Genomic DNA, 72,089 nt, shown 5'->3' with positions numbered 1-72,089 from the left:
CTATCTGTGTCGGTGCGACGTAAAGCAACTAGCAAAAACAATTAAAAAGACAGAAACGTTATTATAAACTAATATTCGTTTGCAATTGACGTCAAGTTAAGTGAAACCTAAATAACACGAACCATATTTATAGGACTTCATTCGCGTTTACCTCAAAATAAAATACAAACAGGAATGACGTACAATACGTGCAATGTGCCAAAAACAAAAACAAACTTGAACGTAGCTTTTACTTAGAATGCGTAGTTTCTTGGTCATTGTTAATGTGGTGGAATGGAACTACTGTGAATGAAAAGAAGAGCATCAGCATTGTCTGGTTGTAGAAGAGACCGTCGTGCGTTGAGAATGAAGCCCACTGAACTAAAATTTCCCTCTGAAGCTGAAGCTGAACTTGATGCTTGCATACATATTACTTTTTAGCGATCTGGCGAAATTTTGGATAGTTTTGTCCATTTGTTCTCCAATAGGACGCTATATCTATCTTCTTCTATTCCACAATTTTGAATTAAATATCTTTCCAGCTCATCTGTTGGAATAGGAGCATCATGAACGTCAGTCCACGAAGAAAACTTCATTACTTTGACAGGTTGTAGCATAGTCGCGGAGTCTGATGACACGGAAACATTCGAATGCTCGTCCTTCAAGCACACCTCGTTCATCGTAAGATTTTATCTAATCATAAGAATACAAAATCAGTTCGACTCATTTAATCTATAATAAATAAAGAGAGAGTGCGAATTTTGTTTTTTTGTATATCTGGAGGGTAAACTCAGAAACTACTGGACCGATTCTAAAAGTCCTTTTACTATTGTAAATATACATTATCCCTGAGGAACATTTTATTTTCAAAATAATTCGAGGTGGGCGGCGACGGGGGAGATATAAAAATAATAGGCTAATATAGGCGAAATATCGATTTTGTCGTGCAAGGACGAGACTAAGCTCATTTTAAGCCCCTTGACCCAAAGAACAAATCTTGGTAAGCCCTACGGGCCCGAAAACCATACTTTAAGGCCCTGATACCGACAGTTATGGAGATATTGACACCACACTACCCCTGCTCTCGGAATCGGATAAGGAAATGATTGCTGTAACAATGGCAACGCCAGCTTCAGGATTCTACAGCAGCGAGATTATGGGTGTACGTTTGGGCATAGCTGCCAACCAAAATTTGTTTACATAATCCCTGAGAATATCTACAATACATCTCAAAAACTTAACATGTTACAGACTTGAAGTGATATTTATAATATATTTTAAAAATAAAGATACATGTATTATTTTGTTTTCGGAAAAGACACTTAAGGGGTGGGGGTTGGGTAAAAAGGACTGAAATGTGGGTTGGCACGAATTTTTAAGATGAGGATATCTACTATATATCTCAAACACTTAACATGTTACAGATGTGAAAACTAATACTTTTAATATTTTAAAAGTAAAAAAAATATTATTTTGTTTTTTGAAAAACCACTTAATGTTGGGGGGGGGGTGTAAAAGGGACTGAAAATGGGGTTGGATTTACTAGGGTACTGATATATCAAACACTGAAGTTGTTACAGACGTAAAAATTGGTATTGAGAGTCTCCTTTGAAAAGAAACAAATACGCACTGTTTTGGCCTTGGAAAATCCAGTTAAGGGGGGATGAAAGGACTGAAATATTAGTTGAAATATTTGCATGAGGATACTTATATCTAAAAGACCTAAAGATATTGCAGACGTGTTAATGGGTATTTGAAATCATCTTTAAAAATTAAAAGACACTCATTTTTGGGGGGTAAAATTAACTTGGATGGGGGGATAGAAATAGGTTTTAAATTATTTTCATGAGAATACAAATATCTCAAGAACCTAAGATGTTACAGTCGTGATAATTGGTATTTGGCAGCTCCTTTATCAATAAACCCGTAATTTTTGTTATCTGAAAACCACTTAAGGGACTGAGAAGAATTGAAAAAGCAGGTGAATTTTTAAAGTGAATATCGGTATATCCACAGTTTATGTCAAAAATTTTACGTTACAGATATGGAACTTGGCAATTGGAATGCCCTTTAAAAATAAAGAAACTTGTCTCTCATTTCTGTTTTCGGAAAATTCACGTAGGTGGGTGTGGAGGAAGGGCTGAAAATGGGGTTGAATCCTTTTTATGCGGATACTTATATCTCAGAACCTGAAGATGTTACAGATGTGGAAATATGTATTTGTAATATCCTTTGAAAATAAAGAAATATTTTTTTTTTTTTACTTGAGAGAAGACGTTCCCACGTGTACAGTTCCATGTCGCATGGCCATCTCAGCCCCAAAAGGCAATACAACGAACTTGGTTTACAAAGAGTTTCTGGAGTAAATGAAACTCAATTTTTCAGTGAGGTTTCTTACTTCAGGGATTTTCATACAAATAAGGGTGTTCGATCTAGTGATATTCCAGGAGCTTGTATATTAATAGTTGTAGTAATAAAATTAACGGCACCTAGAATTGATGAAACTCCTGCTAAGTGGAGAGAGAAAATTGCTAAATCAACAGAAGCACCAGCGTGAGCGATTCCTGAAGAGAGAGGTACAGTACCGAGGAACGATTGCTTTTACCAAATTACGAAATCCACGCGAGAAGCCGCGGTTAACTGCTAGTGTGTACATAAATTTCACCTCAGATCGTACAGCATACAAAATTAACGTCTTTCCCATCACCGTCAACTGCAGGCTTGATTACAAACCAAATACGACTTTTAAGTTTGGGATTCGGATCAGAAGTCTTGTATTGTGCAGTTTTTAGTTCGTTTGTTGCGTCCTTTTTTTTACTTCACGATGTTTTGTTACGGTTTCTTTTCTTTTGGAACTACAGCCCACATTCGTTTCCGATAACAGGATAGACGGAGAATTCAAACTGAAAACCACAGCAAATTTGAACGGCTCCATTCGACCGAAATGCAACGCACTCCGCTGACACGCAGTACACTGTACACATTGAAGCAGTCAGCCCATAGAACTACCACAGCATTGTCCATGGCTCACCGCGTACGAATGACAGAGCGCTGCCCAGACCGGCCCGTGCAATGGCGTCACGGGCTTCGTATGTTCAAGGCTTTCAAAGCCCATTGCAGTCTACTGCCGAAGCAGCTCATGGGCTGGGCCTCTCTGCAGGACTCTCTACCTTTTCTCTGTGTTCAGGTATATTTGTGTCGATGTTGATTTTCCTGAACACATTCCTCAAGTTTCTGTTAGTTTCCGTTTTAGTTTTGTTACAGAGGTATGCGGAAAGTTGACCATTGGTTTTTCTTAGCTCTTGGATATCACTTTGTAATCAACGTTGCCATGGTGGAATGTATTCTGAATCTGCGTTCTTACAAGAGCTTCTGGAGAGGGGTATTAGATTTTGGTTGTTCAGCCTAACCACAGTTACTGCTGCGCAAAAAACGAGGGCATTTGTTTCCTCTATGCTACTGGGTTTTCTATATACTGCTGTAGGATATCATTTACAGTGCTTACAAGGATTTTGCTCATTAGCGTTTCTCGAATTCTGAGCAGTTTTGGTCTATAGTCCACTTTGAGACCCCAAAACTCTGCCATTGCCTCTTTAAACATGTCTTCAGCACGACGTGCTTCATCAGCACCTGACATATCACCAGTTTCTCTTATTTCCACAGATTTTTCTTCCTGTGGTTCTTTTTTTCCAGGATCGTCCTTTCGAATTTGAAACATTGAGATGGAGTTGCCTTCACTGCTCGGCCACATAGCTGGAATTTTAGCAGCTTCTTCCTTAAGATTTTGAATTATTGTGGCGGGAAGTCTGTTGTTGATTACTATTGTACGTCTTTGGTCTGCAACTCTTTGTTCTGTGACAAAGGAGTACTGGGGGAATTTGTCCACAAACAACCTGTGCATATATTTCCTGTACGTTGCAGGGTCTTTCTCTAAGTTCGTAGTTATAAAGTAGGAGCGCATTATGAATTTATTCATTTCATCTGTCCATTTCAAACGCTGCCACGGTTTACCTGCCGTGGTGGTTAGATGAACTTCTGAAACATTTTCGGCAGGAGAAGTAGGTAGCTGTTGAGTTCCCCTAGCTGAATTGTCAGTACTAGAATTTTCGGGTCACCCGGCATGTGCCCGTCTGATCAGCACCATGTCACTGGTGGGTTGCCTGCTGTCACGCTCAGCACCAGCTCCAAGAGTGCCCCAATGACCCTCGGGTAGCGTCCTTTTCCGAGGCTCATTTCTATCATTCATTTTGTTGTAACCAAGGTTGAAGTTTACAGAACACAACTTTATTTGCTTCACTTTATGATATTTACACAAATAACTGAAATTTATTTTGAAGCAAAAAGGAATATTGAATCTTGAGAAAAGTCTGTCTTTATACAATATGTACAGGTTTGCAGTCTTTATATACACTTCTATCTTGAAAAGATAGTCTTTGTGAATTGACACGTTGATAGTCGAGAACTATCTGGCACACTAACATAAATGTTCATGAGAGTCCTTGTTTGTGGAAGTGCCTGAATTCCTAAAAAGCAAGTTCAACTGATTGAAGAAATTCCACCTAGCGAAACTAAGGGAGCTTGCATAGATTAGGGAATGAAAATGGCTTGTAAAAGAATTACGGGACTTAGGCAGCGGAAACAGGTAAGGGAGCGGTGACCAGAGGTGAAACCTCGTACTGCCAGAAATTCAGTCCACCTGGTCGAAGCACATTTTCAAGAGGAGTAGCCTCCGTGCTCGACGTAGGGTGTATTCTGGAGCTGGACACCGGGGCAAGTGGACAAGTGAGCAGACAGGGAGCTCCTATTTATAGTGCACTCGATGGTCAGGCACGCGCACTGAGGGCTGCGCGTCGAAGCTAGCAGAATGATACACAGGCGCGCGTGCAGCTGGCTGACGGAGCGAGAAGGGAGCGCCGGACATACAACACCCTCCCCTCCTAAATGCGCCGGTACGGCGTGAAACGGCGGCGGCGCTGGCGGCGACTGCGATGCTGGGGCGGAGCTGCTGATATCTCTGTTGTATTGTCCGGAGCTGGAACTGGGCGGAGTGGCGCTGTCTCGTCCTGAAAGGAACCCATTGTTATTAAATGATCTAAAGCGCGTTCAGCAATAGATTTATCAGGTTTAGCAATAGCATCAATAGCTGGACAGGGGCGGTAGCGCAGACGTATCTGATCTTGATGGCGGCAGATACGTTTCTCCGTAGTCTGTATCTCGTAGAGACGATGACCCAAAGATCTGCAGATGACTCCAGGTATCCAGAGTGGGTTGGATTTGAATGTCCTGGTGTAGACCTTGTCGTTGAGGGAGAACTTCGTTGGTGATGTCTTATGCTGGGCCGGAAGAGGCTGTAACAGAGAAAGTAAAGTTCTGTGAGGTCGTCCATGGAGCTTCTGTGCAGGAGTGATATTATCAGCGCCGGGGAGAGTTCTGTAGTTGTTTAAGAGTTGGAGCAAGGCTTGGTCTTTAGTTAAGCCTGAAGAGACAGCTTTCTTCATACTTCTTTTAAATGTTTGAACGAAGCGTTCAGCTTCACCATTAGATTGAGGGTGAAAAGGTGGTGCTAGGATATGACGAATGCCATTATGTGTACAAAAGTTCTGAAAAGCAGTAGCTGTAAATTGAGGTCCGTTGTCCGAAATGAGTACTTGCGGTAAACCTTCTGTAGTAAAGATTTTCTGGAGAGCACGAATGGTAGCTTCGGTTGTAGTAGTCGAATGCATATCCACTACATATGGAAAGTTTGACAGTGAATCGATGACTATTAACCACATGGAATTGAGGAAAGGACCTGCGAAATCGATGTGAACTCGTTCCCATGGAGTAGTAGCAGGAGGCCATGAAGCAAGATCAGAAGACGGGGCGTTCTGATTCGTTTGACATTGCTCACAATGACGTATTAGCTTTTCTATGGCGGCATCAATACCGGGCCAGTAGCAGTGTTGACGGGCGAGTTGCTTTGTTCTGGAGATACCCCAATGGCTTTGGTGTAATAACTCGAGAACTTGTTTCTGTAGGCGAAGTGGGATAACCACTCGGAAGATGGTGCCTGCTTCTAGTAGTACAACTCCGGCACGAGTCGTGAGACGATGCTGCATACGATGATAAGGTGCCAGGTGGGCAGGAAGTGTGCTCTGAAGAGGCCAACCGTTGCGGATGTAAGTACGTACAGTAGCAAGTGTACTGTCCTTATCCGTAGCTTTAGCTATGCAGGTAGCATCAATAGGAAAACTGGATACAGTATCTTCAAGTTCTATGTCCAACTGAAGACATTCAGATTCCTGAGAATCGAAGGCAGTATCAGGACCAACGGGTAAGCGGGAGAGGGCATCAGCATTACAATGCTGGGATGTGGCTCGATATACAATCTGATAGGAATAATCAGAAAGGAACATGGACCATCTTTGAAGCTTTCTGAGGGAATTCTCTGGGATCTTATTACCAGGATGGAATAAGTGTACGAGAGGCTTATGATCGGTAATGATCAGGAAATGGTTGCCATAGAGATATTCATTGAAACGGCGAATACCAAAGATGATGGCTAAAGCTTCTTTCTCTATCTGTGAGTATCGACGTTGATGGTCATTAAGTGTTTTCGAAGCGAAGGCGATGGGCGTTCTTGTCCATGACGATCCTTCTGGGAGAGAACGGCACCGACACCATAGTCTGAAGCGTCAGTAGCTAGCGTGATGATCTTGTCGGGCTGAAAATGAGTGAGTTGTATAGCTTGAATTAAGGCGTTGTTGATTGTTTTCCATGCCTGTTGGCATTGCGGAGTCCACTGAAACTTAACACCTTTTTTACGTAGAGCGTTTAATGGAGCTGCCACTGTAGCGAAGCGTGGAATGAACTTATTATAATAGTTCGCTTTGCCTATGAAGGACTGAAGCTGCTTGAGGTTCTGAGGTGCTGGCATGTTTACTATCGCGGAGACATTCTGCATACTAGGACGAATTCCATTCTTATCAAGTATATGTCCGAGGTAGTGAACTTGAGGCTGAAAGAAGGTACATTTAGCGAGATTTGCTCGTAGGCCATTGTCTTTCAATTTCTGGAGAAGAAGGCGGAGATTGGTTAGATGTTCCTGATGATCTTTTCCAGTAACAATAATATCATCCAGGTAGTTAGCACAACCGGGAATTGAGGCGGTGAGTTGAGCCAAATAGCGTTGAAAAATAGCCGCTGAGGATGAAACACCGAATGGGAGCCGCTGGAGCTGGAGCAGTCCTAGAGGAGTGTTGAGTGTGAGAAATTTCTTAGATTCTTCGTCTAAAAGTAGCTGGAGATATGCTTCTTTAAGATCAACTCGAGAGAAGAATTGTCCACCAGAGAGACGACGGAATAAGTCTTCTGGACGTGGAATAGGAAAGATATCGGTTTCGAGTTGTGCGTTGACTGTAGATCGAAAATCGCCACAAAGTCGAACATTACCATCAGGTTTCTTGATTATCACGAGTGGAGTAGCCCATTGACTAGAAGTAACTGGTACTACAATTCCAGTTTGTATCCATCTTTCTAATTCTTTCGTGACCTGGTCTTGAAGTGCTAGGGGTACTGGACGTGCTTTGAGGAAGCGAGGCTTAGCTCCGGATTTCAGCTGTATGTGAGCTGTATAGTCTTTTGCTGTTCCGAGCTGAGAGTCGAAGACTTCAGGAAACTGCGCTAGGAGAGCGGTAACATCAGAAGTAGGATGCAATGTAGATACGACGTTAATGTTGTCATGTATCTGGAAACCAAATAAGTTAAATAGATCCATACCCATAATGTTTGATGCAGTGTAGTTGTTAACTACGAGAAGAGGAATGGCCTTCTGAATTCCTTTATAACTAGCCTGAAGCTTAATTTGACCTTTGATGTCAATTTTCTTCTTGTTAAATGTCACAAGCTGGATGTCAGCTGGAGAGCATGAAGGTGAACCTAAGTCGTGGTAGGTAGTCAGGTTAATAATAGAGACAGGTGATCCAGTGTCTAATTGAAAATCGACAGATCTATCAGAGAATGAGAGAGGAATGATGATTTTGTGAGAATCCTTTGTGGGAAGAATAAGATTGATCTGATCAACTTCCATATCTTGGCGGGGCTGTATATGCTTCCGGCGCGCTGCAGTAGGTTTAGCAGGGCGGAGCGAACTTTGACAGACAGTCTGAATGTGTCCAAGTTTATTACATCGTTGACAAGTAGCTTTGAAAAAACGACAGTCACGACGTTCATGATGCTTGAAACAACCTCGGCAGGAAGGCAGGAGCGTCGAGGTGCTTTTAGAATTGGGCTTCCGTGTAGCATTACGAGAGGGAACCTGGCGAGAATGCTTGGTGGAGAGCGCCTTATTCGTACGGTTCACTGTAGCAGAGGACTTGCGGGCCTGAGGCGAGACTTGTGCAACTTCGTGTGGAGAAGCTATGGCTGCGGCAGTCTTGGTAGTCAGCTCATAAACCGTAGCAATACGCTGGACGTCTTCTAAAGAAGGGTTACTCTGCTTGACAGCGTCAAAACGTATTTTGTCTTCAGGAGTATGTAAAATTATCATGTCCCGAATGAGAGAATCAGTGTAGGATGAACCACAACCGTCCTTGGAGCAGATGAACTGGCAGGGTTTAGCTAGACCACGCAATTCAGTTATCCATTCAATATGTGTCTGATGGGGTTGCTTTCTGCTCTGAAAAAATTTATAGCGAGCAGCCACTATGTGAGGAGCTTTGGCATAGTGTTCCGTGAGACGGGCTAAGAGCTGCGTGAAGGGTACCTCAGATAAGTGTTCTTCTGGACTTAATTTACGTAGTAATTCACACGTAGCATTGCCAACCGAACTAAGAAATAGTGCGCGGCGGCGTTGATCATCTGTGACAGAATGGCAGATGAAATGCTGTTGCAAGCGGGCTAAATAAACTGACCATTCTTCCTTAGCCGGATCAAAAGCAGAGAACGGAGGAATAGCTGATGGCTGTGTAGAGACAGAAATAGCTTGAATAGCCTGAATTAATGCTGCCTGTTGTTGTTGCATAAACTGTTGTTGTTGCTGTTGTAAGGCTTGGAAGATCGTAGCGAGTTGTTCCGCAGTAGCCATTGCGAGATGCGTGCAAGAAAGAGTAAGGTATGCTGTGTGTCAGAACTGGTTGGAGTGTCGTTGTTGTTTAGCACGTCGCCGTAGAGTTGACAACTGGGCCCGTTGAATTGTAGTGTTGGTTTCGTGTGTACCTCGTCACTATAGAGTTGGCAACTGGGGCCGAAGAATTGTAGTTTGTTGCTTTTTTACCTCGTCGCCATAGAGTTGGCGACTGGGGCCGATGAATTGTAGTGTCGCTTTTTTACCTCGTCGCCATAGAGTTGTGTTGTAACCAAGGTTGAAGTTTACAGAACACAACTTTATTTGCTTCACTTTATGATATTTACACAAATAACTGAAATTTATTTTGAAGCAAAAAGGAATATTGAATCTTGAGAAAAGTCTGTCTTTATACAATATGTACAGGTTTGCAGTCTTTATATACACTTCTATCTTGAAAAGATAGTCTTTGTGAATTGACACGTTGATAGTCGAGAACTATCTGGCACACTAACATAAATGTTCATGAGAGTCCTTGTTTGTGGAAGTGCCTGAATTCCTAAAAAGCAAGTTCAACTGATTGAAGAAATTCCACCTAGCGAAACTAAGGGAGCTTGCATAGATTAGGGAATGAAAATGGCTTGTAAAAGAATTACGGGACTTAGGCAGCGGAAACAGGTAAGGGAGCGGTGACCAGAGGTGAAACCTCGTACTGCCAGAAATTCAGTCCACCTGGTCGAAGCACATTTTCAAGAGGAGTAGCCTCCGTGCTCGACGTAGGGTGTATTCTGGAGCTGGACACCGGGGCAAGTGGACAAGTGAGCAGACAGGGAGCTCCTATTTATAGTGCACTCGATGGTCAGGCACGCGCACTGAGGGCTGCGCGTCGAAGCTAGCAGAATGATACACAGGCGCGCGTGCAGCTGGCTGACGGAGCGAGAAGGGAGCGCCGGACATACAACACCCTCCCCTCCTAAATGCGCCGGTACGGCGTGAAACGGCGGCGGCGCTGGCGGCGACTGCGATGCTGGGGCGGAGCTGCTGATATCTCTGTTGTATTGTCCGGAGCTGGAACTGGGCGGAGTGGCGCTGTCTCGTCCTGAAAGGAACCCATTGTTATTAAATGATCTAAAGCGCGTTCAGCAATAGATTTATCAGGTTTAGCAATAGCATCAATAGCTGGACAGGGGCGGTAGCGCAGACGTATCTGATCTTGATGGCGGCAGATACGTTTCTCCGTAGTCTGTATCTCGTAGAGACGATGACCCAAAGATCTGCAGATGACTCCAGGTATCCAGAGTGGGTTGGATTTGAATGTCCTGGTGTAGACCTTGTCGTTGAGGGAGAACTTCGTTGGTGATGTCTTATGCTGGGCCGGAAGAGGCTGTAACAGAGAAAGTAAAGTTCTGTGAGGTCGTCCATGGAGCTTCTGTGCAGGAGTGATATTATCAGCGCCGGGGAGAGTTCTGTAGTTGTTTAAGAGTTGGAGCAAGGCTTGGTCTTTAGTTAAGCCTGAAGAGACAGCTTTCTTCATACTTCTTTTAAATGTTTGAACGAAGCGTTCAGCTTCACCATTAGATTGAGGGTGAAAAGGTGGTGCTAGGATATGACGAATGCCATTATGTGTACAAAAGTTCTGAAAAGCAGTAGCTGTAAATTGAGGTCCGTTGTCCGAAATGAGTACTTGCGGTAAACCTTCTGTAGTAAAGATTTTCTGGAGAGCACGAATGGTAGCTTCGGTTGTAGTAGTCGAATGCATATCCACTACATATGGAAAGTTTGACAGTGAATCGATGACTATTAACCACATGGAATTGAGGAAAGGACCTGCGAAATCGATGTGAACTCGTTCCCATGGAGTAGTAGCAGGAGGCCATGAAGCAAGATCAGAAGACGGGGCGTTCTGATTCGTTTGACATTGCTCACAATGACGTATTAGCTTTTCTATGGCGGCATCAATACCGGGCCAGTAGCAGTGTTGACGGGCGAGTTGCTTTGTTCTGGAGATACCCCAATGGCTTTGGTGTAATAACTCGAGAACTTGTTTCTGTAGGCGAAGTGGGATAACCACTCGGAAGATGGTGCCTGCTTCTAGTAGTACAACTCCGGCACGAGTCGTGAGACGATGCTGCATACGATGATAAGGTGCCAGGTGGGCAGGAAGTGTGCTCTGAAGAGGCCAACCGTTGCGGATGTAAGTACGTACAGTAGCAAGTGTACTGTCCTTATCCGTAGCTTTAGCTATGCAGGTAGCATCAATAGGAAAACTGGATACAGTATCTTCAAGTTCTATGTCCAACTGAAGACATTCAGATTCCTGAGAATCGAAGGCAGTATCAGGACCAACGGGTAAGCGGGAGAGGGCATCAGCATTACAATGCTGGGATGTGGCTCGATATACAATCTGATAGGAATAATCAGAAAGGAACATGGACCATCTTTGAAGCTTTCTGAGGGAATTCTCTGGGATCTTATTACCAGGATGGAATAAGTGTACGAGAGGCTTATGATCGGTAATGATCAGGAAATGGTTGCCATAGAGATATTCATTGAAACGGCGAATACCAAAGATGATGGCTAAAGCTTCTTTCTCTATCTGTGAGTATCGACGTTGATGGTCATTAAGTGTTTTCGAAGCGAAGGCGATGGGCGTTCTTGTCCATGACGATCCTTCTGGGAGAGAACGGCACCGACACCATAGTCTGAAGCGTCAGTAGCTAGCGTGATGATCTTGTCGGGCTGAAAATGAGTGAGTTGTATAGCTTGAATTAAGGCGTTGTTGATTGTTTTCCATGCCTGTTGGCATTGCGGAGTCCACTGAAACTTAACACCTTTTTTACGTAGAGCGTTTAATGGAGCTGCCACTGTAGCGAAGCGTGGAATGAACTTATTATAATAGTTCGCTTTGCCTATGAAGGACTGAAGCTGCTTGAGGTTCTGAGGTGCTGGCATGTTTACTATCGCGGAGACATTCTGCATACTAGGACGAATTCCATTCTTATCAAGTATATGTCCGAGGTAGTGAACTTGAGGCTGAAAGAAGGTACATTTAGCGAGATTTGCTCGTAGGCCATTGTCTTTCAATTTCTGGAGAAGAAGGCGGAGATTGGTTAGATGTTCCTGATGATCTTTTCCAGTAACAATAATATCATCCAGGTAGTTAGCACAACCGGGAATTGAGGCGGTGAGTTGAGCCAAATAGCGTTGAAAAATAGCCGCTGAGGATGAAACACCGAATGGGAGCCGCTGGAGCTGGAGCAGTCCTAGAGGAGTGTTGAGTGTGAGAAATTTCTTAGATTCTTCGTCTAAAAGTAGCTGGAGATATGCTTCTTTAAGATCAACTCGAGAGAAGAATTGTCCACCAGAGAGACGACGGAATAAGTCTTCTGGACGTGGAATAGGAAAGATATCGGTTTCGAGTTGTGCGTTGACTGTAGATCGAAAATCGCCACAAAGTCGAACATTACCATCAGGTTTCTTGATTATCACGAGTGGAGTAGCCCATTGACTAGAAGTAACTGGTACTACAATTCCAGTTTGTATCCATCTTTCTAATTCTTTCGTGACCTGGTCTTGAAGTGCTAGGGGTACTGGACGTGCTTTGAGGAAGCGAGGCTTAGCTCCGGATTTCAGCTGTATGTGAGCTGTATAGTCTTTTGCTGTTCCGAGCTGAGAGTCGAAGACTTCAGGAAACTGCGCTAGGAGAGCGGTAACATCAGAAGTAGGATGCAATGTAGATACGACGTTAATGTTGTCATGTATCTGGAAACCAAATAAGTTAAATAGATCCATACCCATAATGTTTGATGCAGTGTAGTTGTTAACTACGAGAAGAGGAATGGCCTTCTGAATTCCTTTATAACTAGCCTGAAGCTTAATTTGACCTTTGATGTCAATTTTCTTCTTGTTAAATGTCACAAGCTGGATGTCAGCTGGAGAGCATGAAGGTGAACCTAAGTCGTGGTAGGTAGTCAGGTTAATAATAGAGACAGGTGATCCAGTGTCTAATTGAAAATCGACAGATCTATCAGAGAATGAGAGAGGAATGATGATTTTGTGAGAATCCTTTGTGGGAAGAATAAGATTGATCTGATCAACTTCCATATCTTGGCGGGGCTGTATATGCTTCCGGCGCGCTGCAGTAGGTTTAGCAGGGCGGAGCGAACTTTGACAGACAGTCTGAATGTGTCCAAGTTTATTACATCGTTGACAAGTAGCTTTGAAAAAACGACAGTCACGACGTTCATGATGCTTGAAACAACCTCGGCAGGAAGGCAGGAGCGTCGAGGTGCTTTTAGAATTGGGCTTCCGTGTAGCATTACGAGAGGGAACCTGGCGAGAATGCTTGGTGGAGAGCGCCTTATTCGTACGGTTCACTGTAGCAGAGGACTTGCGGGCCTGAGGCGAGACTTGTGCAACTTCGTGTGGAGAAGCTATGGCTGCGGCAGTCTTGGTAGTCAGCTCATAAACCGTAGCAATACGCTGGACGTCTTCTAAAGAAGGGTTACTCTGCTTGACAGCGTCAAAACGTATTTTGTCTTCAGGAGTATGTAAAATTATCATGTCCCGAATGAGAGAATCAGTGTAGGATGAACCACAACCGTCCTTGGAGCAGATGAACTGGCAGGGTTTAGCTAGACCACGCAATTCAGTTATCCATTCAATATGTGTCTGATGGGGTTGCTTTCTGCTCTGAAAAAATTTATAGCGAGCAGCCACTATGTGAGGAGCTTTGGCATAGTGTTCCGTGAGACGGGCTAAGAGCTGCGTGAAGGGTACCTCAGATAAGTGTTCTTCTGGACTTAATTTACGTAGTAATTCACACGTAGCATTGCCAACCGAACTAAGAAATAGTGCGCGGCGGCGTTGATCATCTGTGACAGAATGGCAGATGAAATGCTGTTGCAAGCGGGCTAAATAAACTGACCATTCTTCCTTAGCCGGATCAAAAGCAGAGAACGGAGGAATAGCTGATGGCTGTGTAGAGACAGAAATAGCTTGAATAGCCTGAATTAATGCTGCCTGTTGTTGTTGCATAAACTGTTGTTGTTGCTGTTGTAAGGCTTGGAAGATCGTAGCGAGTTGTTCCGCAGTAGCCATTGCGAGATGCGTGCAAGAAAGAGTAAGGTATGCTGTGTGTCAGAACTGGTTGGAGTGTCGTTGTTGTTTAGCACGTCGCCGTAGAGTTGACAACTGGGCCCGTTGAATTGTAGTGTTGGTTTCGTGTGTACCTCGTCACTATAGAGTTGGCAACTGGGGCCGAAGAATTGTAGTTTGTTGCTTTTTTACCTCGTCGCCATAGAGTTGGCGACTGGGGCCGATGAATTGTAGTGTCGCTTTTTTACCTCGTCGCCATAGAGTTGTGTTGTAACCAAGGTTGAAGTTTACAGAACACAACTTTATTTGCTTCACTTTATGATATTTACACAAATAACTGAAATTTATTTTGAAGCAAAAAGGAATATTGAATCTTGAGAAAAGTCTGTCTTTATACAATATGTACAGGTTTGCAGTCTTTATATACACTTCTATCTTGAAAAGATAGTCTTTGTGAATTGACACGTTGATAGTCGAGAACTATCTGGCACACTAACATAAATGTTCATGAGAGTCCTTGTTTGTGGAAGTGCCTGAATTCCTAAAAAGCAAGTTCAACTGATTGAAGAAATTCCACCTAGCGAAACTAAGGGAGCTTGCATAGATTAGGGAATGAAAATGGCTTGTAAAAGAATTACGGGACTTAGGCAGCGGAAACAGGTAAGGGAGCGGTGACCAGAGGTGAAACCTCGTACTGCCAGAAATTCAGTCCACCTGGTCGAAGCACATTTTCAAGAGGAGTAGCCTCCGTGCTCGACGTAGGGTGTATTCTGGAGCTGGACACCGGGGCAAGTGGACAAGTGAGCAGACAGGGAGCTCCTATTTATAGTGCACTCGATGGTCAGGCACGCGCACTGAGGGCTGCGCGTCGAAGCTAGCAGAATGATACACAGGCGCGCGTGCAGCTGGCTGACGGAGCGAGAAGGGAGCGCCGGATATACAACACATTTCCTCCATCAATGATGTGTTGCATTTTATACCTACTGCCAGGATTTTAATGAGGCCGCCCCTAACATGGGGTACACACGCTGCTAGATGGTTTGTGTTCAGTAGGTTCATCCGTCCTCTCCGCCATTGGGATACATCCTTTTCTGCCGTCGAGGCCGTTGACCACATTCTAATTCCCTCAGTTGATCCGCGGGTGCTTATTTGGCTAGGCCTTATTCACACCTCCCCTGCATATCTGCAGGAACTTTCCCTATCAGCCATTGGGACGCGCCGTGTCGGCATTGAGTGCCCCCATCCCAGTCTCTCACGTAGAGTTATGCCTAACCCCTACTCAATTCAGGGCTAGACCCCTACGCAAGCTGACAGGGTTATTATTATTGTTACGGAGTTATCCGTGGTAGTTAGAGGTGAAAGAAGGTGCGGGCGGGAATAGGTCTGAACTTACGAAATTAAAGTTAATTTCAAACTTTAACAAAGGTTATATTTTCTTTTCAAAATCAACAAATGACAACAAATAACAAGGATGTAACAGGTACCAAGTAGCAGGTTATCAATTTAAGAATTTACAGAGCCCCAAGGTTAATTTCTGAGCTCTCAGCTCACCACCACAATAGTTACAGGGCAGAAAACCCCTAAGTACAAGGAGCACTTGCTCCTAATTACAATGTTAAGATGAAAAGAGCAGACCCGCTCTCAATTTTACCCGCCTGTCAAAGGCTACAACAACCTTCATTCTTAACTGCCCTTAAGGCACACATACAGTGAAACGGGGGTATCTTGTACCCAACCTACAGGGCCTTCACATGAAGAAAACAAACACTTGGTTAATTAAATGGCCCAACAAATCAACTTGACTGGAGGCGTAGCTTGCACTCCTACACGAAATTTCTTAAAACCTAGGTGGCACTCGGCCAGTTATACAGGGGTTAATCCCATACTATGGAGGTGACACGAAAAGAAAATTTAACTACATTACGAAGAAAAGAAAAACGGTTATGAAAACGTAGTCACCTCAAAACAATATGAGTGGGAGCTCGAGAGGTTTAGGCACTCTCTATCCCAATTTGTAGTTAAAGAGACGAAATTTTACCAAATGTCTATTACATTTTAAAGATAGGTTACATGAGAAAAGTTTCGAACCTGCCCCGAGGGTTAAACTGCTGAGCTAGGAAGAAATAAAGTTATTAAACAGCCATTACCTTGTGGATGAACTGCTGCCCGAAGAAAGAGGCGCTTCCCGGCCCCTGCTATATATGTTCACACACTGCGAAAGATGTTACTGAAGTGGCCCCGAGACAAGAAAATCAGCAGTTTATACTCTCTCGTGGAACATTCGAGACCTTTCATGAATGATAACAACCCGCCCATAACCTTTTATTGGTCGGCTAAAGATTACAAGTCAAAACTGAAGAAGACATCTAGAATTGGTGGAAAATTAATTACAGAAGTTACTCATTGGTCAAATTCAAAACTGGCGGAAAGAGAAGGGTTATACTGCCAACCCAAAAATGAATGAAAGAAATTTAACAAAGAACAAACTTATGAATACCGAATTTCTTCAAAAAAAGAACCAGTTCCTTCACTTCGCACTAGGGTGCACAATTATTATTCTTAAGTAGTGCCACCTAGAAGAGAATGTCCACACTTCTTGCTACAGAGCAAACAAATACAAATCGAAATAGACATAGTTCAAAACACTTCAAAATTTACAGTAGAGACATCTTCCGTGAAACCTTTGATTTAATACAGATTTTAAAGTTCAGAGTTTCTCCTGTAGAGAGGTTTCAACTGGCGCAATATTTGAATTAGTGGCGTGGAGGTGTACCGCCCGGTACAGGCCTCCCCCTCCAAAAGTCCTTCCACGGGGATGGCACAGGAGAAAACAAAAAAAATTTGTTTAAAACATTTCCAAGTTTTTGTTGAGGAGTTGAAGAATTTAGAAGAGAAAATCAGAAGTTAGTTTGATATGAGTCGGATTAAATAAAATCCAGTTTTTAACCTTTTGTAGTAGATTTGATGAAAAGGTCTCTATGGTTGTAGTAGTTGAATTCCAAGGGAAAACTTTAATTCTTGGAAGAAGAGAAAATTTTTTCCTAAGTCCACCAGACGTTGATGTTTAATCTACAAACGTAGTAATTGTAGATATGGCATGTCCACGTAGCTGCATAAGTACATTAGTTGCCGATTACTTTGACGGTCAGACCAGCCGCCGCTGCTTCTGTCCAGAGGAGGCCGCTCGGGTCCCTCAAGTACCCTGAGATACACCTCTCCCGCTACTATGAAAGGGGTAGCGGTTGTGAAGCACGCCGCACACGCGACGATTGTTTACAGTCCGCGGGCAGTTTGCAGGTGGTGCGCCGCACAGCAGCCTTGGCCGGGAGGAGGGCTCCGGCTCGCCGTACACTGGTTGACCTCACTGGAGTAGAGCGGGCCCGTACTCCACCACAGTGGCGGTACGGCGCCGCACGGCTGCGGGGGCACTGAAACATTAAGATCTCGGCGGCAGAATTTTGTTGGACCATAATGATTTTAGGATGCAGTCTTTGAGGTGAAGCTGAGGGGCCAGCGGCGTGGAAGTTTTTAATTCATTTTAATTAGCCACTGGTGTGTTTGAGCAGGAGACGGGAGCTTGGTAATGGCCTAGGTGGACAGGACAGCAGTTCAACTGACGGGGGAGGTTGTACAATGAATATTTAAATACAAAGAACATGATTCAAAGGGCAGAAGGCCTCAACATGAAACCCAAAATATAACCTTCAGATTTCTTTCAAAAGGTAAAAAGAAAACAAAAAAAACAGCTAAGTTAGCGCGGAAATTACACAGGTTTCACCTGCGACAGGTGAACCCTAAAGATCCTCTCGGTGGCTGGATTGCTTAATAATAAAGTAACGGGTGTGTGGAAATCGAGAATAATACACGGCCCATGAAATCTGGGGGCAAACTTGCCCGCGGGAACAAAATTCTTGGTCGCCTACCTTCAAATTGGTGGGTCTCCGTCCATGATCATATCTTTCCCTAACCTTTTCATGAGACAATTTAAGATTGGCCTTAGCCTTCTTCCAAAGATCTTTAATGTTCTCGGGATCTATTGTCTCTGGTAGAATATCACTAAGAGACCAAAGGTTAGAGAGCGGCGAGTTGGGAACAAACTTGAACATCAACGAAGCTGGAGTAAACTTATGAGATTCATGAACCGCCGAATTCAAAGCAAAAGCTAACCAATGCAGGGACGTGTCCCTCCTAGAATGATCATCATGATGATAGGCAATAACAGCTGACCTCAAGTTACGATTGACCCGTTCAGCAAGAGAAGGTTGAGGATAGTAAGCAGAAGTAGTTACGTGAGAGATGGAAAGATCAAAACAGAATTTACGAAATAGATTAGATGTGAAAGCCTTAGCATTATCAGACACTATATATTGGCAAGGACCAAAAGAAGCAAAAATGGAATTCAAACAAGAAATGGTGGACTGAGCGGTAGCCAGCTTATTCGGAAATAACCATGAAAATCTAGTAAAACCGTCTACACACACAAGGATGAATTTATTGGCATTCTCCTTTGACTGGGGGAAGGGTCCAACGTAGTCAATATACAGGCGTTCCATTGGGCGCGACGCTTGATGAGAAGACAAAAGCCCTTGCTTAGTGGACATGGTGGGTTTACTAAGCCAACAAGATTTACAAGCTTTAACTAGTTCACGAATCTCACCGTCCATACCCTTCCAGATGAACATTTCACGGATATTTTCACGGGTTTTGAAGATGCCTAAATTCCCCCACACTGGGGTCTCATGGTAGTATTTGAAGATCATAGGTACAAGAACAGCTGGAACTACAACTTTATTCTTTTGATCATGCCTCGACGGGCAACATAAAACACCATTCCTCAATACACAAGGAACAACATGTTCCCCAGAAGAAAGGGTTTCCATGATAGGGACCAACGTTGGATCTTAACGTTGATATTTCTCAAGATCCCCAAACAACATGGGAGCATCTGTGAGAATAGCATAAACCTCAGGTAGTATGGACTCGGGAGGTGAGGAACTATCAACCAGTTCATGGGTCTTTACATCATTGGAAAACATGCGGCTTAGTCCGTCAGCAACCACGTTTTCAGTACCATGAATATGCCTCACGTCAAACTGGAAGGCAGAAATTCTAATCGCCCAGCGGGCTATACGACCCGTACGACGCGGCCTAGCTTAGACCCAGCTTAAGGCTTGGTTATCTGTCTCCAAGTCGAATTTGACATGTTCCAGATAGAGACGGAACTTTTCTAAAGCAAATAAGACTGCCAAACCTTCGAGCTCATAGATGGAATACTTGGCTTCTTGAGCCGATAGAGTCCTAGAGGCATAGGCGATGGGACGCCTCCCTAGTTCAGTCTCTTGAAGAAGGACTGCCGCTACTGCGGACGACGACGCGTCGGTTTGGACGATGAATTTCTTCGAGAAATCAGGCATAGCAAGAACAGGGGCATTACAGAGAGCTAATTTAAGATCTTCAAAAGCGGCTTATTGAGAAGGTCCCCACTCAAATTTGACGCCTTTCCTACGAAGAAGGTTCAAGGGCGCCGCTCTGTTAGCGAAGTTAGGAATAAATTTCCTGAAGAAATTCACCATGCCAATGAACCTAGCAATACCTTTGATGTCCTTAGGAGGTTTGAAATCACGGATGGTCTGTGTTCTAGAATGATCTACTGCGACACCATCGGGCGGTACAATATGCCCTAGAAATGACATGGAAGGCTTTGCGAAGGCTACCTTGGACAACTTCACAGTTAACCCAGCCTTACGAAGGCGATTGAGAACTTCTTTCCGATGATCTAGGTGTTCTTCGAAGGTCTCCGAAAATACGACATCATCGAGATAATGATACAAATACTCAAATTTGATGTCGGAGAAGAACCTATCTAGCAGTCTAGTGAGCACAGCTGCTCCCGTGGGGAGTGCGAAAGGCATGCGGTTGTATTCATACAAATTCCAATCCGTGGCAAACGCTGTCAGGTGCTTGGGTTCCTCTGCTAACGGTATCTGGTTATAAGCTTGGTTGAGGTCCAAGATGGTGAAGAACTTAGCTTTACGAAACCAGGAAAAGCAAGAATGAAGGTCAGGAAGGGGCACAGATTGTAACACCACCTTCCGATTGAGAGCCTTATAATCAATCACAGGCCTGAAGCCAACTTGGGGTTTCGGAACAAGGAAAATAGGCGAAGAATACGCCGACTTAGAGGGCCGAATAACACCATCTTTTAACATTTGATCGATGATCTCTTTCAGAGCCTTCATTTTGGGTGGAGATAGTCTATACGGTGGAAATCTCACAGGGATCGAATCAGTAACCTAAATCTTATATTCGATAAGGTCAGTAACGCCAAGAGTATCGGAGAAAACATCTGGAAACGACTGACACAGCTTACGAATACTCTCTGCCTGCTCCTCAGGTAGATGTCTAAGATCTAACAACATCTCATCCTGGGTAGGAGAAACAGATGAACATGACACAGAACTACATTTAAGTAAAGGGATTTTACAATTAGAAGCAAATTTGAAGGTGCACGACTTACTCTGAAGATCGAGCACTAGACCGGAGTGAGGCATGAAGTCTGCTCCCAATATAATGGGGCAAGACAAGTGCTTTGCCACAAACAGATTAACCTTCCAAGTAAATTTAGAAATACGAATTTTGGCATTTAAAGAACCTAAAATTTCTAAAGGAGAAGAATTAGCTGAAACATATTGAACCAAAGTCGAACAAAAATCAGGAAATTTGCAAACAGTTTTCAATTTAGAGTACCATTCAGCCGAAATAATAGAACAAACACTGCCAGAATCTAATAGAGCAGTTACAGGCTCATTATTCAATTCAATCTTAAGAAATGGAACAGGTGCGGGGGTATCCGCCGCAATCCTACGACATTCTTTAGGGCCTTCAAAAGATGAATGCGAAGACTGACTTTTCCTTGGGACTTCGGCGGTTTTACTTGGAGCTGAGCCTCGGAAAGAGGAGTTAGTCGACTCAGCCGAAGCCATTAGTCACTTGTTATTTTTGGCATTGTTGGAAGTTGCACCGGAAGTTGAGCAGGAGGGGGTGCTGCTAGCATTAGGGCAGTTCTTGGCCATATGCGAAAACGCGCCGCATTTAAAACAGCCTTGGGATGAACCTGCTCCATTATTTGTCCTACTAGATTTGATCAATGGACATTTATTGCGAAGATGGTCAGGCGACCCGCAAGCGTAACATTTACGGGGTGTGATGGGTCGGCGAGGTGGAGGCCGAAAACTACTAGAGTATGGAGGGGGTTCTTTCGCGACACGCAAGGTATCGGCGTATCTAACTCCTTCGGCTGAGACAGCCATAGCCTCTAACTCGGCGAAATTTTGCGGACGTGACGCAAAACACAAGTATGATCTGTAAGGTGGTGAAATTCCTTCCACAATAGCCTGTACAATTTGATCTTCAGGGAAGTGTAGAGCAAATACCCTAGTGTAGAATTTGATGTCTTGTATGAAGTCTGCCAGGTTTTCATCAAGTCGCTGCACTCTATAATAGTACTCTTGAATTAGAGATGACCTAGCTCGAGCTGGAATAAAATTAGCTAACGGATGGGCGTGGAAGTCTTCTATGGATGACTGTTCAGCAATTGCCCTAACTACCTTGTCTGAGAGAACACCAGTTGCATAGGGATAAATGATCTGCAAAATTTGACCCGGAGAAAGAGAAAAAAAAAAGGGCATGATCCTGAAATTCAACTAAAAACCTTAAGAATGAAATCACTTCACTGGTAGAGTTAACAGAAAACTTAGAAGTACCTCTGAGCAACATTGCTAATGGATGTGGCAAACTGCTGAACCCTGGTGACATAGTAGGTAAAGGTTTAAGTGGCGAAGAAGCTAATTCAGAACGTGCATTATTCAAAGAGGTACGTCGTTCCGATTCGTTGTCTAATGGAGCAGAGGTTTGTTGGGCTCCAACAGATTTAGTACTTTCTTCCCCGGTGGGAGAACGCTCCTCGCTGACGACGTTCACCAGAGTGGGATTATCGGTTTTGGGAAGCACTGCCCCCATTAACAGAAGGCAAACCTTACTGGATAAATCGGAAAGGTTTTCAAGGACGGCACCAGCCTCCTTCCCTTGAGTATCATTCAATTTAAGAGACAACAGATCACTCTCCCTATTGAAAAAATGGTACAATCCAGCTTGTACACGTTTAAGTTGATTAGGTGATGGATCACCCAATTCAAAAAAACTAACTACTGATGCTAGCACAGTAGCATTATCAGTGATCGTGGAGAGAGCGTCATCGATCTCCTTTTCTCCCAAGGTCGGGATGGTAATAGGCAAATCAAGGGAGTCTTTTAGCTTATTAGTATCTACCGCAACCATGCCTCCAGATTGAACATTTCTAATGGTTAATTCGTAAATTAACTCCTCCTTGCGCAAATAGCCGGGATGGAGGACATCGCGAGGACCGGGCATGATGACAGAAGAATACCAATTTGGAAAAATCGAAAAATGCCAGCGACAGAGAAAATTGTTAGAGTTCAAATCAAAACAAACTTTAGTCGTCAAAAGGGGCTAAATTGAGACCCATTCAACCATGCTCTGCTACCACTTGTTACGGAGTTATCAGTGGTAGTTAGAGGTGAAAGAAGGTGCGGGCGGGAATAGGTCTCAACTTACGAAATTAAAGTTAATTTAAAACTTTAACAAAGGTTATATTTTCTTTTCAAAACCAACAAATGATGACAAATAACAAGGATGTAACAGGTACCAAGTAGCAGGTTAACAATTTAAGAATTTACAGAGCCCCAAGGTTAATTTCTGAGCTCTCAGCTCACCACCACAATAGTTACAGGGCAGAAAACCCCTAAGTACAAGGAGCACTTGCTCCTAATTACAATGTTAAGATGAAAAGAGCAGACCCGCTCTCAATTTTACCCGCCTGTCAAAGGCTACAACAACCTTCATTCCTAACTGCCCTTAAGCCACACATACAGTGAAACGGGGGTATCTTGTACCCAACCTATAGGGCCTTCACATGAAGAAAACAAACACTGGGTTAATTAAATGGCCCAACAAACCAACTTGACTGGAGGCGTAGCTTGCACTCCTACATGAAACTTCTTAAAACCTAGTTGGCACTCGGCCAGTTATACAGGGGCTAATCCCATACTATGGAGGTGACACGAAAAGAAAATTTTATTACATTTCGAAGAGAAGAAAAACGGTTATGAAAACGTAGTCACCTCAAAACAATATGAGTGGGAGCTCGAGAGGGTTAGGCACTCTCTATCCCAATTTGTAGTTAAAGAGACGAAATTTTACCAAATGTCTATTACATTTTAAAGATAGGTTACATGAGAAAAGTTTCGAACCTGCCCCGAGGGTTAAACTGCTGAGCTAGCAAGAAGTAAAGTTATTAAACAGCCATTACCTTGTGGATGAACTGCTGCCCGAAGAAAGAGGCGCTTCCCGGCCCCTGCTATATATGTTCACACACTGCGAAAGATGTTACTGAAGTGGCCCCGAGACAAGAAAATCAGCAGTTTATACTCTCTCGTGGAACATTCGAGACCTTTCATGAATGATAACAACCCGCCCATAAACTTTTATTGGTCGGCTAAAGATTACAAGTCAAAACTGAAGAAGACATCTAGGATTGGTGGAAAATTATTTACAGAAATTACTCATTGGTCAAATTCAAAACTGGCGGAAAGAGAAGGGTTATACTGCCAACCCAAAAAATGAATGAAAGAAATTTAACAAAGAACCAACTTATGAATACCGAATTTCTTCGAAAAGAAAACAGTTCCTTCACTTCGCACTAGGGTGCACAATTATCGTTCTTAAGTAGTGCCATCTAGAAGAGAATGTCCACACTTCTTGCTACAGAGCAAACAAATACAAATCGAAATAGACATAGTTCAAAACACTTCAAAATTTACAGTAGAGACATCTTCCGTGAAACCTTTGATTTAATACAGATTTTAAAGTTCAGAGTTTCTCCTGTAGGGAGGTTTCAACTGGCGCAATATTTGAATTAGTGGCGTGGAGGTGTACCGCCCGGAACAATTATTATTATTATTATTATTATTATTATTATTATTATTATTATTATTATTATTATCCAGCTCCTTGGCTGTTTGAACAGCGTACTGTCCTTCGGTTAAGAGGGCACTGTTTTTTAACCGTTAACAGTCATGTAGGCTAGAAATAACTGATACGCTCTTCAGTTGACGTAAAACGGATAAATATCTGAAAAATAGGAAATATAAACGAATTTTTCGCTGACATATTTTCGTTTCAATGGTACTGTCATTGGTTTCAGGTCCCACTAACAACTTTTATGGTATTCGGAGACGCCTCGGTGCCGTAATTTAGTCCCGCAAAAGTTCTTTAACGTGCCAGTAAATCTACCGTCACGAGGTTTTAGTACCTTCAAATATCACCGGACTGAGCCAGTATCGAACCTGCCGTATTGGGGTTGGGCCTGCGCCTCAACCGTCTGAGTCACTCATTCCGGCCTTAAATGTTTCCTGTAAATCCAAATTAATTGCTAACATCGAACTCAGAAGATGTATAGATGGAAAGTTGGAGATATTAGGGAAAAATTAAAACAGTCTACTCATAAATGGAAATCGAAGTGATGGAGTTCATAAAGTCCGATAGAAAATAAAATTAAAACTAAACATGAGATACTTCAAAGTAACCTAGGTATGTAAAACGTTGCACAAAGAATCAGGTTCTCCGAAGACCTCAAAACAAAAGTGAAAATTCCCAAGTTAAAGAGAAAAAGTACGCAGGAATATATTTGGGCTATTTTATGGCCATAATATTTGTTTCAAATACAAGATATTCGTTTTACTTCGCTCCTCTTGTTCAGTACCCCCGGGAATTTTCAGACTTCCTTTTCTAGACAACATTTTGTATATTTTTTCCTGTTGCCATATGTTTTAATTTTCCAGTGTACACCAGCGTGCAGAAAATCTGACAACACCCCCCACCTCCCCGTCGCAATAGTGATTTGTCTTCCATAAGTTTTCCACACTTACCGAAACAACAGCTGCTGTTACTGCTTTATGACTGGCTTGAATCAAATCCAGAGGCACAAACACGAACCGACGAACGATGTTACGTTCAGTGACTATTTAATTTCCACAACCGCATTGTACTCGAAATAAAATTTCAACGTGTTGGGTCGTGATCGGTATATACGGTAAATCAAAGCGATGTTAAGTACAGAGCAATAATGGCCAATCGGACCTTCCGAATTCGTCGGATGTTATATTTGTTGTAAACTGATCAGAGTGTCAGAAATAACCTTTCTTAAAGAAATTCGCTATTATTGGCGTAAATAAGACAAGGTGAGCTTGCTGTGAGACTTACCCTCGTACAGTGGCGGGTGAGTGTTACCCACCCACCCACCTCAGTCATATTTCGCGGAGAGGTGAGTTTGTTTGTCGATCACGTTGCTCGATACTTGCAAGAGTGAAAACAGAGGTTTACATTGTAGAGCGCAGGTCTGTTTTATTACCGACTTAAACCGACTTACCTATAGGAGTCAGGTTTTCTGCGCACAAGTCTACCTGGAAACGCCTCTTAAATTAATTACCTGCTTGTGCTTTAATGTTCCAGTAACGAACTGAAGGTTTCTGGTGACTTAACGAAGAGAAATTTAAGGATTGGAAAAATACAGTCCATGGTCTTGATTGAGGAACAGCCACTGAAATTTTCTGGTGTGAAAATGAGAAGCCACAGGAAAAGATTTACAGGCTACCGGCGGTGGATTCGAGTCCACCATCTCCCGAATGCAAGCCCACAGTTACGCTATCAGAACCGCGTAACCCTATCACTCGGTCCTCCTTAACTCATGTCTATTTTCAGTTTTATACCTTCGACTTTGACTTCCATTTGTTAGTATAGTTGTGTTGAAATGGAGGGTTAGTGTGAAAACTAATGATCCCATTTTGTTCCCTACAGCTGATGTGTTTCTGTATCATATTTTATATCTTACGATATAAGCCGCTCCTTGACCGATTGCATCACCAGACTATCTTCGTATTCTTTTAGGTCTTGGGTTATCCAATGATAAAAGCAAGCTTGTCACTCGGGGATATACAGGAAGATTCGCTGCTCTAATAAATGTAGCATGAAACTGGAAGCTATAGTCACAGAGTAGAGTTCGAATCTTCACTTCTTGGTAAGTATGTCGAAGAACAATGGAGTCGTTCAGGTACTTGGAAGTTTCGTAGGTATTTCGTGTCAGAACCCTGAAACTTCTTAGTCAACACTTCCATATACTAAATGTGTCAGACTTCAAGAGTTCTTTGATGTCTGTACAGTTGGGCATGGATCAGGAGTAAGACCCCGCGGTGTAGTGGTAGCGAACGTGTTCTCACTGGCAGGCGCCGGGTTCGATTCTCAAACGGGTTACAGATATTTACCTGAACCTGAAGGCCGAACAGTGGTCCACTCAGCCTACATGAGAACAATGTAGGAGTTACCTAACGGTAAAATAGTGGCCCCAGTCAAGGAAGGTAAGATAACGGCTGAGTGGATTTGTTGCGCTGACCACGCGTCAACTCAAAGTCTGCAGGCCATCCGGCCGACCAACGGTCACATGATAATACAACGCCCATCAGGGCTGTAACACCATGCATTAGGAGGGAAGCAGTCCGGGCCTGTGTTGAGGTGAATAATGATAATCGGTAAGTCAGCAGTAATTTTGATTTGATGTCATAGAGACAGCATGTGTGTCAATGTAGGCGTCCCATTTTCATCTACCAGATGATAGAGAACTAAGTTCTATTTCGACAACCTATTGTTGAGCTTTAAGTTAATTTTGCCTTATAATCACCGAGTGTGACACTATCTGTATTTTACATGCCTACATCATAATATATGGTGCATTGATTGCATTAATTTCACCCTTCATAATACCTACTTCTTCAGTCAGATTTGAAACTGAAATCTTGGTAATCAGTGACCGAATGATTCGTACAAGGAGCTTGAGCTGAAGAACGAAACGAACACTTCTTATGTAATGGCTGAGAGTGGAACTCACGCACTTGTCCACTCAATTATGTCATCCGAGTGAGCAGGTAAGGTGAAGGTGGTAGAACGCTGATCTTCTGAATTCAAGTCGGCAGGTTTGATCCTAGCTCAGTTTGATAGTTTTCGAACTACGTCAGAACATGTAGATGGATTTACCAGCTCGTAAAGAAACTCCTGTGGGACAAAATTCAGGCACCTCGGACTCTCTGAAAATCGTTAATGTAGTTAGTGGGAGGTAAATATATATATTTTTACAAGTTGCTTTATGTCGCACCAACAAAGATAGGTCTTTTGGTGACGATGGGACAGTACAGGGCTAGGAGTGGGTAGGAAGCGTCCGTGGCATTAATTAAGGTACAGCTCCAGCATTTGCCTGGTGTGAAAATGGGAAAACACGGCAAACCATTTTCAGGGCTGCCGACAGCGCGGCTCGAACCCACTATCTCCCGAATACTGGATATTGGTCGCACTTAAGCGACTACAGCTATCGAACTCGTTAAGTATATTATTATTATTATTATTATTATTATTATTATTATTATTACTATTATTATTATTATACTCCTTCATTGTTGGCACTTATGCCTTTCAGCGCTCAGTCTACAAGCCTTTGTGAATTAGGTAATCGCTTACACAATCCTCTGTTTGTAACTAGCTCTTGGAAAGAGTCTAACCATCGTCACCTTCATCTTCCTCTACTTCTCTTACCCTCCATGACTAAGACCATTATTCTCCTAGGTAACCTATGCTCCTCCATTCACCTCACATGACCTCGCACAATCCCCCACCCCGCACCCCCCACACGCACTCTCTCTCTCTCTCTCACACACACACACACAAACATAAGGAGAGAGAGAGAGAATCCGGTTTTCATTCATCGAGTTTATTCCTAACTAATCTTTATCTCCTCATTCCAAGGACCCTCCTGCCATTGTTGAAGCTTGTTTGTACCAGCGATCATTCTCGCTACTTTCATATTCTTGTTCTTCTTCTTTATCTTATTCTTATTCTTATTATTAGGGGATGCCTGTCCGTGGCGGTAAAGGCGTACTCGGTTCACCCGGATGTACATGGGTTCGATTCCCCGTCAGGAAGTCGGAAAATTGAGAAACGAGATTTCTACTTCCGGAGGTGTGCATGGACCTGAGGTTCACTCACCCTACACCAAAAATGAGTACCAGGTAAATTCCTGGGGACAAAGGCGGCCGAGCGTTTATCTAACCCCTCTACCTCACCAAGTGCCGAGGTTACAGGTAGTGGAAGCCTTTACATTGCATCCCTCCCAGGGTCTTCATGGCCTGTGAGGAGATGACTTTGCTTTGCTTTTATTATTATTATTATTAGTATTATTACTACACTAGTGTCCAAAAGTTAAGCATAATCACTAAACGAGGTCATACCGCCTGATAGGAATATCAGACGGATTGCTAAACAAACGGAAGCTGAATAACACACCATATTTCACACAACTTGCCCAAAAAGACAGTGTCAGAAAGGTTCCGATAGCTAAAGTATACCTTTGACAACAACTAACAAAACTTGGCAATGTCTTTCACAACAAGATATGCTGTTAATAGGGTGTATGGTTACCCCTAACGGCGACGTGGCATGCTCCCTATCAGATGGTCCAAGAGCTCTTGTGGCAGTCGATTCCATTCCTCCGAAAGAGCAATGCGAAGGTCTTAGAGGGTCCTTGGTGGAGGCTGACAGGGTGCAATTCGCCTCCCCTATGCAGCCCAGACATGTTCTATAGGATTCAGATCCGCAGACCTCGCTGGCCAGTCCATGCGATGAATGTCTTCCCCAGCCAGAAATTCATCCAGCAGAGCAGCGCGGTACAGTAGGGCATTATCGTCAATTAAGAGGAAGTCTGGACCAACCCCACCTCTGAAGAGTCAAGTACGTGGTCTCAGTACCTCATCCCTGTATCTCTGAGCGTTAACAATGTTCCTCGGACCACCCATGAAGATGTACAGGTCCGTACGGCCATTCAACATGATGCCGCCCCACAACATGACGCCACCACCACCATACTGGTCCCGTTCCACGATGTTCCTGTGGTTGTATCGGCTATCCGGTTCTCTCCAGATTTATGTGCGACGGGAGTCGTTCTGCAGAATGAAGCGGGATTCAATTGTGAAAAGCACATGCCTCCATTCATTCATGGTGCAGTTTCAATGTTGAACGGCTCCACAGTAAACGGGCCCGTCTCTGTGCTGGAGTGAGTGGGATGCACACTGCTGGACGTGGGGCAAACAGCCCTGCTGTTCTGAGACTCCGGTACACAGTTTGTCGGGAAACGGCAACCCCTGAGATGGCTGCAAACTCCACCGACATTTGTCTTGCAGGTGCACTCCGTTTTCGTCGGGTGGTTAAGGCCAGATATCGGTCCGGCTGTAGGGTGGTTACCTTTGGTCGACCTGGTACCGGCCTACGACTAACATCTCCTGTGGCTCGAAATTGTCTCCAAATCCTGGCAATGACACTTTGTGGCACATTCAAGGATACGACGACTTCGGTCTGTGTCTGGCCTGCTCCCAGGCTGTCGAGTATTCTACCCTGCCAAACGGGGTCCAAATGGCTTCGTTGTGTCATTTTGTTGTCACGTTCACCACGAGGCTACACACCGCACACTATGAGAGGGCAAACACGACTGAGGGAATATGGGGCGCAGGCACTGGCTGTGTTTACCTTGCGGTTACACCGCTAGTCAAGGCAGGGAACACTCCTTTCCTATACGGAGCGAACAGGTATTGTTGGTAGGTGCGTATGTCGTGCGATTTGCGGTCTATTTCCTGTTACCCTGCTTACTCGTAACTTATGCTTAACTTTTGTACACTAGTGTATTATTATTATTATTATTATTATTATTATTATTATTATTATTATTATTATCATCAGTTGTGTTACCTAAGGCAAATCAAAAATTTCCGTAAATTCCTGAGCTTCGAACTAGATTAAATTCTCAAACCAGTAGCAAGATTGCGTACGTATATGGTATTTTAAATGGGATTGTGGGCACTGGAATCACTAAAATTACTAAGATTGTTTTGCACTTTTCTTGAATTGTTAATTTCCTTGCTAATTGCTTTATGTCGCACCGACACAGATAGGTCTTATGGCGACGATGGGATAGAAAGGCCTAGGAGTTGGAAGGAAGCGGCCGTGGCCTTAATTAAGGTACAGCCCCAGCATTTGCCTGGTGTGAAAATTAGAAACCACGGAAAACCATTTTCATGACTGCCGACAGTGGAATTCGAACCCACTATCTTCCGGATGCAAGCTCACAGCCGCGCGCTTCTAACCGCACGGCCAACTCGCCCGGTGTTAATTTCCTCTTAGTATCGATAAGAAAATAATAGAAAATGAAAACAAAGAGCTCCTGTGAAAGATTAATTTTTATGGAAACACATTCTGAAGCACATTTTCTACGTCACGTATATATGTATTTATACTAGCAATTGCCCTATCGTTGAATGGTTACTTTTTTAAATATCTGCAGCAAACGCACCATCATATTCACCTCAACAGAATACCTGCCGGCCATTTGCACGATATTACTTAAACTTTGAATTTTAATCAGTGCTTTGTATCTACAGTATACGATGCTATGAACGAGTGTCCTTAGCTGCATGGTCAGCTTACTGGCCTTCGGCTCAGACGGCCTTGGGTTCCATTCCTGGCTGGTTGGAGGTTTTTAACTGCGTATGGTCAATTCCTCTGGCTCTCGGTATAGGTATTAGAGTTCGTCTTAGTACACTTCTATTTATTTACACACAACAGATTACTCCACCTACCACCACAGAGTACGCAATTGTGAATACTTCCATCTACAAATGATTGGCGCATGGAAGGACATCCGGTCAAGAAACGGGGTCAAATCCTCATCAAGTACCGACCCCAATGCATTGGGAGAAAGGCCAGGAAAAAGGAAGCGAAGATGATATTAATGAAGTACACAGAGCCATCAGACTGAAAGGGACCGCTGTTGGGCGAAACAGTCTCATGGACAAAGAAAACTTGCTTGTATACTGACGAGTCTAAGCGATAAGCTCGGAATACAAGATCGGCCGAATAAAAGGAAGTGGAGAAGCGTCTGTGGTCGTCTCGGCGAATTGAATGGCACCTGGGACGGTTTTCATTGTTGTGAGTAGTGGACACGTTGAGAGTACGCAGGTAAAGTGACCAGGGACCAGACGGCCTCGACAGACTGCCATGTGAGAGGACCATTTCACCCAGCGACAAGCCAAAGGAGCGCCGAAATTAACCATCCTTACAGACACCTGTATCTGCCAAGATAATTTACAGACTTTTTGAGCGAGAAAATTTTAAGTCATATTGCCCCGTTTAGCGTCTTGTCATCGACACTTGCTACCATCGCCTTTGAATGCTGCGTTGTCGTGAGCAATGGGATTTTACGGACTGGAATCGAACTGTCTTTAGCAACGAAACCAGATTATATGTGGAAGGTGACAACACTATGATAGCGTGGAGGTGTCCTTACTACATAGAGGTATGCCGAGTCAACTGCTAGTGTGATGGTCGGGGTACCTTAACATGTAACAGTCGGTCTTCTCTTGTCGTAGTAAGAGGGACATTCACAGGTGGTACGGGAGAATATCCTGCTTTCCCACGTGTTGTTACTCATGGTAGCACACGTTTCAGCAAGATAATGCCTACCCATTACGACAATGGTTTGCTCGGAAGGTCTATACTAGGTCGCCAATATTCCTTAGCATGACCACTCGCCACAATTCCCCTGATTGTGCGAGTGTGCCGTTAGAGGACCACTTAGGACGCCAGATTAACCGTTCTTCAGTTGAACCTAGTCGAGGGGGTGATATGTATTATCCATGAGGCAAGGTTTTGTGGGGTACCATTAGGTACCTATGCACCTCTTTTCTCGACAGTACCTTGTATTCAATCCAGTCTGGGGCGGCCACACAGGATACTTTTTTTTGCTAGGGGCTTTACGTCGCACCGACACAGATAGGTCTTATGGCGACGATGGGATAGGAAAGGCCTAGGAGTTGGAAGGAAGCGGCCGTGGCCTTAATTAAGGTACAGCCCCAGCATTTGCCTGGTGTGAAAATGGGAAACCACGGAAAACCATTTTCAGGGCTGCCCATAGTGGGATTCGAACCTACTATCTCCCGGATGCAAGCTCACAGCCGCGCGCCTCTACACGCACGGCACTCTCGCCCGGTACACAGGATACTAGAGCCACCTTTAATGTGTACCGCTTACCCCACTACCATTATATTGCACTTTCTCTCTCATAGCGAAATCGATTGCATATGTCATTCGTACATCATCACATATACAAATGTTGTCACTGGGAGTGTGAAAATGTTCCTCCCACAACTGAAACTGTCCACCAATAGAGGGCATAGAAAATAATCTCTTAAGCAGTTATGACCCGAATTCTAGCTTTAATATTAAACGGCATTGAAAAAAGAACTGTAAAATGCTATTCCCATAGATGTTTGTTTCAAATATCGTAGATGTACAAACACACCCCAATAAGTCTACTTTTTGAGATTTTTGGCATTTTCACGCTAACCTTTGTGTTTCATCTGTTCTATTCACTCGCGATATCCAGCACATCGTACGACTAATGCTTCCCACTCCTAGCCCTTCACTATCCCACCGTTACCATAAGACCTATTGTGTCTCTATGACGTAAACAAATGGTTACTGAATTTCCTAATTTTCATTTACTTGTACAGTCTAAAGAGAGAAATTCCATTAAGACAAAATGCATTAAGTTATGTATTGTCTTTAATCAGACTTTATAGTGTTCTAAGTAGTGATCTAATTAAATTTAGTAAGTATTCCTGTTATTGTTCATTATGACTTGTTTGCTTTAGTGATTACCTTATGGGCATCAGCATTCCATCAAATTTTATCATAAGATCTGTGTATAGTAAAAATTAAGCAAGTAAAATACACACATTCTACAGTACATTAAGTCAAGTTACGTCATTTATGTTTAACTGCTTTTAGCATTAAGTAGAGATTATCGGAATAATTACATAAAATCATCGATAAAACTCTTAGAAATCTTGATTAACTACGAAAAATACAATTTCAGTTACACAGCGATATTCTAGATATTATAGTAAACCCACTGGATAATTTTAAGGAGAAATACTCCTATTGTAAGAGCGGATATTGGCAACGCAAGACTGTGAACATTTTCATACACCTATTTCTTGAAAGTAAGATTTCGAACGTAATATGTTCTGCTCGTGATCTCACGATATTATAGTGCTGAAATAGCTTTCACAACACCACAAACTATCACATGCTTCTCCCACTTCTCCTAAAACTACTTTTCTAGCTCACCGAGCTCGATAGCTGCAGTCACTTAAGTGCGGCCAGTATCCAGTATTCGGGAGATAGTAAGTTCGAACCCCACTGTCGGCAGCCCTGAAAATGGTTTTCCGTGGTTTCCCCATTTTCACACCAGGCAAATTCTAGGGCTGTACGTTAATTAAGGCCACGGCCGCTTCCTTCCCACTCCTGGCCCTTTCCTGTCCCATCGTCGCCATAAGACCTATCTGTGTCGGTGCGACGTAAAGCAACTAGCAAAAAAAAAAAAAAAAAACAATAAAAATTTTCTAGCTCATCAAGCCCCTTTGAGAATATTCCTATGGGAAAACCAAATGTTCATAGATTATACGTCTTAGGTTCCTCTTGTACACGGCCATCCATCAACGGTTGCTAATTTCAGATTACCGCCTGCCATAAGACATAGCCTGCACGGTTGGTAGGTAACCTTTCCCTCACACGTTTTGTTAAATGACAAGTGTTTGTATATTTTTGACATATTTATGTAAATACGCCTTTGATACTTATTCTATACTCAACAATGAGCACATTTACAAATATACTAAATTCAATGATTATTGCTTTGCAATTTTTTAATTTCAACTGACATAATTTTTAATATTATTTACATTATAATTTAACAAGCTGTAAATTACATTCTTTCAGGTGCACGTTATCGCTGATAAACATAGCGACATGGAAGCCATAGTAAATACCTTTATCTTTGTGCTGTTGGTAGGAGTGAGAGAGTTCCAATACTCCCTATGCCTAAATGAGGAAGAAATAATCAGGTTTACCATTACCAGTAAACGAAATCAAACTGGTCATCGCCTTGTCGAGGTAATAATGATTTTTAAAATATTTTTATGGATGTAAATCAGTTACTGTATTACTAGATATTAAATGAAACATTGGCATGTTAAAGGTAGTAACTGCCATAAAGCAAAAGTTGTCAGTGAAGCAAACATTTCCACGATCACGATCTAACCAATATTTTTAGTAGAAGTGCTTGCAGATGGAGGTAATATGCTCTTGTCTTGTATTAGAAATTGAATGTGAAAAGTATTACACAAATTTGTTCGTAAAATCCCATTTTTTGAAAGTACAAAATAGAAACATTGTCCCTTGGCCAATTAATGTTATGGTATTGATGTATTATGCACAAATTATCCTGCTGTTGTATACTCAGAGCAATGAGTAAGTATCAATCAGGGGTGTGAAATTCCTCAAGAATTTGCTGATACAAGTAGGATAAAATAGTAATAAAATAAAATACACTGACCGAGCAAATGTCATGGAATAGCGGAGCACTGATGCGCAGGTGTGTTGTCTGCGCACCACACGCCCCCTGTGCCAGCGTCAGGTGTATAGGAGACTTTGTGAGCAGTGGCTGTGCATGTGACAGCTGTAACATGGAACGTCGTCGTGAGCTGACATCGTTCGAACGGGGTATGTTGGTCGGTGCCCGACGGATGGGAAGTGCGATTTCGGAAAGGGTGCGGGAATTCGGCTTCACATGATCAACCGTGTCCAGGGTGTATCGTGAATGGTTGAATGCGGGTGTCACCGTCCACAATAGGCGAATGATCGGCCGTCCAGCCACCCTCGATGACCGTGACCGGCGACATCTGAGACGGATTGTCAATAGTGACAGACGATCAACCGTGCAACAAATCACGGCACAATTCAACACAGGCCGTGCTAGACACGTCTCCCAGTGGACAATTCGTAGGAACATGGGTTCTATGGGGTATGGGAGCCAGCGCCGCACACGGATGCCAATGTTAACCCAACGTCATCGCGCACAACGACGCGCATTTGTCACCGGTCACGGACACTGGAACAATGGCATAACGTGATATGGTCGGATGAATCACGATTTCAACTGCACCATGCCGATGGGAGGCACCGCGTATGGCGCAGACCACATGAAGCGATGCATCCCGCCTGCTTCGAAGGTGTGGTCCAGGGCGCTGGTGTCTCTGTTATGGTCTGGGGTGCATTTTCCTGGTATGGGATGGGCCCCCTAGTTATTCTGGAAGAGACTTTGAATGGTACGCGGTATGTTGAGCTTCTCGGAGACCATCTCCACCCTTTTTGGGCCTTCCAGCGCCCAGATGGTTCTGCGGTGTTTCAATATGATAACGCGCCGCCACATCGCTCCCACGTCGCCCGGGAATGGTTCCAGGAACATGCAGCGGAGGTCCAACGAATGCCATGGCCACCCAGGAGCCCCGATATGAACCCTGTCGAGCATATCTGGGATGTCCTGGAACGCAGCCTCCGTGTCATGGATCCTGCACCCACGAACAGACCAGCATTGCCGGCCGCTCTGCAAACGATTTGGTGTCAGCTGTGTCCAGAGGACTACCAGGGACTTGTCGACTCACGTCCACGGCGTCTCACTGCAATTCGCACGGCCAGAGGAGGCTCCGCACGCTATTAGGTGACTATCCCATGACATTTGCTAAGTCAGTGTAATTCACAGAGCTGAATGTGATGTAAGAATCAAAATTCTTCAGAATATAAACGTAGATGACTGAGGATTATTTACGATGATCGTTGCGTGACTTCCTAATTTTATTACACAATATTCCAAAAAAAAAAATGAAAAATTGAAAGACTTAACAATTTTAAGCAAATTTATCCAACAAGTATTTTATGGAATTATACTACAGAGTAATCAGCATATCGTGACATCGTGGGTGACGGATGGGTACGTTAAGCGCCAGGTAACCCAAACAATGGATACCAATGAATGGGGGTGGTGAATTCCTCAAATAATGTCACACTAATAGTAATCATGTGGAAATAATAGCAATCATACGGGGGCATCCTAGCAAATCTGGTTACCATCATAATAAATATTAAATATAATTAATTCTGAATTATTGTCAATCTCTATAATTATAAAAGGAAGTGTTTGTCTGTCTGTCTGTCTGTGTGTCTGTGCGCGACGTCCAGCAAAATCTACAGCACGCAGAGATCTGAAATTTTGAACATAGGTAGATGGAAGGGGGTCCGAATGCACCTCGAAGCCGGAATTTTCATTTTTGCTTTCGTTGGTGAGTTATGAGCGAAAAACCATCGGAAAACGTGCATTGGGATATGACAATCCAACGTGCTGCCACCAAGATTAAATGCATAGAGTCGCTGTCGCTAGGCAACATACATAAGATAGGTAGAGAACACAATATTCAAGGAGCCATTTTACGTCCAGGACGTAGGAAGCTGTTTTTGGTCTTATATGGTGTGAGGGCATATGACGGTGTTGATGATGATTCGTCCGTTGGATCGGCACGTTAAGTCTTGAGCTATTCGAGTGGAGTGGTCTATGTGCCGGCGGCGGGTTTCATCCTCTTCATTCTTGCTATCATATATCATGTCATTCATTTCTTTCAACAAGCAACTTTTACAAGAATTACCCGATGTTCTACACAGTTACAAGTCTATCGACTACACGGCAGAGCTTCGAAAGACTTGGAGTCACCTGGAGTACCCTCGAACATCTTAGAGCGGATGATTGTGGCACCATTATCCTTCTTAAGAATAAGAATCCTGCCCTCTGCAATGAACACGACTCTGAAACTGATGACTAATATTATTGAAGCCATTCTCATGATTGGGCATGCAGCGAGCGAAATAATATTCTTTCTTCGGATTCGAATAATTTCTTCGGATAAACAGCGAAGTTTAGATGTCTGCAGTGTTCAAAATAAAATTTCTCCATGTAATAATAAAACAAGCATAATCTTCTTCTTACTATATATAAAAATGGATGTATGCATGTATGTGTGTGTGTAAATGACACATCTCCTAAACCACTGGAGCAATTTCATCCAAACTTGGTACACTTATGACTTACTATCTGGAGACAAGCACTGTGGGGGTAAGCCATCCGTAGCTCCCTTAGGGGTGGGGGGCCAGGGGTGCAAGGTATAAAAATAATCGAAAAATGTGCCGAATCCACAGTTTTCGGGGTCACTGAGATGAACAGTGACACTCCCGATTCTTCAAAAGTCAAAGTTCAGCTCCCTTTCGTATGGGGGACGAGGGGGGGGGGCTGATATATCAAATTAAACGAAAATAATGTCGGATACATAGTTTTCGGGGGTCGCCGAGGTGAATTGTATACTCTGGATTTTTAGTATCAGGAGACAAACCACGTGGGGGTAAGACAACCCAGGAACCCTTAGGGGCGGGGGGCGAGGGGGATCAGATAAACAAATTAAATAATGTCGAATCCATACTTTTTGGGGTCGCTGAGATGAATAGTGACAAAGGTTGTTTATTCCAAACCCAAATGAGGAAAATGTCACAATGTCGATTCTGTATATTGACGAGAATGAAGTTCAACTCTCAGACTCTGCTGCATTTCGGCGTTCGAGAATTTCTCCAGAAAGCATGGAGTGTTGGTAAGGTACCATGAGATTGGACAAAAGCAGTAATTGCACCTGTCTATAAGCAAGGGAACAGGAAGGATTGCAACAACTATCGAGGTATCTCATTGATTAGTGAACCAGGCAAAGTATTCACTGGTATCTTGGAAGGCAGGGTGCGATCAGTAGTTGAGAGGAAGTTGGATGAAGACCAGTGTGGTTTCAGACCACAGAGGGGCTGTCAGGATCAGATTTTCAGTATGCGCCAGATAACTGAAAAATGCTACGAGAGGAATAGGCAGTTGTGTTTATGTTTCGTAGAAATAGAGAAAGCATATGATAGGGTACCGAGGGAAAAGATGTTCGCCATAACGGGGGACTATGGAATTAAAGGTAGGTTATTAAAATCAATCAAAGGCATTTATGTTTACAATTGTGCTTCAGTGAGAATTGATGGTAGAATGAGTTCTTGGTTCAGGGTACTTACAGGGGTTAGGCAAGGCTGTAATCTTTCACCTTTACTGTTTGTAATTTACATGGATCATCTGCTGATGGGTATAAAATGGCAAGGAGGGATTCAGTTAGGTGGAAATGTAGTAAGCAGTGTGGCCTATGCTGACGACTTGGTCTTAATAGCAGATTGTGCCGAAAGCCTGCAGTCTAATAACTTGGATCTTGAAAATAGGTGCAATGAGTACGGTATGAAAATTAGCATTTCAAAGACTAAATTGATGTCAGTAAGTAAGAAATTCGACAGAATTAAATGTCAGATTGGTGATACAAAGCTAGAACAGGTCGATAATTTCAAATATTTAGGTTGTGTGTTCTCCCTGGATAGTAATATAGTAAGTGAGATTGAATCAAGGTGTCGTAAAGCTAATGCAGTGAGCTCGCAGTTGCGATCAACAGTATTCAGTAAGAAGGAAGTCAGCTCCCAGAAGAAACTATCTTTACATCGGTCTGTTTTCAGACCAACTTTGCTTTACGGGAGCGAAATCTGGGTGGACTCAGGATATCTTATTCATAAGTTAGAAGTAACAGACATGATAGTAGCGAGAAAGATTGCTGGTACAAACAGGTGGGAACAATGGCAGGAGGTTACCCGGAATGAGGAGATAAAGGCTAATTTAGGAATGAACTCGATGGATGAAGCTGTACTCATAAACCGGCTTCGGTGGTGGGGTCATGTGAGGCGGATGGAGGAGGGTAAGTTACCTAGGAGAATAATGGACTCTGTTATGGAGGGTAAGAGAAGTAGAGGGAGACCAAGACGACGATGGTTAGACTCTGTTTCTAACGATTTAAAGACGAGAAGTATAGAACTAAAAGAGGCCACAGCACTAGTTGCAAATAGAGGACTGCGGTGACGTTTAGTAAATTCACAGAGGCTTGCAGACTGAACGCTGAAAGCCATAACAGTCTTTAATGATAATGTACGTATGTATCTTCTTGAAACTTTTGGTCGAATATACCCATTGCTTTCAATCACATTAATGGGTTTCTTTCTGAATATTTTCCTGCATATCTTCCCATTTAGCAAACATATGATCTGCATCATTCTTATTTTCTTCTATGACAGTTTTGATAGGGTCGAATTGATTCGTGATTTTTATATGGCCTATACAGCTTCTTTGACGAAGACCAGAGCAATCGTGGTGATGTATTAACTGGAATTTTCTGGACCAAATGAGCTTCGTGGCCACCATCCATTTCATATTTTTGGTGACTTCACTCTTGATTTCCTGCGAGTCGTAACTTATTACCTTTCTGGAACGTTTCAATGCCAGCTAGACTAACCTTTTTTAAACTCCCAGTCTCACAGTAAATTCAGTGGATGTTGATGAGACACTAATGGTGATTTCTTGTCCAAAATGATCCGTATCGGCTTTAATAACTTCTACACTTCCAATTGTCTTCATAGTGTGTCCACCATCTGTTGTCTAGTCCTTGGGGGGTTTGGCTTCCCACTGTAGCCGAACATGGCCGTTTACTGTGGGTGGGAGTATGTCTGTGTTACAGAAATGTATTTTTAATAGCCGTCCTGGAGAGAGTTTTCAGCTACAGACTCAAGGAGAGCAACCGACACACCCGACTAGGACAGACTCAGAGGTCATCTATAGCTGATCATTTTCTTGTAGGTCCACTTGTTCCAGTTTTTTATTCTCTACTTGACATTAAGTCGTCTTAGGTGTGTTCCAACTGGCATCACTATAATGTTGGAAGCACTTATTTCCATATCGATCTCACTACACCTCTTTTAGGAAACTTAATTATTAGATGGCAGACGTTCAGCACTGTTTGCCATTGTGACCAAGTCTTATGCGTAGGTCAAACCACTTACTAAGTTCCTGCAAAACTAAATCGCTTCCTATCATTTTACACCTTTCAGTAAACGATCGATGTAGGCTAATTTAAGAACAACAAAAAAGAGATTTCATCCTTGCCTAATCCCTGTAACTACTTCGAAAAAAGAATGCATTATACCATCAACGTTATTACAACACTGTACATAATGTAATAAGCTGATAATCGTGAGCCAGAAAGAACCTGATATGTGTGAGTAAAATTAACATTATTAAGCTCAGTAACGCAGCTGCTCAATGCTAGTCATTCTGTTCTCCAAAAATATCTTCTTGTATCCTTTGGTCGAATATATCAATTTGGTTTCAATAAAAAAAAATCACAATTATGCACGTCTTACACAATCTGTCCTAATAAGCCACTGGTACTGGTTCACCGGTCATAGGGTACGTCCAAGATGCATGCTGGTTGTCTGTGTCAGACAGTCGGTGCAGACTGTCTTGACTCCGAGCGGCAGTTGGGATGTGGCCATTATGAAAGCTGATTGTCAGCGCAGACAGAGCTGCCACAAAAGAAAAGATATGAAATATAACTGATCTGTGTAGCATGGAACTAACAAGAGAACAGGCTGCAGCTCTATTGCTGCTAAGTGACATTGTTAAAACCAAGTTAAAACGAATGAATGATGATCTATTTACGGGGAGTACAAACACCTTTTTCCACAGTTAGGGCCTACTTGCCGACGAAAACAGATATTTCGAATATTTCAGAATGAGTTCGGATACGTTTTATTTTATTTTGTTAAAAATTGAACACATGCGATGTTCCTATTTGAATGATCTTTAATTCGCTTACCTGGCGAGTTGGCCGTGCGCGTAGAGGCGCGCGGCTGTGAGCTTGCATCCGGGAGATAGTAGGTTCGAATCCCACTATCGGCAGCCCTGAAGATGGTTTTCCGTGGTTTCCCATTTTCACACCAGACAAATGCTGGGGCTGTACCTTAATTAAGGCCACGGCCGCTTCCTTCCAACTCCTAGGCCATTCCTATCCCATCGTCGCCATAAGACCTATCTGTGTCGGTGCGACGTATAGCCCCTAGCAACAAAAAATATTTAATTCGCTTATCCCATATCGGAGAATTAAGTTGAATCCTCGATATCCATCGTTAACGAAATGTCAAACACACTCAACACGAAAATCAACAGCCTGCGCGGCAGGTTGTCTGAAACCAGAATGAACTAATCATTCCGGTGAACATCTGAGTCAGACTACCAATGCGCAGGCTTCCTGCGCGCAGGTGCATTATGACCAGTCCCGTTTAGAAACAAAGAATATACTTATGCCGACTCGGCGCCAGAAAATCAGCGTGCATCTTGGACGTACCCATACACTACAACAGTCTTCATTCGGGGCCACTTGCCGATCTTCGACGGATTCTCACGATGCACACCAAAGACACTCACGGACTGACTCGACTTCACTGCAGACAGACTCGACTCAACTTAACGGCAGAACCTCCTTCGCTGACTGGCCGTCGGTAGATGCAGAGTAGGTCTCGGCCCGTAAGTGGCCACGGCTGGTCCGTGGTCAAACAGCTCTGCATTCTGACCGGCCAACCGAGCGGAGAAGGGGTGGCCACGGCTCTACCGTGACTCTACGCCTCTGCATTCGGAAGACGGTACATGGTTGGACCTCACCCCGACCATCGGCTGTCCTGAGAATGGTTTTCCGTGGTTTTCCTTTCTTCTGCACTAAGGCGAATGCCGGGACATTTCCTAGAATAGGCGCCAACTTTCTCGCCTTCTCCGAGCATCTCCTTCACCGTAACAAATATCCCGGCCTGAGAGACGGCGTGGCCATGTAAGAGGCCCGCATCCCCCTTCAGGGGAGTAATGACAATTTTTTAATCTACTGCTTCTACTACTAAGTATTATGCATTGCTGACTGCTGGACTTATACATGCGGGCTTAGCGACTCGAGGTTAATTCAGAAAGGGGATAGCCGGCGTCTGGAACACTCGATTCTTCTCCCTAGAGGCTTATAGGGTGACAAGGAAAGAGAGGGCCGGGACTCCCACAACGTCGGGCCAATAATTTGGATCGCAGACAGGGCCAAACTAACTGGCCCCTCCCGTCTCAAAACTAAATGGCGGCAATGCTGAGGCAATATATAGTAAAAAATACATAATGAATTCTTGAAACCTTTAAACATGCACTGTATGGTACGATATCAACTATAATAAGAAACTTACGTACGGTGAGGTAAGTACTGTGTATCTACTAAAAAAGGTATTGTCTAGTACACACAATAGGTCTATGTACATGTTAAGAAAAAAGGAATACCATGGAAATAAAAATATAATTATTTTAAAATTGCTTTTGCTTAATGTTATCTATAGACTTTATAACCACCGGGCGAGTTGGCCGTGCGCGTAGAGGCGCGCGGCTGTGAGCTTGCATCCGGGAGATAGTAGGTTCGAATCCCACTATCGGCAGCCCTGAAAATGGTTTTCCGTGGTTTCCCATTTTCACACCAGGTAAATGCTGGGGCTGTACCTTAATTAAGGCCACGGCCGCTTCCTTCCAACTCCTAGGCCTTTCCTATCCCATCGTCGCCATAAGACCTATCTGTGTCGGTGCGACGTAGAGCCCCTAGCAAAAAAAAAAAAAAAAACGACTTTATAACCAAATTTCGGATGACAAAAAAGTATGCTTTACAAATTCCTCTAACATACAAACTTTGTTTCACACAATGTGACAACGCTAGAAGTAAATACGTATATAATCTAATGAAGTAAGTAATATTACAGATATGCATGTTATAGTCAAAATGAATAATTTCAGCAGAACATCTTATTTCACCAATTTGGCAATGACAGCGATATTAATATTTTTATATAGTTAGTTTAATGATTTAAGTTTCAGACAATAATTGTAACTAATATTAACACGTATTTACTGTGAACAGGTGGACCTTATGAAGAACATCTCAGTATCTTCTAACACATCTGATGATGTTTCATTACAAGTGAGCATCGGCCGATCTCTGTTTGGAAAAATTGAGCACATGCATCTAAATACAGCAGTGTTAGGTAATTATTCTTGTGTACTTGCTGTTTGGAGATTTCTCTTTCAACACCTATATACAACGATATGTGTTAATATTTCAGCTCAAGAACCTCGTCTAATTATTGTCAGGAGGGCAGACTATGAACTCTTCCCTGGAGTCGGTTATTACAAACTTCACACCACGGCTAAGCAGTGGGATGCAGCGCGATCATCGTGCATTGACGAAGGAGCAGATCTCATAGTTCTCAACTCTGAAGCTGAAGCAAACGTCGTCAAACAATTCCTTTCTAGAAAACCTACCTTTCAAGGTTCTGTAAATTCAGCGTTGATTTACGCCGGTTTCAACGACAGAGCTACTGAAGGAAAATTTGTTACTATTACAGGTTTGTAATTTTGTGAGAACGAGAAGGAATGACTGTAATGCACTGTAGAACAATGGTTCTCAGACTGGGGTACGGACACCAGAGGAAGGTGCGAGTGGTTTGGGAGGGGATCTCAACGGGTTTTATGTAGCTAAAAATTAAAACTTCCCCTGGTAATTAAAAATAATACTATTATTAATAACAATCACATTATTGACAATCCACAATATGAAACATAAGTGCGCTGAAGATGCTGCCTTCATTTATAGCAACGCAGGCCTACATAAGTTAGACGTAATTCTATATTTTGGCTGGTATCTTCAAAATTGTGAGTAACGGAAGGACTAATATTGACTATATCTAAAGTCAATATACGTTTTTATAAACTTTGTAATCATTAGTAGGTTTCAGGTTGGATAAATAGATGTAATAAGCTTGAATTTGAGGACAAATATGAGCGTACTATTTGGTGGAGGACACTCCGAATTTTTCGCTGCAATTACGTTGCACTTGGTATAGAATTAAATCAAATGAAGTGGGATGCAGCGCGATCATCGTGCATTTACGAAGGAGCAGATCTCATAGTTCTCAACTCTGAAGCTGAAGCGAACGTTGTCAAACAATTATTTCCTAGAAAACCTACCTTTCATGGTTCTGAAAATTCAGTAGTTACCAGAAAGTTGGGGAAGTTGTTAAGAGTACAGTGAAGTTGATTACTATTTTGGAAATTTTACCGTCAGCTGTGCGGAAATAAAAAGGAAAAGATAGATAAAATGATTTAAGACTGGTTTTGACCATATTTACTCCAGTTCGTGCCTTGATAACTGGTAGAGTTTGACGAAAGTTTCTGAAAAAGGAAAGGTTTAATTCATTACAGGATTTTGTATCTTGTAAGCTTCGTTCGACGCCTCCTATTGGGAAAAAGTGACTATATTCCTCAGAGACCAAATCTAGACACCAAGTATTGTGCGTCTGGGTGGCCAAATAAGGTATTAAATATATTTTATTCTTTCTATAGGCAATGAATACCTCCGCTTTATCATCGTTGTATTCTTGTGATGGTTTTTTTTTTCCGGGGTCTCTTTATTCTGTTCATAAATATCTCACAAGTTTGATCAACATCACATTTTAGTACAGGCTTGGCTTCATTTCCGAGTTCACTTGGAACAATTTTTCAATTCTTAGAGTTATTTATCAAATTTGTGCTAGTTCTGGGAGTTGAATTCCTCCGAAGAACATAAATCAATAATTATTCAGTAAGAAGTTTACGACAAAAATTTTGGCGTTACTTCTTTAATTTTCTCCCTAGAGGTATATTTCAACCAATTTTAAGCTAATTCTGTACGCACGTTTTACACATGTAGAATCACTAATATTTTGCAGGCAAGAACACAGATATGCAGAATATACAACATTCCTCACGTTAATACGCCAAGTCAAAAACTCTGACGTTCTTCTCTCCGACCTGGCAAAACTACGAGTGAACCAGATGAGGTGAAGATTGAAGAGGCTAGAATGTTTTTCTTTGAAAATGAGAAAGTTACTCGTACTATCATCCACCTAAACAAGATATACCCACGTCCATAATAATATTTTGAGTATGACAGGCCATAACAGGCAGAAGTGTGACCGTTTCACCTATAGTGGAACGTCTGGTTGTTCTTAAATATGGGCCCGGTGAATAGTCTAAACTTGAAGTCATCCCATACTATGTGGATGCTTTCTGGGGTAAATTTTACGAGTGTGACGCTCGTTTGTATAGATCATACTCCGTCCCATTGGAGAGACATGTTCAATGGAAGCCAAAACTTGCATCCATTATTATACTGCAGCAGAGGAGAGTTGCTGCAATAATTCAAGTGGCAGCAATCAAGGCAACGTTACTCCGACGTCTGATCTAAGCCACAAGTTTACATGAATAATGATGAAAATTGCACTTTGTTACTTCCCTGATGGCAAGTAGACGAAGGCATTGTCATGGCAACCGGTCTGTCGGTCTGCGAGGGTATTCTCGCGGCGAAACATTAAACCCGTTTTAAACAGTAATTTTCTCCGTCATTGTATGCGTATCGGTAAGCGAAATTATGTACAGAGCCAAAATGATTTAACATGATGGGGGGTTTCACATATAGTCTACAGAATTTACATAAAAATAATTGTGTATGAGAAAACATTAAAAATTCCTTTGGTTTCCGTATAAACCTTCAGTCTATTCAGTTATTTATATGTCACATTCATATCAAAACCTGATTCTGGTTGAGTAAACTCTAAATGTGAAGTTCGGTTGAGATCTATTCAGCCTTTTATCCATGATGGTGGAAAAAACAATCAAATATAACAGACACGGAAACTGAAAACCACTATCCTAAAACGGACAAATATCTAAAAAAATTTGCAGAATAAATGACATTACAGACAGAGGAACCCCTACAATTTTATTTATGTGAATATTACCACATACTCTACTGACACTAACGCAGTCGTATTGGTTTCTCGGTTTACATTTTCCGGTACTATAACCTTACATTGTCTCACCGGTACACAGTCACACACTACACAGTTTCAGTCATTACGTCGTGCATCGTCTGTCAACTATAAGCCTCTGCAATCGTTCGTCGGTCATGCACTCCAGCAGTCATGGTTTTCCGAGGACACGCCGGTCTCCCACGCTGTCACGACGCTCACAGACTGCAGACAGAGACAAAACTCACGGCACAAAATAAAACAACTTCACGGCAGACACTCAACTCCAACTAAACTTACGCCGTAACGAATTACCTGCCCGCCTTATATAAGCCAGTTTAGCAGCCTGCAATAACCCAGAAGGTGGATTCACCTAAAATAGTCTCGATCTCAGTCCTCTCGAATTTTTTAGTAGCCGTCAGAGGCTTCCAGAGCGACGTCGCGGAAGTTCGGCCTTTAATTCCTCACTTGTCCACCTTGTGTTGTAACCGCAAATCAGGAGGGAGGGAACAATTACTAGCAGCGATGGCAACTGCTCTCAGGCGGGACCAAACTAGCTTGCCTCTCCCTAGAACTCACAAAGTCTATCAAACAATATAGCGGACATTGTCTCACTATTGGTCAGAGGTAATGATGGGTAAGCGATACCCGTGTTCGAGCGGGATCGAAACGACACGATACGGTGCCGAGGTTCGAGACTGTTCGAAGCAGCTCGAGGTGATCGAAGGCAGAGTCTGATCGGGCCACGTGCAGATAGGCAAAGAGCATTCATATGAAGTGAAGCTATAATACTGATAAAGAAGGTACGTGTCATATACAGCGTTATACTACCTTCAGTCATTGACTAATATCTTGTGGGGAATGAAGGCCGTCCAGTAGTATTTTCTCCCATGGCAGTACTTGTGTGTCTTGTAACAACAGTACGTTTTACGCAACATTATGAATACAGTAATATTATTCTGACGTTGTCATGCTTTGGACGGTTAAGAAAACGGTGTAGCGCGGCAGGCGAGTTGCTTCTTCCGTCCTCAAGTTTGAAAGTTTTTAATCCCCTCCTTGGAAAATAATTACACATTTTGCTCGTATAGAAGGACTAATCAATATTGTACATAAATACATTTATAAATATTATTATGCAGCAATGTTAACTATCTGATTGCGTGAAATATATCAAAATCAAAATTACCACTTCCGTGACTCGGAATTTCAAATTTATATATTTAATCCGTTTACCCTTCAGGGTTGGTTTATTCCCCCTAACTCAGCGTGGGATCCCATCTCTATCGGTAAAAGGGCAGTGTCCTGGAGCGTGAGACTTTTGGTCAGGTATAAACATGGGAAGGAAGACCAGTACCTCGCCCAGGCGCCCTACCTGCTGTGATGAACAGCAGCCTTGTGGGGGAGGGGGAGATTGGACGGGGTTGGCAAGGAAGAGGGAAGGAAACGCCGAACTGTCGTATCCCAGCCAACAGGTGAGACGCCGAGCGGTGAGTGGAATCACCTGATGGCTAACAACAGTACTAAAAACGAAAGGGATATATGATGGTAATTTATAGGCGTTAGGTAAGTTGGTTGTTAAGAGTTGAAACTCATATGATTTCCTATATATCTGCGTATATTGACAGATGATGTACAAAGAATATACACGTACAATTGAAGTCGGTCACGTATTGTGACGTACTGGAACTAGCCTTCCTCAGAACGGCTACTCCAAGTAAATGCAAGTGGACTCTAAAGCATTAGAGTACCACTGAAATGCTAAGCGATGTTAAAAACAGAGTATCGTAGAGTCTCACAGAGATTCCTCAACTTTAAGTTGCCAACTACGATAAAACCCAGAAGAACTAGGGCTTAAGTCGAGAATCAAAGTATGAAATATGAATACCAAATGTTAGTACCACCGTTCAGTTTGATCTACTAAGAAATATTCTAAGTAGCGAGACCACTTGGAGAATCGATCGCGATTCCCTAACGTGAGCGGAAGGCAAGGCTTCCAAGGCGAAGACTAATGCAATAAGGCGCTTGTTCCTTCAATTACATACGTATTTAAAGGGACTAGCAAGTGATATGAGGGTCTACCCCCCTCTTAGATAAAGCCTTACTGGCTTACCATTGGTGCTACCACCTCCCCCATGTATCACAAATTCCACACTATGCACGTGGCAATATTTATTAACATGAACTTGACTTCTCGCCCTTAACCCTATGCTCATAAAGTAACTCCCCCATTTCTAATACTTGTCATCATAAACATGACTCTGCGTCCCGTTTAACTTTAAGTATGGGATCCCTCAAACTACCCCCTTTTCTTGCCATCTCCAGACGACAGGACGTGACTATTTAGATTTGTCCGTATAGACTTACTCGTAAGACCTCACACAACTCTGTTTTTAACTACAATTTTATCACCCCAACACTTGGCTGCTCAGACAGCACGGCCAATGGATTGAGTTACCAAAGTAATCACTATGTATTACTTATGTACTGCTACTTGATGAAGGTTCGTGTCCCTGGACATGACAGAAGCCTTAAGTTAGCTCTCATCCCGGCATTTACCTGGGGAAGAAGTTGGGAACCATGGAAAACCACTTCGAGAATGGTTGAGGCGGGAATGAAGCCCCCTATACTCATTTCACCTTCCGAGGCTGTGTGGACCCCGTTCCGCTTTTCAAATTGCGTGACAAAGCCGGGAATCGAACACGGACCTCCGTGAGTGGCAGCTATTCACACTAATCACTACACCACAGAGGCGGACTTAAAACTACACCTTTCCAAATTTCAGGTCAGTCGGTCCAGTAGTTTACGAGCCTATTCGGAACAAACAAAACCGACACCATCTCATTTTTAGTAATAGTATACTGTAGATGATCCTCATGAACTGATGACAAATGTGTGAACAACTGAAGACAAAACATAATACATTTTTATTCTTATAAGCATTCAAATATTTAACTATTTAGACACTTGTAATATTAAGACAATATACACTGGCGGAAAAAATTCCAAACACGGTAAAATACGGACTGTAGAATACGGAAATTTTGAGAATATATTTGTGGAGGAAATATATTTAATTGATTAAACGTACAAGACTACAAGTTAATACCCATGCGAGAAAAATCATCGCAAATATGCCATACTGGTCCATTAATAACCGATGAAATCGCCTGACTGTTGTTAGTAGGCATACAAACGTGCATACATTGTGTCGTAAAGGTGCTGGATGTCAACTTTTGGGATGGAGTTCCATGCCTGTTGCACTTGATCGGTCAATGCAGGGACGTTTAATGCCGATTGTGGAAGACGCTGGAGTTGTCATCCAATTATGTCCCATACGGGCTCGATTGGGAATGGATCGGGAGATCGAGGAGGCCAAGGCAACATGTTGACACGCTGTAGAGCACGTTGGGTTACAACAGCGGCAATGGGGCGTGAAATATCGGGTTAGAAAACGCCCTCGGGAATGCTGTTCATGAATGGCAGAACAGCAGTCGAGTCACCAGACGGATGAACACATCTGCAGTCAGGGTGCGTGGGATAACCACGAGAGTGCTGCTGCTGTCATAGAAAATTGCTCTCCAGAGCAGAACTCCCGGTGTAGGTCCAGTGTGTCGGCGCCACAGGCAGGTGAAATGCAAGTGCTCACCTGGCCTCCATCTAACCAACACACGGCTATCCCTGGCACCCAGGCAGAACAGTTTTTCATTGAAAAACACAACGGACCTCCACTCCATCCTCCAATGAGTTCTCGCTTTACACCACTGGAGTAGTAGACGGCAGTGATTTGGGGTAGGTGGAATACACGCCTCAGGGCGTCTGGCTTGGAGCTGTCCTTGAATTAAACGATTTCTAACAGTTCGTTGCGTCACTGTGGTACCAACTGCTGCTCGAATTGCTGCTGCAGACGCAGTCCACTGCGCCACAGCAATATGCCGAATACGGTGGTCTCTCCCTCTCGGTGGTGCCACGGGGACGTCCGGAGCCCGGTCTTCTTGCGAGCGTACCTTCTCGCGGCCACTGCTGCCAGAACGCATGCACAGTGGAGGCATTCCTGCTAACTCGTTCTGCAATAGCGTGGAAGGAAGATGTACCTTCACATAGATTATACGGTCGTTCAAGCGCATTGAGCTGTAGATACTGGCCTATTCGTCGTCGTAAAGGCATTCTTGATCCACTCAGTCACTACGTCCAAACTCACAGGTAATTAACGCTCTCTTACAGTACAGCCCGTATTTAAAGCACACTTGATTTGCTAAGTCATGGGGCCGCTACTAGCGCCACGCTAATGCGAACTGCGGGAAATTTGAATCTACGTCATCCTTAAGATGTATAATCATGCCTACCAACGTTCGTTGATCTAGCACAACCCCTCCTTCGTGTTTGGATATTTTTGATTTCCTTTATCTGTATTTATAAGGCCAAAGAAACATACTGTATTTTATTAGACAATTCGTTTATTCTGAGGAGGTATTTGCAACGAATCATCGCACAAACACACATTCTGACCGTCTCCAAAATACACATACGAATCGAAATGATATTACGTACAAAAAGCACGGAAGTAACCGTAAACAGAGGACGACCAGTACTGTCCAGCATAGTAAATCCTTCTCCAGTTCTCTGGGTGTTAGTAAGAGCAAGCCGCTAGGTGGTGGCACGCACAAAAGCTCGTGCAAACTCGAACTTGTTCAAATTTGTTCGCAGCTCGAGCCAGGCTCAAACAGATCACTACTTAGAGGTCTTTGAAAGTTCTGAAAATGTCCATTTCGCTACTTTCTAGATCAGAAGCATATTAAGTGAAAAAGAAATTCTAAACATCTGGAGAATTATCCTATCACATCCCGGAAGAAAAATGTGAAAATGAGATGAAAATAAAACAGTTCCTGCACGTAGTTTACATAATACCCTTTTGGTCGAAGGAGAACAATAGGCTGAAAAAGGAGACACCTTTTGGGAGTGTGAACAAGTAATGAAAGGTTCAGTCAGCGCCCCTTTGTCTCCAAATACACTTGATCTTCAGGATGACTTCTGTAGAGGCAAGTTGCTTTACGTCGCACCGACACAGATCTTATGGCGACGATGGGACAGGAAAGGGCTAGAAGTGGGAAGGAAGTGGACGTGGCCTTATTTAAGGCACAGTCCCAGCATTTGCCTGGTGTGAAAATGGGAAACCACGGAAAAACATCTTCAGGGCTGTCGACAGTGCGGATCGGACCCACTATCTCCCGAATATCGGAAACTGGCCGGACTTCAGCAACACCACCTAGATACAAGGCCTGTGCATGGTGTCGAGATTAAAAGGAAAATGGCGGACTGTTGAGGCAATGCCTTGTGAAAGTGATCCGTAATTTTGTCATACAAAATACAATAATGGTCTACAAATGTTGTGTGCCTAATTGTAGGGGAAACTACAGTGCCAATAGCAAAGTACAGATTTTTAGATTTCCGAAAGATGAAGATCTAAAAAAGAAATGGATATGTGCAATAAAGCGCGAGAATTTCGTTCCAACGAAGTATTCAGTGGTAAGTAACTAGATACTAGGTTATGCATTTTTTATTCGCAAATGTTTTATATCATAGTGTGTTCATATATTAATATAATCAAGAGATGGTAGTATAATATATCTCAAAAAATTGCTATTAAGTTAGACGGGATCTAACCTCTAACATGCATGGTGAAATTCGTTCAGGTTAGGTTAACTGATTGTCTGTAATTGCAGGTTTGTGAATTACATTTTAATCCGTCCGAAATAAGGAAACATACTGAGTTCCACTGTGAGGATGGACAGCTTATAACTCTACCACTGAAGGTTCCACGACTTATCCCCAGTGCTGTTCCTTCACTTTTGCCAAATTGCCCAGCGTATTTGAGTAGTTCAAAAACGTATCGAGAAGGTCCTGAAGAGAAGAGAAGAAGAAGAGAAAATGAAAATATCCAGGCAGCAATCGAGGAGAGTGAAGTAGAATATAATTTACACAAGAATAGAATAACATTTTCTAATTTCACTGACCTGAAAGACAAGTTAAATAATCTGAATGTAGGTGAATCATGGGACATACTTCACAAAGGTGTAAATATAGTAATAGTTAAAATTGTGTTGAACCCTGAACCTGAAATAATTAGTTCTATAGTTATCAATGAAACTTTGGAGTTAAGTGTATACTGTAATAACATAAAATTAGACAGTATTGGTAACTTTCATTTCCCACAGTCTGTAAAGGACTTGGATGAAATTTCAGTGCTTCTTGAAAAAGTTGACACGTTAAGTTCTGAGGTTCACAGTGCAAACAGCACTAATGACATTTTAGGTTTAGCAGCATACCTTTTGAAACAAGTCAGCATGTTAGAACCGAGACTAAAAGGACAACTTGAATTCATGATTGAACAGATTGCACTTTGGTCACACGAGAGGAGGAGTTATAGTCCATCCTTTCTGATTTTATCTTCAATATTGCAGTCCATTTCACCCCATTGCTATGCATACCTGAGACATCTCAATTTATTGTATCTGCCTCATCCATGTACCATCAGGAGGCTTTCTTCTTCTTTAAAAGTAGATCCTAGAATAGAACAGCACGATAACAATTTCCTGAAGTACATAAGGGATAAATTTTCTGGCAATGATAGTGATAAGTTCATTGTGCTTATGATGGATGAAATTCATGTTAAACCATTAATGGACTATAAAGGTGGTAATGTTGTTGGCAAAGCATTCAATGATGAGCAGTTAGCAACAGGTGCTTATTGTTTTATGGTTTCAAGTTTGTTATCTGATTTTAAGGAAGTAGCTCACATATTACCTGTAAAATCAATTACTGGAGAATATTTGCATGGTGTACTAAGAAAAGTTATTGTAGGATTAGAGGAAATAGGGTTTAAAGTTGTTTGTGTTGTTAGTGATAATAGTTCTGTAAACAGAAAATGCATGCAAATATTTTCACCTGAAAATGAATTGAAATGTGTTTATCCGCATCCTGCTGATGAGAGCAGACCACTTTTCTTTGTGTTTGATAGTGTTCACTTGCTCAAATGTGTTCGCAATAACTGGTTAAATCGAAAGGATGAGAATATGTGCATGAACTTCCCTGATTTTGAAGATAACAGTGCAGTGCAGTGTGCTTCTTTTCTTACAATTAAGAAATTATATGATCTTGAGCATGAAAAGTTCATAAAATATGGTTATGGTCTGTCTCTCAAAGCATTAAGTCCTTCATCATTTGAAAGGCAGAATGTAAAATTAGCTCTGCAAGTTTTCAATGACAATGTTATAGAAGGGCTGAAAGTGTTAGGTGAAAAGTGTAAGCTACCATATTATAAAGAAACAGCCTCATATATCAAAATAATAATAGATTGGTGGGCTGTTGTCAATGTCAAAACACCAGGTAAAGGGGTAAGGCTCAACAACAGCTTAATGTGTCCAGTCTCTTCGAATTCAGGGGAAGGGCTTCAATATTTGAAGAAATTCCTACAATGGCTAGTAAAGTGGAGAGATCTAGGTGGAAAAGGTTCATTATCATCTGAAACAATGGCTGCTTTAATATTGACAACTGAAGGATTGTTGATGTTGATAGAATATTGTTTGTCAAAACTTAATTTTGCATATGTCCTATTAGGAAAATTTCAGACAGACATATTAGAAGACAGGTTTGGGAAATATAGGCAGCTTGCAGGAGGGCAGTACAATATTTCTGTGAGGCAGTTGTTTGAAGTTGAAAAGAAGTTAAGGTTACTGTCATCACTGACTCTAAAGATAAGATCAAACGCATTTGGGGAGATTGAAGTAGATGAGTTCTCTGACCCGCCTCCTGAATCCTCTGCCTTTTTGGATTTTGATAATTCATTGTGTAAGAGCATAGATGTACATATAAGTTTACACGATATTGAAAACTGTAACAATGACATGCCAATTTTAGTCTATTTAGCAGGTTATTGTTACTATAGTGTCTCAAAATATTTGAAATGTGAACACTGTAAAGGAATTCTTGTTACTGAGGACTTCATTGATGCTGATGATGAGGCATATAATCTAATTAGAAATAAGAGTAGGGGTAGGCTTTTGTTCCCTGAAATGTTTGTTATCAATGTAATAATACATAATTATCTGGTAGTAACAAAATTATGTACAGATTTTGAAACAGAGTTTCTTTTAGTAAATGATCATAGGGAGGTTGCATGTGAGAGTACAATGAAAATTATTCATGATAAAGAACTTTTGTGGGAGCCAGATATGTGCAATAACAGACATACATCAGAATGTGTTTGTAGAAAACTGGTATGGACTTCAACAAACATTCTTTTGAATAATTATTGTAAGAAAAAAAGTTCCATGTCAAAGAATGTATTGACGAGGAAGAAACGTGTTATTTGTCAACAGGACTGAATTTCATGCAAATCTGCATTTATGTAAATAAGTGTGTTGTTGCTTTCAATTTTTTTTTGTGGGTGGGGGGACGAAATAAAACATTTATTATGAATTTCGGTATTCTGCCATTCCCTTAATTCTTGAACCTCACTTGAGTTTCAGCATTATTTAGAAACCTTGTGTATCAACTATCCCTAATTTTTTCAGAAATAGTTTCTTGAAGGTGTAAGTGACTTTTATCTGAAAGAATGAGGGTTTGGGGTAATTATTTTGAGGTTTAAGTAGCCAGATCAATTAAAACATATGGTAAGATGCCATAGTGACATTATGATGATTGCCTCTATTGTCAGCCATCTTGGTTTCGTGCTCAGGCCTTATATCTAGGTGGTGTTGACTTAAGCGACTGCAGCTATCGAGCTCGGTCTTCTGTAGGGGAAGTGAGGAAAGTATGATACTCAAAAAGTGTTTTTACATCAGAAAGCTCTTGTGAGTGGAGCGGTAGAACACATCAATGGTAACCCCTGCCTGTCGTGAGAGGTAACTGGGATCGGAATCACGGGATCCCCAGATGAGTTTGACATTGCTTCCACGTGTTTGTGCCACCTTAATCCGACCTGCTGGTTCAACTCTCGTTCTCTTCCGACCCCGATGGTATTATGTGTGCGAGGTCTAGGAAGTTTTCCATTTTCATAACTTTCGTGGACCTTCCCATTCTTTCGCAGATACCTTCATTCCTCGAGGAATTGGATTTGTTCGTTGTTTCCTCTTATTAGTGTTAAGAGAAGATGGTTGCCCACTTTATTTTCTCTTAAAACTGTAATCACCACTACCACCGTTATTTTACATCAGAGATGCTACTTTACTACTCTATACCATTTAGAATTAACAAATAATTGTTAGTAGTGATTACATATTACAGCTTAGACTTTGAGATCAAGAACATTTTTTGAATTACACGTCAAATATGACGTCCCGTGACTAAGATCACTATAACGAGCGTAACCCACAATTTTAAGAATTGCTTCATGAGAATAATTCTGTTTGATATTATGTTTACAGTTTAGTGAGTACGTCAACCTTTTCAGGTGCTACACTCAAAGAAGCTGGCTACGACAAGTGGGATTCAGGTGAACCTAACGGGAACACTGAGAGAAACTACGGCGGTGTTTATAGGAATGGTCTACTTCATGATGTACCCAACGAGTGGAAACTTGGATACATATGTGAGCAGCAACTATGAAAAAACACCCATGCATTGATATTCCTTACCAAGTGATGGACATAATTAACCATATGAAATCCCAAATTGTTATACAACTATTATATCTTTTGTATTCATACTCCAATATTTGAGATGTAAAATAAAATGCAATTCTGAAAAAGACCTTTAAGGATACTTCAATAAGCAGTAAGGTAAGGTAAGGGTTGTTCTGCCCGAAGGCAGGTCCGAACCTCCACAGAGGTATTCCTGAGCCGGAGTTTACTTGCGGTAGGGTGGCCAGTTCCTTTCCGCTCCTCCATTCCCCTACCCCCACCAACAGCGCGTGGCAACCCATCCAACTCCTGACCACGCCCAATGATGCTTAACTTCGGAGATCTCACGGGATCCGGTGTTTCAACACGGTTACGGCCGTTGGCTCAATGCGCAGTCACAAGGTTAAATTGTAGAATCGGTGTTGTTATTATTTCGTCAAGGAAGAAGCTAGGCATAGCGTAGTCAACAAATCTCTATGCTTTTTAATTGTGAATTATCATTATCATAATCATCAGTGTCTAAAGGCTATTCCTTGTCTATGAAGCCATTCTTTCCTGTCCTCAGTTCATCTATATATATAAAACTAGCATGGTACCCGTGCTTCGCTACGGTATTATACTGAAATTTATAACTGCATGCTTATTGTTTTAGATATATAATCCGCCGAAATTCGCGATCTGACACGTTTTCAGCGAGAATCCACCAAAATTCCCGATCTGACTCGTTTTCTATTAGATTACGGCACGTTTCCTCCCATTTTTCAATCTTCCTTTCCAGCAATCGATTTCGTACTTCCCGGGCTAGGCTCAGGTATTCTTCCCGGTCAGATGGGTCCGTAAATCTTTGCCATACCGTATACTCCTATAATCATTTTTAATCTGGATAAAATCCTTCAGGAGATCCGGCGTGGTGTCTTATTGGGAGCCTTGGCGGCACTGAACCCGCGGCCGGCTGCATTCTTAGTCATTACCCGTCCAGGAGCCGTTTCCAGCGCGGTCCGCACATTTGACGACGGTCCGGAGCATTATTATTATTATTATTATTATTATTAATTTTATCTTATTATTATTATTATTATGTGTTGCTGGGATGAATGATGACAGGGAAAACGGAGTATCCGGAGAAAAAACTGTTCCGCCTCCGTTTTGTCCAGCACGAATGTCACATGGAGTGACCGGGATTTGAACCACGGAACCCAGCTGTGAGAGGCCGGCGCACTGCCGCCTGAGCAACGGAGGATCCTTATAAGTACATTAAGAACAGTAAAATCAATTGGTCTCACCTCCTTTTACACCCCACCGCCGTTAGGTTTTATTGCCAACCCCCACCCCCCCAAAAAATTAAAAGAAGGCGTGTTTCTTTATGTTTAAGGGAGATTCCAAACACCAATGTTCACGTCTATTACCTTCAGTTTTGAGATATATGTATCCCCATAAATATAATTTACTTTTGTCACTTCATTTCAAACTACTCCCCCCCCCCCAAGTGAATTTTCCCGCAAAATATACTTGTTTCTTTAATAGTGAAGGATCTTCTAAATACCAATTATCACGACTCTAACTTCTTCACTTTTTGATTTATGTGTCCTCATGAAAGGAATTCAACTCCTTTACACTCCCGCCCCCAAGATGGTTTCCCCCCAAAACGCGTTTTTCTTTGTTTTTAAGGGAGATCCAAATACGAATTTTCACGTCTGTAACAACTTTAGTTTTTATTAGATGTATATATTCTCATACAATTAAAGTCAATTAATTTTTCAATTCTTTCACCCCCTCCCCCCCCCCCCGCTTCATTGATTTTCCGAGAATACGTGTTTCTTTACTTTTAAAGCATATTGCAAATATCAAATTTCACGTCTGTAACATCTTCATTTTTAAGATATCAGTAGCCTAAATAAAAGAATTCAACACCATTTTCAGTCACTTTCACCCCCCCCCCCCTCCACCCGAGTGGTATTTCAGAAAATTAAAAATACACGTTTCTTTATGTTTAATAGAGATAAAAATACCATTTTTCACTTCTGTAACATGTTAAGTTTTTTAGATATACTGTAAAAATTCTCATTTGAAAATTTCACCCCTTTTGGGTTCCCCTTAAGTGGAGTTTCCAAAAACAAATCACCTATGTTTCTTTACATTTACAGGAGATTCCAAACACCCACTTTTTTCGTCTGTAACATTTTACGTTTCCAAGATAATCTTTCAAAAATTTCACCCCAATTTGTCACTTCTGTTTAACCGCCATTAATTTGATTTTCCAAAAACGAAAAAATACGTGTTTCTTTACATTTAAAGTAGATCCCAAATACCAATTTTCAGGTCTGTAATATCTTCAGGTTCTGAAATATAAGTAGCCTCATTAAAGGCATTCAACCCATTATTCACCCTTTTACACCCTTCCTATTGGGATTTTCCGAAAACAAAAGAATACGTGTTCCTTTATTTTTAATGGAGATTCTAAATACCAATTTTTACATCTATAAACTGTAACAGTTTTGAGATATAGATACACACATTTTAAAAAATCACCCCCTTTTAACCCCCCCATTAGTTGGATTTTCCAAAAACAAAAAAATACGTGTTTCTTTATTTTTAAAGGAGATCCCAAACACCAATTTTCAGGTCTGTAATATCTTCAGTTTCTGAAATATAAGTAGCCTCATCAAAGGCATTCAACCCCTTTTTCACCCCTTTTCACCCCTCCTATTGCGATTTTCCGAAAACAAAAAATACGTGTTTCTTTATGTTTAATGAAGATTCTAAATACCAATTTTTACATCTGCAAACTTTAAAAGTTTGGAGATATAGATTCACTCATTTTAAAAATTCACCCCCTTTTCACCCTCTCATTAATTGGATTTTCCAAAAACAAAAAAATACGTGTTTCTTTGTTTTTAAAAGAGATCAAAAGTACCAATTTTCAGGTCTGTAATATCTTCAGTTTCTGAGATATAAGTACTGGTATCCTGATTAAGGGCATTCAACCCATTTTCCCCATTTTCACCCCTTTTCACCCCTCCTATTGGGAATTTCTGAAAACAAAAAAATACGTGTTTCCTTATTTTTAAAGAAGATTCTAAATACCAATTTTTACATCTGTAAACTTTTAAACTTTCGAGATATAGACACACTCATTTTAAAATTTCACCCCTCTTTTCACCCCCTTAGCGAAGGAATATCCAAAAATCCTCTCTTAGCGAGCACCTACATCTTAATATGAATATATCCCCAAAATTTCATTTCTTTACGTCCAGTAGTTTTGGCTCTGCGATGATGAATCAGTCAGTCAGTCAGGACAAGCTATTTTATATATATATAGACTAGCAAGATACTCGTGCTTCGCTACGGTATTATACTGAAATTTATAGTTGAATGCTTATTGTTTTAGATATATAATCCGCCGAAATTCGCGATCTGACTCGTTTTCTGCGAGAATCCACCAAAATTCCCGATCTGACTCGTTTTCTATTATTTTACAGCACGTTTCCTCCCATTTTTCAATCTTCCTTTCCAGCAATGGATTTCGTACTTCCCGGGCTAGGCTCAGGTCTTCCTCCTGGTCAGTTGGGTCCGTAAATCTTTGCCATCTTTTCATTTAATCATTTTTAATATGGATAAAATCCTTCAGGAGATCCGGCGTGGTGTCATATTGGGTGCCTTGGCGGCACTGAACACGCGGCCGGACTGCATTCTTAGTCATTACCCGTCCTGGAGCCGTTACCAGCGCGGTCCACACATTTGATGACGGAGAAAAACCTGTCCCGCCTCCGTTTTGTCCAGCACGAATGTCACATGGAGTGACCGGGATTTGAACCACGGAACCCAGCTGTGAGAGGCAGGCGCGCTGCCGCCTGAGCAACGGAGGATCCTTATAAGTACATTAAGAACAGTAGAATCAATTGGTCTCACCTCCTTCTACACCCCACCGCCGTTAAGTTTATTTACAGCCACCCCCGCCCCCCCCCCCAAAAAATTAAAAGAAGGCTTGTTTCTTTATGTTTAAAGGAGATTCCAAACACCAATGTTCACTTCTATTGCCTTCAGTTTCGAGATATAAGTATCCCCATAAAAATAATTTAATTTTTTCACTTCATTTCACACTACTCTTCCTAAGTGAATTTTCCCGCAAAAAATACTTGTTTCTTTAATAGTAAAAGATCTTCTAAATACCAATTATCACGACTCTAACTTCTTCAGTTTTTGATTTATGTGTCCCCATGAAAGGAATTGAACTACTTTACACTCCCGCCCTCCAAGATGATTTCCCGCCCAAAACGCGTTTTTCTTTCCTTTTAAAGGAGATCCAAATACGAATTTTCACGTCTGTAACAACTTTAGTTTTTATTAGATGTATGTATTCTCATACAATTAAGCCAATTAATTTTTCAATTCTTTCAACCCCCCCCCCCCTTCATTGGATTTTAAGAGAATACGTGTTTCTTTACTTTTAAAGCAGATTGAAAATATCAAATTTCACGTCTGTATCATCTTCATTTTTGATATATCAGTAACCTAATTAAAAGAATTCAACACCATTTTCAGTCACTTTTACCCCGCCCCCCCTCCACCCAAGTGATATTTCCGAAAACTAAAAATACACGTTCCTTTATATTTTTTAGTTTTTTTAGATATACTGTAAAAATTCTCATTTTAAAATTTCACCCCTTTTGAGTTCCCCTTAAGTGGAGTTTCCAAAAACAAATCACCTATGTTTCTTTACATTTACAGGAGATACCAATCACCCACTTTTTACGTCTGTAATATTTTACGTTTCCAAGATATTCTGTAGATATAGTCTTTCCAAAAATTCACCCCAATTTGTCACTCCTGTTTAACCGCCAGTAATTGGATTTTCCAAAAACTAAAAAATACGTGTTTCTTCATTTTTAAAGGAGATCCCATATACAAATTTTCAGTTCTGTAATATCTTTCGTTTCTGACATATATGTATCCTCATTAAAGGCATTCAACCCATTTTTCACCCTTTTACACCCCTCCTATTGGGATTTACAGGAAACAAAAAAATACGTGTTCCTTTATTTTTAGAGGAGATTCTAACTACCAATTTTTACATCTGTAAATTTTAAAGTTTTAAGATGTAGACACACTCATTTTAAAAAATTCACCCCCGCTTTTCACCCCCCAATATTTGGATTTTCCAAAAAACGAAAAAATACGTGTTTCTTTACTTTTAAAGTAGATCCCAAATACCAATTATCAGGCCTGTAATATCTTCAGGTTCTGAAATATAAGTAACCTCGTTAAAGACATTCAACCCATTATTCACCCTTTTACACCCTTCCTATTGGGATTTTTCGAAAACAAAAGAAGACGTGTTCCTTTATTTTTAAAGGAGATTCTAAATACCAACTTTTACATCTATAAACTTTAAAAGTTTTGAGATATAGATACACAAATTTAAAAAAATCACCCCCTTTTCACCCCCGCCCATTAATTGGATTTTCCAAAAACAAAAAATACGTGTTTCTTTTTTAAAGGAGATCCCAAACACCAATTCTCAGGTCTGTAATATCTTCAGGTTCTGAAATATAAGTAGACTCATGAAAGGCATTCGATCCCTTCTTCAACCTTTTCCACCCTTCCTATTAGGATTTTCCGAAAACAAAATATACGTGTTTCTTTATTTTTAAAGGAAATTCTAAATACCAATTTTCACATCTATAACCTTTAAAAGTTTTGAGATATAGATACACTAATTTTAAAATATTACCCCCTTTTCACCCCCTCCCTTAATTGGATTTTCCAGAAACAAGAAAATACGTGTTTCTTTATTTTTAAAGGAGATCCCAAACACCGATTTTAAGGTCTGTAATATCTTCAGTTTCTGAGATATAAGTAGCCTCATTAAAGGCATTCAACCCTTTTTCCACCCCTTTTCACTCCTATTGTGATTTTCCGAAAGCAAAAAAATACGTGTTTCTTTATTTTTAACGAAGATTCTAAATACCAGTTTTTACATCTGCAAACTTTTAAAGTTTGGAGATATAGATTCACTCATTTTAAAAATCCACCCCCTTTTCACCCTCCCATTAATTGGATTTTCCAAAAACAAAAAAATACGTGTTTCTTTATTTTTAAAAGAGATTAAAAAGTACCAATTTTCAGATCTGTAATATCTTCAGTTTCTGAGATATAAGTACCGGTATCCTGATTGAAGGCATTCAACCCATTTTTCCCCATTTTCACCCTTTTTCACCCCTCCTAATGTGGTTTTCAGAAAACAAAAAAATACGTGTATCCTTATTTTTAAAGAAGATTCTAAATACCAATTTTCACATCTGTAAACTTTCAAAGTTTTGAGATTTGGACACACTCATTTTAAAATTTCACCCCCCTTTTCACCCCCTCAGCGACGGAATATCCAAAAATCCTCTCTTAGCGAGCACCTACATCTTAATATGAATATATCCCCTAAATTTCATTTCTTTATGTCCAGTAGTTTTGGCTCGGCGATGATGAATCAGTCAGTCAGTCAGGACAAGCTACTTTATATATATAGACTAGCAAGATACCCGTGCTTCGCTACGGTATTATACTGAAATTTATAATTGAATGCTTATTGTTTTAGATATATAATCCGCCGAAATTCGCGGTCTGACTCGTTTTCTGCGAGAACCCACCAAAATTCCCGATCTGACTCGTTTTCTATTAGATTACGGCATGTTTCCTCCCATTTTTCAATCTTCTTTTTCAGCAATCGATTTCGTACTTCCCGGGCTAGGCTCAGGTATTCCTCCCGGTCAGTTGGGTCCGTAAATCTTTGCCATCTTTTCCTATAATCATTTCTAATATGGATAAAATCCTTCAGGAGATCCGGCGTGGTGTCATATTGGGTGCCTAGAAGGCACTGAACCCGCGACCGGACTGCATTCTTAGTCATTACCCGTCCAGGAGCCGTTTCCAGCGCGGTCCGCACATTTGACGATGGCCCAGAACATCATCATTATTATTATTATTATTATTATTATTATTATTATTATTATTATTATTATTATTATTATTATTATTATTATGTGTTGCTGGAATGGATGATGACAGGAAAATCGGAGTATCCGGAGAAAAACCTGTCCCGCCTCCGTTTTGTCCAGCACAAATGTCACATGGAGTGAACGGGATTTGAACCACGGAACCCAGCTGTGAGAGGCCGGCGCGCTGCCGAGGATCCTTATAAGTACATTAAGAACAGTAAAATCAATTGGTCTCACCTCCTTCTACACCCCACCGCCGTTAAGTTTATTTACCGGCACCCCCCCCCCCCCAAAAAAAAATTAAAAGAAGGCTTGTTTCTTATGTTTAAAGAAGATTTCAAACACCAATGTTCACGTCTATTACCTTCAGTTTTGAGATATAAGTATCCCCATAAAAATAATTTACTTTTTCATTTCATTTCACACTACTCCCCCCCCCCCCCCAAGTGAATTTTCCCGCAAAAAATACTTGTTTCTTTAATAGTAAAGGATCTTGTAAATACCAATTATCACGACTCTTAACTTCTTCAGTTTTTTATTTATGTGTCCTCATGAAAGGAATTCAACTCCTTTAGACTCCCGCCCTCCAAGATGGTTTCCCCTCAAAACGCGTTTTTCTTTGTTCTTAAAGGAGATCCAAATACGAATTTTCACGTCTGTAACAACTTTAGTTTTTATTAGATGTATGTATTCTCATTCAATTAATTCAATTAATTTTTCAATTCCTTCACCCCCCCCCCCCCTTCATTGGATTTTCCGAGAATACGTGTTTCTTTATTTTTAAAGCAGATTGCAAATATCAAATTTCACGCCTGTAACATCTTCATTTTTGAGATATCAGTAGCCTAATTAAAAGAATTCAACACCATTTTCAGTCACTTTTACCCCCCCCCCTTCCACACAAGTGGTATTTCCGAAAGCTAAAAATACACGTTTCTTTATGTTTAATAGAGATAAAAAATACCATTTTTCACTTCTGTAACATGTTAAGTTTTTTGAGATAATATTCTCATTTTAAAATTTCACCCCTTTTGAGTTCCCCTTAAGTGGAGTTTCCAAACACAAATCACCTATGTTTCTTTAGATTTACAGGAGATTACAAACACCCACTGTTTACGTCTGTAACATTTTACGTTTCCAAGATATTCTGTAGATATAGTCTTTCAAAAATTCACCCAATTTGTCACTCCTGTTTAACCGCCATTAATTGGATTTTCCAAAACTAAAAAATACGTGTTTCTTTATTTTTAAAGGAGAACCCATATACAAATTTTGAGTTCTGTAATATCTTTCGTTTCTGAGAGATATGTATCCTCATTAAAGGCATTCAACCCATTTTTCACCCTTTTACAGCCCTCCTATTGGGATTTACAGGAAACAAAAAATACGTTTTCCTTTATTTTTAGAGGAGATTCTAACTACCAATTTTTACATCTGTAAACTTTAAAGTTTTTAGATGTATACACACTCATTTTAAAAAATTTACCCTCCCCCCTTTTTACCCCCCAATATTTGGATTTTCCAAAAACGAAAAAATACGTGTGTTTATTTATTTTTAAAGGAGATTCTAAATACCAATGTTCACATATATAACCTTTAAACATTTTGAGATAGATACACTCATTTTAAAATATTACTCCCTTTTCACCCCCCTAAATTGGATTTTCCAGAAACAAATAAATACGCGTTTCTTTATTTTTAACGGAGATCCCAAACACCAATTTTCAGGTCTGTAATATCTTCTGTTTATGATATATAAGTAGCCTCATTAAAGGCATTCAACCACTTTTTAGCCCCTTTTCACTCCTCCTATTGCGATTTTCCGAAAACAAAAAAATACGTTTTCCTTTATTTTTAATGAAGGTTCTAAATACCAATTTTTACATCTGCAAACTTTAAAAGTTTGGAGATATAGATTCACTCATTTTAAAAATTCACCCCCTTTTCACCCTCCCATTAATTGGATTTTCCAAAAACAAAAAATTACGTGTTTCTTTATTTTTAAAATAGATCAAAAGTACCAATTTTCAGGTCTGTAATATCTTCAGTTTCTGAGATATAGGTACCGGTATCCTGATTAAAGGCATTCAACCCATTTTTCCCCATTTTCACCCTTTTTCACCCCTCCTATTGGGATTTTCTGAAAACAAAAAAATACGTGTTTCTTTATTTTTAAAGAAGATTCTAAATACCAATTTTTACATATGTAAACTTTTAAAGTTTTGAGATATAGAGCAAGTCATTTAAAAATTTCACCCCCGTTTTCACCCCCTTAGCGAAGGAATATCCAAAAATCCTCTCTTAGCGAGCACCTACGTCTTAATATGAATATATCCCCAAAATTTCATCTCTTTATGTCCAGTAGTTTTGGCTCGGCGATGATGAATCAGTCAGTCAGTCAGTCAGTCAGTCAGGACAAGTTATTTTATATATATAGATATAGACTAGCAAGATACCCGTGCTTCGCTACGGTATTATACTGAAATTTATAATTGAATGCTAATTGTTTTAGACATATAATCCGCCGAAATTCGCGAGCTGACTCGTTTTCTGCGAGAATCCGCCAAAATTCGCGATCTGACTCGTTTTCTAATAGATTACGGTATGTTTCCTCACATTTTTCAATCTTTCTTTCCAGCAATCGATTTCGTACTTCCCGGGCTAGGTCCAGATATTCCACCCCGTCAGTTGGGTCCCTAAATCTTTGCCATCTTTTCCTATAAGCGTTTTTAATATGGATCAAATCCTTCAGGAGATCCGGCGTGGTGTCGTCTTAGGTGCCTTGGCGGTACTGAACCCGCGGCCGGACTGCATTCTTAGTCATTACCCGTCCAGGACCATTTTCCAGGGGGGTCCGCACATTTGACAACGGTCCAGAACATTATTATTATTATTATTATTATTATTATTATTATTATTATTATTATTATTATTATTATTATTATTATTATTATTATTAAAAGATGTTCTGAACCCCACAGCAAGCTGCAAGATCGCTACTTGGCGGTAAATTACATCTGCTGCCAGTGTCATTGTTACAATGTGACCAGCACCATCGTCGCGCGTAGGCAAGTGTGCGGGATTTCTGGCGATACCAATGACATACTTCCGTGCATTGTTGACCTTATTATAGAGGTGAACAATTTGACGGTCCATCTCATTCCTATCGTTTATTTCAAATGTGTTTAAATTTTTATTTACATGCCAGGAAGATCTACTGTAATCTAAGAACGTTCTCCGAAGGAAAAGATGGCTGTTGAAAACCAGCCCAGGAAAGATTAAAAATGATCGGTTTATGATCAGAATAAGTACATCGAAACTATATAGCCTGTTTCCAGTCATTCGACAGGGTCAGGAATGGAATGAATAAAGCCCCATCTAGCAGCGACAATAGGAATTATGCCGGCTGCCGAAGCACACCTCTGGGGCAATGATCGTTGAATGACAAATGAAATGAAATATTGGACAGTGTTGCTGGAATGAATGATGAGAGAGAAAATCGAAGTATCCGGAGAAAAACCTGTCCCGCCTCCGTTTTGTCCAGCACGAATGTCACACGGAGTGACCGGGATTTGAACCACGGAACCCAGCTGCGAGAGGCCGGCGCGCTGCCGCCTGAGCAACGGAGGCTCCTTAAGTACATTATGAACAGTAAAATCAATTGATCTCACCTCGTTTTACACCCCACCGCCGTTAAGTTTATTGACACCCCCCCCCCCCCAAAATAGAAGACGTGTTTCTTTATGTTTAAAAGATATTCCAAACACCAATGTTCACATCTGTTACATTCAGTTTTGAGATATAAGTATCCCCATAAAAATAATTCACTTTATTTTCACTTCCTTTCACACTCCCCTCCCCCCACCCCGTAAGTGAATTTTCCGGCAAAATATACTTGTTTCCTTAATAGTAAAGGATCTTCTAAATAGTAATTATCACGACTCTAACTTCTTCAGTTTTTGATTTATGTGTCTTCATGAAAGGAATTCAACTCCTTTTGACTCCCGCCCCCCAAACGCGTTTTTCTTTGTTTAAGGAGATTCAAATACCAATTTTCACGTCCGTAACAACTTTAGTTTCTATTAGATGTATGTATTCTCATACAATTAATTCAATTAATTTTTCAATTCTTTCACCCCCCACCCCCCCTTCATTGGATTTTCCGAGAATACGTGTTTCTTTACTTTTAAAGCAGATTCCAAAGCAGATTTCACGTCTGTAATATCTTCATTTTTGAGATATCAGTAGCCTAATTAAAAGAATTCAACACCATTTTCAGTCACTTTTACCCCCCCCCTTTCCACCCAAGTGGTATTTCCGAAAGCTGAAAATACACGTTTCTTTATTTTTAATAGAGATAAAAATACCATTTTTCACTTCTGTAACATGTTAAGTTTTTGAGATATACTGTAGAAATTCGCTTTTTAAAATTTCACACCTTTTTATTTCCCCTTACGTGGAGTTTCCGAAAACAAATCACCTATCTTTCTTTACATTTACAGGAGATTCCAAATACCCACTTTTTACGTCTATAACATTTTACGTTTCTCAGATATTCTGTAGATATAGTCTTTCAAAAAATGCACCCCAGTTTGTCACTCCTGTTTAACCCCCATTAATTGGATTTTCCAAAAACAAGAAAATACGTGTTTCCTTATTTTTAAAGGAGCTCCCAATTACAAATTTTCAGTTCCGTAATATTTTCAGTTTCTGAGATATATGTATCCTCATTAAAGGCATTCATCCCATTATTCACCCATTTACACCCCTCCTATTGGGATTTAAAGAAAGCAAAAAATACGTGTTCTTGTATTTTTAAAGAAGATTCTAAATACCATTTTTTACATCTGTAATCTTTTAAAGTTTTAAGATGTAGACACACTCATTTTAAAAATTCACCCCCCTTTTCACCCTCCATTATTTGGATTTTCCAAAATCAAAAAAATACCTGTTTCTTTATTTTTAGAGTAAATCCCAAATACCAATTTTCAGGTCTGTAATATCTTCAGGTTCTGAAATATAAGTAGCCTCATTAAAGGCATTCAACCGCTTTTTCACCCTTTTCCACCCTTCCAATTGGGATTTTCCGAAAACAAAAAAATACGTGTTACTTTATTTTTAAAGGAGATTCTAAATGCCAATTTTTACATCTTTAAACTTTAAAAGTTTTGAGATATAGATAGACTCATTTTAAAAATTCACCCCCTTTTCACACCCCCCATTAATTGGATTTTCCAAAAACAAAAAATTTGCATTTCTTTATTTTTAAAGGAGATCCTAAACACCAATTTTCAGGTCTGTAATATCTTCAGTTTCTGAGATATAAGTATCCTCATGAATGTCATTCAACCACGTATTCACCCCTTTTCACCCCTCCTATTGGGATTTTCCGAAAACAAAAAAATACGTGTTTCTTTGTTTTTAATGAAGATTCTAAGTACCAATTTTTACATCCGTAAACTTTAAGAGTTTTGAGATATAGATGCACCCATTTTAAAAATTCACCCCCTTTTCACCCTCCCATTAATTGGATTTCCCTCAAACAAAAAAATAATTGTTTCTTTATTTTTAAAAGAGATCAAAAGTACCAATTTTCATGTCTGTAATATCTTCAGTTTGTGAGATATAAGTACCGGTATCCCGATTAAAGTCATTCAACCCCTTTTTCACCCTTTTGTGCCCCTCCTACTGGGATTGTCTCAAAACAAAAAAATACGTGTTTCCTTATTTTTAAAGAAGATTCTAAATACCAATTTTCACATCTGTAAACTTTTAAAGTTTTGAGATATAGACACACTCATTTTCAAATTTCACCCCCCTTTTCACCCCCTTAGCGAAGGAATATCCAAAAATCCTCTCTTAGCGAGCACCTAAATCTTAATATGAATATATCTCCAAAATTTCATTTCTTTACGTCCAGTAGTTTTGGCTCGGCGATGATGAATCAGTCAGTCAGTCAGGACAAGCTACTTTATATATATAGATATAGATAACTTGTCCTGACTGACTGACTGACTGACTGACTGACTGACTGACTGACTGATTCATCATCGCCGAGCCAAAACTACTGGACATAAAGAAATGAAATTTTGGACATAGATTCATATTAAGATGTAGGTGCTCGCTCAGAGAGGATTTTTGGATATTCCTTCTCTAAGGGGCTGAAAACGGGGGTGAATTTTTAAAATGAGTGTATCAATATCTCAGAACTTTAAAAGTTTACAGATGTAAAAATTGGTATTTAGAATCTTCTTTAAAAATAAGGGAACACGTATTCTTTTATTTTCAGAAAATCCCAATAGGAGTGGTAAAAACAGTGAAAAAGGGGTTGAATGCCTTTAATCAGGATACAGGTTCCTATATACAGAAACTGAAGATATTACAGACCAGAAAATTGGTACTTTTGATCTCTTTTAAAAATAAAAAAACACGTATTTTTTGTTTTTGGAAAATCCAATTAATGGGGGGTGAAAAGGGGGAGTGTTTTAAAATGAGTTCATCTATATCTCAAAACTTTTAAAGTTTACAGATGTAAAAATTGGTATTTAGAATCTTCATTAAAAGTAAAGAACCACGTATTTTTTGTTTTCGGAAAATCCCAATAGGAGGGGGGAAAGGGGTGAAAATTGGGTTGAATGCCTTTAATCAGGATACTTATATCTCAGAAACTGAAGATATTACAGACCTGAAAATTGGTACTTTTGATCTCATTTAAAAATAAAGAAACACGTATTTTTTGTTTTTGTTTTTCGAAAATCCAATTAATGGGAGGGTGAAAAGGGGGTGAATTTTTAAAATGAGTGAATCTTTATCTCCAAACTTTTAAAGTTTGCAGATGTAAAAATTGGTATTTAGAATCTTCTTTAAAAATAAAGATACACGTATTTTTTTGTTTTCGGAAAATCGCAATAGGAGGGGTGAAAAGGGGTGAAAAAGGGGTTGAATGCCTTTAATGGGGCTACTTATATCTCAGAAACTGAAGATATTACAGACCTGAAAACTGGTGTTTGGGATCTCCCTTAAAAATAAAGAAACACGTATTTTTTGTTTCCGGAAAATCCAATTAAGGGGGAGGGGGTAATATTTAAAAAACAGTGTATCTATATCTCAAAACTTTTAAATGTTATAGATATGAAAATTGGTATTTAGAATCTCCTTTAAAAATAAAGAAACACGTATTTTTTGTTTTTGGAAAATCCAATTAATGGGGGGGTGAAAAGGGGGTGTTTTTAAAATGAGTGTATCTATAACTCAAAACTTTTAAAGTTTATAGATGTAAAAATTGGTATTTAGAATCTCCTTTAAAAATAAAGAAACACGTATTCTTTCGTTTTCGGAAAATCCCAATAGGAAGGGTGTAAAAGGGGTTGAATGCCTTTAATGAGGCTACTTATATTTCAGAACCTGAAGATATTATAGACCTGAAAATTGGTATTTGGGATCTACTTTAAAAGTAAAGCAACACGTATTTTTTCGTTTTTGGAAAATCCAAATATTGGGGGGTGAAAAGGGGGGTGAGATTTTTAAAATGAGTGTGTCTACATCTTAAAACCTTAAAATTTACAGATGTAAAAATTGGTAGTTAGAATCTCCTCTAAAAATAAAGGAACGCGTATTTTTTGATTCCTGTAAATCCCAATAGGAGGGGTGTAAAGGGGTGAAAAATAAGGTTGAATGCCTTTAATGAGGATACATATATCTCAGAAACTGTAGATATTAAAGAACTGAAAATTTGTATAAGGGATCTCCTTCAAAAATAAAGAAACACGTATTGTTTAGATTTGGAAAATCCAATTAATGGCGGTTAAACAGGAGTGACAAATTGGGGTGAATTTTTTGAAAGACTATATCTACAGAATATCTTGGAAACGTAAAATGTAACAGACGTAAAAAATGGGTGTTTGGAATCTCCTGTAAATGTAAAGAAACATAGGTGATTTGTTTTTGGAAACTCCACTTAAGGAGAACTCAAAAGGGGTGAAATTTTAAAATGAGAATTTCTACAGTATATCTCAAAAAACTCAACATGTTACAGAAGTGAAAAATGGTATTTTTTATCTCTATTAAACACAATGAAACGTGTATTTTTAGTTTTCGGAAATACCACTTGGGTGGAGGGGGGGGGTAAAAGTGACTGAAAATGGTGAATTCTTTTAATTAGGCTACTGATATCACAAAAATGAAGATGTTACAGACGTGAAATTTGATATTTGCAATCTGCTTTAAAAGTAAAGAAACACGTATTCTCGGAAAATCCAATGAAGGGGGGGTGGGTGAAAGAATTGAAAAATTAATTGACTTAATTGTATGAGAATACATACATCTAATAAAAACTAAAGTTGTTACAGACGTGAAAATTCGTATTTGGATCTCCTTTAAAAACAAAAAATCGCGTTTTGGGGGAAACCGTCTTGGGGGGCGGGAGTGTAAAGGAGCTGAATTCCTTTCATGTGGACACATAAATAAAAAACTGAAGAAGTTAGAGTAGTGTTAATTGGAATTTAGAAGATCCTTTACTATTAAAAAAACAAGTATTTTTGCGGGAAAGTTCACTTATGGGGGGGGGCAGTTGGAAATGAAGTTAAAAAATGAATGATTTTTATGGGGATACATATATCTCAAAACTGAAGGTAATAGACGTGAACATTATTGTTTGTAATCTCCTTTAAACTTAAAGAAACACGCCTTCTTTTAATTTTTTTTTGGGGGGGGGGGTGTTGGCGGTAAATAAACTTAAGGGCGGTGGGGTGTAAAAGGAGGTGAGACCAATTGATTTTTCTGTTCTTAATCTACTTATAAGGATCCTCCGTTGCTCAGGCGGCAGCGCGCTGACCTCTCACAGCAGGGTTCCGTGGTTCAAATCCCGGTCACTCCGTGTGACATTCGTGCTGGACAAAACGGAAGCAGGACAGGTTTTCCTCCGGATACTCCGGTTTTCCCTGTCATCATTAATTCCAGAAACACATAATAGTAATAATAATAATAATAATAATTGTTGTATGTCCGTCGCTCCCTTCTCGATCCGCCAGCCAGCTACACGCGTGACAGTGTGTTATTCTTCGAGCCTCGACGCGCAGCTCTCAGTGCGCGTGCCTGGAACGTCGTGTGTGCTATAAAAAGGAGCTCCTAGTCTGTCCAGACGCCCACTGACCCCGGTGTCCAGCTCCAGAATACACCCTACGTCGAGCACGGAGGCTACTCCTCTTGAAAATGTGTTTCGGCCAGGTGGACTGAATTTCTGGCAGTAAGAGGTCTCACCTCGGGTCACCGCTCCTCTTGCCTATTCCGCTGTCCATGCCCAGTCTTACCATTATATGCCACTATCATTCCCTAGCTAATGCTAGCTCCCATTATCAACTTAGTTTCGCTAAGTAGGAACTCTTCAGTCATTGAACTTACGTTAATGAACTCAGACACTTCAACAAGGAAGAATTCTCTGAGATATTTACG

The 72,089-nt window shown here is 41.1% G+C and overlaps 1 protein-coding gene across 1 annotated transcript; it reads left to right on the top strand.

The window, feature by feature from the left end:
* Positions 1 to 34,131: 34,131 nt before the first annotated feature.
* Positions 34,132 to 55,780, top strand: LOC136878956 (hemolymph lipopolysaccharide-binding protein). The gene is made up of 4 exons (XM_068225522.1): positions 34,132 to 34,300; positions 43,108 to 43,231; positions 43,310 to 43,591; positions 55,482 to 55,780. The coding sequence occupies exons 1-4, from the start codon at positions 34,157 to 34,159 to the stop codon at positions 55,634 to 55,636; spliced, it is 705 nt and encodes a 234-aa protein (XP_068081623.1). The 5' UTR covers positions 34,132 to 34,156; the 3' UTR covers positions 55,637 to 55,780.
* The last annotated feature ends 16,309 nt before the right edge of the window (positions 55,781 to 72,089 follow it).

The sequence above is a fragment of the Anabrus simplex genome, chromosome 1, assembly GCF_040414725.1.
Source record: "Anabrus simplex isolate iqAnaSimp1 chromosome 1, ASM4041472v1, whole genome shotgun sequence".
Classification (NCBI taxonomy): domain Eukaryota; kingdom Metazoa; phylum Arthropoda; class Insecta; order Orthoptera; family Tettigoniidae; genus Anabrus; species Anabrus simplex.
This window is presented reverse-complemented; position numbering and strand designations above follow the sequence as displayed.

What these genes read in the sequence shown, in the direction of transcription:
- LOC136878956 (XM_068225522.1), top strand. Translation starts at nt 34,157, where the DNA reads ATGGAAGCCATAGTAAATACCTTTATCTTTGTGCTGTTGGTAGGAGTG. An exon ending in TCTAAATACAGCAGTGTTAG is followed by an intron (nt 43,232 to 43,309) that starts GTAATTATTCTT and finishes TTAATATTTCAG; the next exon opens with CTCAAGAACCTCGTCTAATT. An exon ending in AAAATTTGTTACTATTACAG is followed by an intron (nt 43,592 to 55,481) that starts GTTTGTAATTTT and finishes CAACCTTTTCAG; the next exon opens with GTGCTACACTCAAAGAAGCT.